This window comes from Pinus tabuliformis, chromosome 5_2 (genome assembly GCF_031772625.1).
Source record: "Pinus tabuliformis cultivar Carrire ecotype Pingquan chromosome 5_2, CPIR1, whole genome shotgun sequence".
NCBI lineage: Eukaryota > Viridiplantae > Streptophyta > Pinopsida > Pinales > Pinaceae > Pinus > Pinus tabuliformis.
Window position 1 is genome coordinate 784152156 of NC_142306.1, and position 72089 is coordinate 784224244.

General features: G+C 36.6%; 3 protein-coding genes across 7 annotated transcripts; all 3 read right to left on the bottom strand.

The window, feature by feature from the left end:
- Positions 1-18918: 18918 nt before the first annotated feature.
- On the bottom strand, positions 18919-19362 carry LOC149161623 (RING-H2 finger protein ATL17-like). Its single transcript, XM_089434942.1, has one exon. It carries the CDS (start codon positions 19360-19362, stop codon positions 18919-18921), a length of 444 nt encoding a protein of 147 aa, XP_089291068.1.
- Positions 19363-28281: 8919 nt separating this feature from the next.
- Positions 28282-33456, bottom strand: LOC149161624 (auxin-induced protein 5NG4-like). Of its 5 annotated transcripts, none has more exons than XM_089437012.1 (6): positions 32972-33456; positions 32750-32854; positions 30454-30605; positions 29992-30365; positions 29187-29338; positions 28282-29102 (listed from the first exon to the last, which is right to left on the bottom strand). In XM_089437012.1, exons 4-6 carry the CDS (start codon positions 30007-30009, stop codon positions 28835-28837), a joined length of 438 nt encoding a protein of 145 aa, XP_089293138.1. In that variant the 5' UTR covers positions 30010-30365; positions 30454-30605; positions 32750-32854; positions 32972-33456; the 3' UTR covers positions 28282-28834. The 5 variants fall into 5 exon arrangements, with proteins under 5 accessions (XP_089293138.1, XP_089293137.1, XP_089293136.1 ...); XM_089437010.1 differs by lacking the exons at positions 28282-29102; positions 29187-29338 and adding exons at positions 31259-31637; positions 31726-31877 and having other exon boundaries at positions 30057-30365; positions 32972-33162; XM_089437009.1 differs by lacking the exons at positions 28282-29102; positions 29187-29338 and adding exons at positions 31163-31637; positions 31726-31877 and having other exon boundaries at positions 30057-30365; positions 32972-33162.
- Positions 33457-64919: 31463 nt separating this feature from the next.
- On the bottom strand, positions 64920-65600 carry LOC149161625 (RING-H2 finger protein ATL2-like). Its single transcript, XM_089434943.1, has one exon. The coding sequence runs from the start codon at positions 65598-65600 to the stop codon at positions 64920-64922; it is 681 nt and encodes a 226-aa protein (XP_089291069.1).
- Positions 65601-72089: the final 6489 nt, after the last annotated feature.

Below are 72089 nucleotides of genomic sequence, written 5' to 3' on the forward strand. Positions count from 1 at the left end.
TGAAAACTTTTTCTGGTCATTATGCTTGAATCGAAAGAGGATTTTATTAGTGCTTGGTGATGAGCATGGGTTTTCTTAGCTTGTTCTCGTTGTTCTTCTAATTTAATTATTTCCATTTGTCTTAGTTGTATGGAGGAAGTAGATACTTCATCGATGTATTGTACTAAAGACAAAGAGGGGATGACTAAGTGAGTTGGAAGAACCACTTCTTTCCCATAACTAAATTAAAGGGAGAAGTGCCGATTGAAGCTTTCTTCGTTATTCTATCTGCCCATAAAGCATTTACGAAAGCTTTGTGCCAATTCTTTTGGTTCTGGTCAACTGTTCTTTTAATTATCCTGATTAGGTTTTTATTTGTTGACTCAGCTAACCCATTACCTTGCGGATAGTAGTTGGCCGAATATTTCAGTTTGAACCCTCTTTTAAGTGCAAACTCAGTGATTGCATTTCCATAAAAGTATGATGCATTATCAAACATTAAATCCGTTGGCAATCCAAACCTACTGATTATAAATTGATCTATGAATTCAATAATATTTTTGGAACTGCTTCTACCCATTTAGGAAAATAATCTGTTGCCGTGAGGATGTATCTATGCTGCTTAGAAGAGTGAGGAACGATCTCACCTATTATGTCCAAACCCCACTGACTGAATGGTTGCTCGATGTTTACCGGTTTTAGTGGCAGGGACGACTTCTTTTGTCTTCCAGCAGTTGTTTGGTAGACTTGACATTTCCTTACGTAACAGTGTGAGTCTTTGAACAGCGCAGACCAATAATACCCTGCACATAAGATCTTATGTGCAGTAGCATCCCCAACATAGTTTCCACCTGCTGGTCCGTCGTGGAGTTCCTGCAAAACGTTTTCAGCTTCAGTTTTCTCAAGACATCTAAGAAGAACAGAATCATAATTCTTTCTAAAAAGAACATCATTTATGAGTTGATATTGTTTAGCTTTCAATCTCAGAGCTCTTTTCTTAGTGTGATCTAGGTGTGATGGAGCATATCTATTCCTAAGGTAATAAATGATGTCAGCATATAATGATTCTGCATCGTTTAGGCTTACCTCATACAGTTGTACCTATTCAGATGAATTTTCAGAAATCTGCGATGCTCCGGCCAACATTTTGCAGAAGCCTTGACCTCTTACAATGTTTGTTGGCTTGATCTCAAGGTCGTATTCCTGTAAAGCAGTGATCCAATTTTCTCTTTTCTCACCCACATCATTCTGTACTAGAAGATTTCTTACCGCTGGAAATGGTACTATGACCTTAGTATGGGTTTTAAGTAAGAAAGGTCTGAAATATTTGACCGCTTTGAAAACAACATATGCCTGTTTCTCCACGTCTGAATAGTTGAGTTCAGCACCTTGTAAATTCGAGCTAAAAAATGCGATTGGAGCTTCCGTTTTTTCGTGATTTGCTTGAGTTAGAATCACAGCATATGATTTCTCTGAGGCAAATGTGTATAAGATAAAAGATTCTGAAAAATTCGAGGTTGCTAAAGATGGAGCATTAATGGTAGCTTGTTTGATCAGGTTGAATGCTTCATGTTCATCTTAACCCCATTTGGAATTTGAATTCTTTTTAATCATGGTTTGTAAAGGAGACACAATTCGTGAAAAATCTGGGACAAATCTCTTTACAAAATTGATTTGACCAAGGAAAAATTGCATGGCTTTTTTATTATGAGGTAGGGATATTTCATAAATTTCTTTGATTCTGTTAGGCCCGATGTGAATACCAGATTTTGACACTATGAATCCTAGAAGTTTCCCTTCACTTAGTGCGAAAAAAGATTTCTTTGGGTTAAGTGAAATCCCATACCTTAAACATCGTTGAAAGATCTGTTTTAAGTCTCTGAGATGGTCGCTTCGCTTCTTGGAGTACACTGTTATATCATCCAAATAAACTACTACGGATTTATTGACCAAACCCTTGAATGCGATGTCCATGGCTCTCTAAAATGTAGCACCGGCATTGATCAAACCAAATGGCATCTTCCGATATGCGTATGTGCCTCATTTAGTTCTGAATGTGGTTTTCAACTGATCATCGGGATGTACCAGCGCTTGATTATATCCTAAAAATCCATCCAAGAAAGACATCAGTTCTGAGCCTGCTACTGCCTGTAATATCTGCTCCATAGGTGGGAGAGGAAAATTGTCTTTTAGACAGGCTTTGTTGAGATTCCGAAAATCGATGCAGATTCTAATATCTTCGTTTTTCTTTCTAACAGGTACCATATTGGAGACCCATTTGGAATGTCCGACGGGGAAAATTATTCTAGCTTTTAACAACTTATTTAGCTCGGTTTTTATCTGATTTTTTAAATTGGGGTGGATCTTTCTCAGTTTCTATTGGACATGTTTTTCGTTGTCAATCATAGGAATAGTGTGCTGAATGATAGAAGTGTCGTACGTCTTCAGCTCATCGTAATTCCAGGCAAAGACATTTTTATATTGTCTCAAAAGACGAATATACGCTAGTTTTTCTTCAGGGGCTAAGCCGATGCCTAGATTAATGTTTTGTGGTTTATCGTCGGTTCCTAGGTTTACCAATTCATAGTTCAGAGTTGAACTGTAGAGCTTTAAATTGGTAGACCTTTTAAAACGATTTTTTAAATCATATAGGTCTTCTAACTTAACCACCGATTTAGGTATAGCATTATCAATGCCATTTTGTTGTATTAGTCGATCATGATGGTCTTCGTCAATTATCTGATTGGAGTAGGATCCTTCGAAAGTGAGGAAATTTACAATATCAGGATCGTCGTTGAATACTCTCCAATTTGTAATGTTGTCAGGGATGGATGGTCTAAAGATTAATTCTATTGAGAATCTATCTGGACTAAACTCTTCGGAGGGAATAAGCCTAGAGGCTACATTAGCCAAAATGTCTGCGCTTGCGTTTTGAAGTCTCGGGATTGAAGAAATATTGAATGCTATGAAATGCTCAGTCAGATCTTGCACCAAATATTGATAGTGTTTTAAATGACTTGATAGGTAATGAATAGTGTTACGTACCTGTTTGACAACAATCTCAGAGTCTCTGAAGACTTGAAGATACTTGACGTTCAACCTGATTGCTTTGTATAGGTCTTGCACCAAGGCCTCATATTCTGTTGTATTGTTTGTGCAATTGAATTCGAGTCTGCACGTAAGCATGGTCTTATTTCCTTCTGGACTAATCAGAACGCATCCTGCTCCTGCTCCTTCGTTAGATTTAGAGCCATCAAAATATAATTTCCAAAACAAAGATGTATTTATAGGTTTATCTACAAAATTAACACACTTTGAATTATCAGTTTGGGAAAAATTTTCGACTTGGGACAAAACTAAATTTTCTAAGTAAGGTGATGTATGAGCATTGAAATTGCCGAGAAAAGAATCTAGCGAGTAATTGCCTATGATACTGCTGCTATACGCTACTGCTTCATTTTCTCCCTCCAATTCCGTTACTATGTACTTCTGGTGCAACTCTCATTCAACCTTTATTTGATTCGGTTTACCATTATCGGGTAACCACATGTGTGACCAGTCGGTTGAAAAGTATCCATGGAGTTTTTCAGACCAATCCCTGATAAGAATCAAGCCATAGAATTCTGGGATATCAGCCACTAGAATGTCAATAACCTGACATACCTTTGGGTTGGATGACAATCTTATGGTTACTTGATTAAGTTCACCAATCAATTCAACTTGAGATCGATCAAGCTGAACTATGCGCACTGCGGATTTTTGTGGCTGAACATTTAACTTGGCACATATTGATCTGGGTAAAATATTCGTTGAAGCACCAGAATCTACCAAACAATTGTGCACATTTTTATTGAAAATTTCATAAGTGAGAAGGAAAGGGGGAGTGTGAGACCTTGATCTTCCTCCAATCAAGGCGATGTCATTAGGATCAATCTTATTAATCGTGTTGGTTGGAGGTTTTCCCATGTTGTGGGAAGCTACAGGTGTAGGCAAAGATGTAATAGACACGACATGTAATTCTTTCATCATTATCTTCTGTTGATGTTTCAATTTGCTCAATTCGTAAAGGGTAATATTAGTCCTAGTCTTTTTCATGTCGTCAATAATGTTGTATTCCATTTCATCCGACACTATTAGTGTTTTTGATGGAGTTGTTTGATCTGATTGGACTGGGCTAGGTTGAGTCGCTTTAGTGGTCATTTTTTTTGTTGCGAATTTATCTTTTGTTGTAGAGCTTGTGCTCTTCTGCTTAGGGGTAGTTTGGGGAGGATCAAGTTGATTTTTGCTTCGTGTGCTAACCGGAAATGCTTCTTGATCTTCTTCTTGTGGGAGGATGAAATCCCACATTCCTTGTAATTCCACAACTTCTTCGTCATCAGTCTGCCCTTCAGTGGTATTCTCTTCTTCTTCCTCTTCTTCGGATTCGACATTTGAAATAGCGTTGGGTGGTTTCACATCCATCGAAGGACCTCTTTTAAAAGCTCTATAGGGCTTTTCCGAAGAAGCTTCTGCTACTTGTTTTTTTATGTCAGTCATCTCATTAGACATGGTCTTTAATACTTTTTTCAATCCTTTCAAATCGAAAGGGTCTTTCGTTTGTTTCTTCTTGGAGTCTTCCTTGAAGGTGAATTTTTTAGACTTGCGTTCCTCTATCGCAGATCTCTTTTCCAGGGCTATTACGCATTTCTCTACTGCTATCGCCTCTGTCAAGTTTTCAACTAAGGTTGTTTTATTTGCCCTATCCACGAAGATTGCTAAGTTTGATGGTAAGGCCGTAATATACCATTCACATCGTACTTCTTCGCTGGGTTGGGAAGCAGTGGGAATTTTGTTGAGGATCTTATTGAACCGTAAATTGAAATCTTTGATGGGTTCTCTAGCCTCAGCTTTAAGATTGGATAGGTCATTGATTAACGCTGTCGTTGATCTGTCATCACCAAACTTGGTAAGGAATTGACTTTGGAAAATGTCCCAACTTGTGATAGACGCGGAGGGTAATGAAAAGTACCATGACTCGGATGTTCCTTGTATTGTATAGGGAAAAAGCCGATTAACAACATCTTCGTTAGTAACTCCGTTGAGATTGACAAAAAGCATGAAATTGTTTATGTGTTCTTCAGTTAGCATGCCTACTTCTGGATTGAATTTGGGTAGCCATTTCTCAGGATGGGTCGATATTTGACTCAAGGGTGGAGGCATTAAAACTGCCCCAGGATTATTCCATGCAGACTGGGCCATCGTTGAGTTGCTAGTGAATGAAAGTGCAGAAGATGATCCCTATGGCTGGGAGGACGAGTACACTATGATCGTAGGTGATTGAAGAGGGGTTGTGGGAGTTCCAGTAAGCAGATGGATGAAGGTTTGGGATGAATATGTGGGTGGCTGACTTCGCGGTGAGGGAGTTGAAATGGACGACGTAGATGAAAGAGTCTCACTGTCAGACCCTTGTGGTGTTTTCCTCACTCTTTTCCTGGTGGGGAGAGGCAATTCAGTTGGCTGGATGCCAAACTTTTCACTTTTTAATCTGGTCAGGGGATGAGCAGGATTGTACTCCGAAGTCGCGCTGCTTTGAGATTTATCAGACCTCTGAGTAGAAATGGAAAATCTTTGGAGTTTGTGAATCAGAGTTTGAACTTCAGGGGGTTCAATGGTAAATTTGTCTGAAATATTAGGGTGCATAGTAGCTGTTAATACTCGAGCGACTTCTGAATCTGGATTTAAACATACTAGGGAAGTCGGGGGAGTTGATGAGGGCGATTTACTCTCAGAATGGTATTTAGATTTTGATTTAGGTGCCATTCATAGTCCGGGCCCTCCTAGCGCCAGATATGTTGAAGCCCCGAAAATCGGGTCGACAACAAGGGGGATACCCACTCGGTCCGGACCTTGGTTGGCAGCTCCTTATCCATTTGGTATAGCGGGTCCGACTGGGGATAATGGGACTAGTTTCCCAATCTAAGGGTGTGTGTTTGAAGAATTGGATGTTGCTGATCTAAGAATACTTAAAGCTAATCTAATTCAAACTTTTAAACTAAATCTATGCTATTGTAATCTAATGAAAAACAGCACATCTAATCTATGCTAACCCGAGGTGTATTTCTTCTATTATGTGATCTAAAAAGATTTCAAACAATAACTGGTAATAAAGATCATTCAGCTATCATAAGAATATAAATCAATTAAGATGAACTACTTTGCATAAAAAGTTAGGCAAAACAGTTGTGAATAGCATATCGCATAATAAGTTATTCATATATCAGACATAAATAAATGTATTCACCGTACAAAAGTGCCAAATGGTAACTCACACATTCATGTAATAACATATAAACAACTAAAACTATATATCACTTTAAGAATATAAGCAGAAATGGCCAAGAGATAAAAGTACCATTTATGACTGATCCTACTCATAAGCTTCAAGCAACAATGATTTATCTCTCCTTGCTCTAACATCTACTAAGAGTACAGAAGTGCAACATCAGTAGCAGATATCAAATGCAAACATTAATAAACCTTGATCCATCCATTCATCAAAGACCCCCTCCGAGGGTGCAAAAGTGCATGTTTTGAGGACAAGTTTTTTGACAAATTTCTGGACCCTTCTCCAAATGCATGAGATGGGTTTAAATACTGCTAAAAAATTAACTTAATTACATAAATTTAGGATACGGTTTAAATGACCGCCCTTCTTCTAAAGCAAAACTATTTCTAAAAACTTAATCTAATTCCTAACTATTTCTGCATTTGCTCCTTAAATGTTGCGAGCATTCAACATTCGCCTGGGAAGAATCGGTTGGTTGCCTTCTGCTTTTGTTTGAGTTATGCAAACAGAAATGGCAAGCGTTGGCACCACTTTTTAGTACACTAGAAGATATTTTTGAGAATTATCTTCTGGTTGGGCGAATTTACTGCGTATATACTTGGCAATAACCCAAATTTCCCTCAAACTGCTTCTGCTTTTGCTATTTGAGTTTCCTAACTTGCAAATGACTAAGCAAGTTAGGGACTTTGCTTTCTGAACAATTTTCTTAGCGATGCGCGATTAGCGCTAGGCGCTAATCGCGCATCGAAAACTGCCTCTGTTCTTTGATCCGGGCTTTTCTGGTGCGTTTTCCTTCTTTAGCGCCTTTTTCCTTTACCGGGTAGAAGTTTCAGGATTTTTGTAAACATGCTGCTTTTGTGAGCTTTTTGACCCTGAATGTTGAATCACTTATCAACCTGAGCATCTGTTGAGTGATACTCTGGAATCTGTGGTTCTGTTGCATGCGACATCTGTTCATGAAGGCATCTCTTCTCTATTCTCCGAGCATTGACGCTTTCCCCTTTTCCTTAGATGTTTCCTGCTCATTGCTTCATATTGTTTCCTGTTTTTCATTCCTGCAGTTCACGCAAAGGAAAAGAGTAATGATAATAAATACTAATACGAAAGCTCTAACCTCTATGAATGTATAAAATCATGACACCCATCGTGAACTGACTCTTTGAAAAACACAAAATTGTCCTTCACTGACACTTTGGCACATGTTCATTAATTTCCTTTAAGGCGCGCGCCTAATTTTGGTTTATAGACAGCTTTTCTTGAATGTTGAGCCGAGGAAATTTGCGATGGGCGATAGCAGCATCGCGTCATCGCATTACCTAGATGTGTCATCGCAAATTTTTTCAGATCGGATTATCGCAGATCGCGTTTATCGCAGATCACAGATATCGCAAGATCGCAGCATCGCGGATCACATGAGTCATTAAATCATTGTGTGCTGCTTATGCGATATTGTGATATGCGACGTCGCACATCGACCGTCGGAGATTTCTTAAGATTTTCATTTAAGAGCGCTTCTTAATGTGTGCGATGCGATGAATTTCGCGTCGCTTCTTCGCAGCTTTTATTATGCTCATAAGGGGGTGTTTTATCTTCTCCACGCGATGCGACATAATTTCGAGTAGAATACAAAAAGTTTTATAAAATGTTTTTTGCATTTTTTATTAAGGGTCCCTATTCGCTTAGTGTTATTGCTAATACTAAACAAAGAGGGGGGTTGTTGGTGGCCACAACAGATAGCTACACATAAAACAATATCAATCTGGAATAAGGATGGAATGAAGGTCAGTGAATGAAAGACAACTAAGTAGCTCTCATTATGCTAACAAAGGGAAGGTGAATGAACATTTATATAGGAGCAGTCAAGGATTCCTAAACAACATTCATATATGAAGGAACTAGCGTAAATATGAGCAAATTTATATTCATATTCAGGACTAATTCAGAGGAAAACATAGATAAATCACAGAGATTGAGAACAAAATACAACTAAGTGAGGTTTGAACCATTCTTTCTTTCTGCTATTTAGATAGTGAAACAATGATGGCATAAACACATATAAACTGTAAACAGAGATAAGAAACACTTATTAGGCTATGTAGAAGCGTTAGGATTCCATAGTCACTCTTCAGTCATTATAACACAACAGCCAGTTCATCTCCCAAACATTCCAGCGATCTTTGATTATAGAGACTCTCAGAAAATACAGTGCAAGTCTAGAGAGGAAGTTATCGACCAACCAACCCTTTAAACAATGCTCAGGGTGGTTTATATAGGCAAAATATCTACAATAAATAGATCTCAGACAGATTTGATGAAATAATTGCTTCTAACCTAATCTGTACTGAAATAAATGCACAAAATATCTATCTAAGCTGCGCTAGAGGCAGCAACATTCAACATGAGTTAATATGGTGTCCTTTGAGCTCTACACTGGCCAATTTATCATAATTGTGCTTTAACACTTGTTCTGCTTCTTTATATTCGGCTTTGCTGCTCTTGGGTGGCCTTAACGCACATTAACTGTGATCTGGTGAGCTTTGAATGGCCTTTGCCACTTTCTTTGACTTTGATGGAGGCTTTTCAATGTTTATCTGCCTTGGAAATAAAAATTTCCACTAAAAAACATTAACTGATACACTTTTCCGCAACACTGATACTCTTTTACTGAACGTGGGCTCTTTCTCACCGTTGATACACTTTAAACTGTCCCATCGCCCCCTTTCTGCCTTTTAATGCACAATAACTGCTGCAAATGCTTCTGTGGCCTTTGGGTGCAATCGGCGCTTGGCTGATAAAAAATAGCATTAAAAATTGCAAAAATTGCTGCAAAAAGGAGGATTTGTATACTGCTGACTGTACCGAGGCCGAAACTGGCTATCTGAAGCAAAACTGGGCCTTGGAGCAATCTTAGAAAGCTTAGGGATGCATGAATTCCCTTATCAGGAGCCGGGCGTGGGCATATATGTGAAAATATGAACAAATGCCGCCTTTTCTTTTACACTGAAAAAGACCAATTTCTATGTAAAATTCGTGAAAAACGTAGGCGGGAGCGACACTGTAGCGGAGATTAAATCCTGGCCGTTGGATCGCGCGAAGGTAGATCCAACAGCTAGCGCTAAATCGCATCGGGGCGGACCATTGGTCCCAACACATAAAACCTCCGAAATTTTGCGGACCCGAAATGCTTATACGCCCTTTCTTTATGGAGATCGGGTCCGGTCCGTCGGCGATTTCATATCGGCGGATTTAAACAAAATCAATATGCGGACCCGAAATCCCTTAAAACTACCCTTTATAACTTTTCGGCTCCGCTGGTTGGAGCCATATAGGAGTGATGTGATTAAATATGGGCCATTGATCTCTGGGCCTGAATGGGTGGCTGAGATTAACTCAGCAATTCGCTATCGGCGGGGTCATGCGGTTGCCACATAGAAACGCCGAAACCCATCGGACCTGATAAGTTATACAGGCCCTCTTTATTTTATTTTGGGTCCGACCCATCGATGGGACCCAAATCGGCGGTTTTAACAGTGGAATGGGTCCGCGGACCCGAAAACCCTTAACACTGCATTTGATAACTCATCGGCTCCGCCAAATCGGAGCAGTATATGGGGCGATGCGAAGTGGGGGGCCGCACGACAAGATCTGGGCCGTCAGATCTGGGGCCCAATCCAACGGTCCTGGATCCGTCGGCGAATCGGCAGTCGGAGGGACCAGAGGGCGGCACATATGGAATCGCCGAACTGCGCGGACCCGATATACTATTACCGGTCCACTTTATGTGTTTTCGGGTCCGGCCCATCGGCACTATGCCCCATGCCTTGAGACTTAGCCATTTTCGCTTATATATGCCACTGCCCCCTCCCGATAGCGATATCACATCGGAGGGGGATCAAACAGATCTTTATCTCATCGGAGCACGCTTTTTATGAAAAGGCAAGGCAAATGAATTCGGAGGGGTAGCCTTTGGTGTTTCGGATGGATTCTAAGGCATCGGAAGGGGTCCGATAGCCATAAAGGGAGAATTTTATCATTTTTTGAAGGTTTTTCATGGTTTTTGCATGGTTTTTGGCAACTTTCATGCCTTGGAAGGAGTCCAAAAGCATTTAGGAGGAATGTGATGTGTTTTGAGAGGGTTTAGTGGCCAAAGAGGGGTTCGTGCCTTATAAAGGCAAACCAATGCCAAAGGGATGATTTTTATACATATGAAGGTAAACTATGCAAAGGAATGAGTCATTTTGCATTTGGAAGATGGTTAGAGGGGGGCAGTGTGGGTTCTTGCTGAGTTTCTGATAAACTTAGAAATTCCCAAGGATGTATATGGTTATTTTTCAACCAGGGGGAAGGGATAAGTATACAGGGGAGTTATATACATAGTTTTAGTAGGGGAAGGGGAAATAGATAGGGAGTTACATAATTTAGTAGTTAATATGATAATGATGAGACAAAGCGCTAAGAATCATGTCTTAGGCTATCAATGGGGAAAATGACTGATAGAAGAAGTGTGAACATTCCTTGAGTGAAGCAGATCTTCACCAAGGCAAATGATATGGAAAATGATGAAATTAAGAGGTATCAAGCAGATCTTGACCTCTTTAGGGGAATTTAGTGAGTGATTTCGGGAAAGAGGAGGAAGGAGAGGTTAGACATGCCTCGCTTGAAGTCCTCCAACTGAACAACTGCCTTCAACTTGTGATATGATAGATATAACACTTGACAATATGAAATGGATCACAAGCCATGATTCTGCAACCACAAAGCTACCTACCCGACCTACTCACCTAGCATTTTCTCTTCTTTTTGGTTTGGGTGCACTTGAACTAGCATACCCAGCTTTTTGTTCTTTTCTTCTTGCTGTCCTCCTATCTACAACTACACTTATTGCATCCAGGGGCTCAGATTAAGCTGTTGAGCACCCTTGTTTCTCTACCTATCTACAAATCTGCCAAGATTAAGCTGTTTGGACAGATAGTTATTCTCTATATTCTACAACAAGAAATTGAAACCTAGGGAGGCCAAGATTAAGCTGTTTGGCCTACCCTTAACTGAAAACTGATCAAAATGGATTACTTATCAAAACTGGAACAAAGAAGTAGCATTAAAACTGGAACACCTTCATGGATACTTCTCTAGTCATCTGTAGCAAATATGGAGCATTGCAGCATGCATAGTACGACATATTTGGCATGTAAAAATGTCGATCATGAAAGATGATTAACCTATTGTAGCAGGAGGCTAACAAGGAGATAACTAGAAAAATACCAAATTTGGTATCCAGAGAGGATAATTTTAATCTAAATAGACCAGTTCTGAAAAAGAGATAGACGATATCCTCAAAGAAATGCAGAATGGAAAAGCACCAGGCCGAGATGGGTTCAATATGGATTTTTTCAAAGCATGCTGGAATATTGTTAAACAAGATATCTTGAAGGTGGTGGAAGACTCTAGAGTGAATAGTACCATCTTGAAAGTGCGGAATACCTCCTTTCTCGCCCTTATCCCTAAGCAGGAGGATGCTCAAACTCTGGATAAGTTCAGACCCATTGCTCTGTGCAATGTGGTCTACAAAATCATATCCAAAGTAGTGGAAAATAGACTTAAGCCTCTGCTTCCTACCCTAGTGTCAGGGGAACAATCAGAATATGTGGAAGGCAGGCAAATATTAGACAACATCATACAAGCTCATGAAGTGGTTCACTCGCTAAAAAGAAAAAAGAAGGCCGGTATGATCATGTAATTAGATATAGCCAAAGCTTATGACAAAGTTAATTAGATATATATGAGAAGGGTGCTTGGTGCTTTTGGTTTTGATCATAAATGGGTCAGATGGGTAATGGCCCTAGTCACCTCCTCCAACTTCTCTATTTTGGTAAATGGCTCTCCCTCTGATATTTTCAGTCCTTCCAGAGGCCTTAGGTAGGGAGACCCACTCTCTCCTTTTATTTTCATTCTTATGATGGAAGGACTTGGTAGGGCCATCAAGTAAGCTAAAGTTGCAGGCAGGATTAAAGGCCTTCTACTTTATGAGAATGGTCAAGCTCTTACTCATCAACAATTTGTAGATGACACAATGCTTCAAGGAATCCCTACTGTCAAAGAAGCAACAGCTTATAAACAAATTTTGAATTCTTTTGCCATGGCCACAGGTATGGAAGTAAACCTTTCTAAATCAAAAATCTTTTTCTTTAACACCAATTTGGCAATCCAAAGGAATATTTCCAGAATTCTGGGTTTTCAAAGGGATTCCCTTCCCTCAAAATATTCGGGGATCCCTCTAACAGATAAACCATTGCTCAAAAGCATTTGGGAACCCTTGATGAATAAGTTGCAGGACAAAGTCAGCAAATGGACCTTCAGATCTCTAAATCTTGCACACAGGTTGGTTCTCACTAAAGCTGTTATGCAAGCCATCCCTATTTTTATGCTATCTGCCCTCCCAGCTCCGAAAGGTGTCCTTCAGCAGCTGAGAAATATACAAAGAAACTTCATTTGGGGAAAGGAGGAGAATAAGAAGAAATGGGCTTTAGTGTCTTGGGAGAAACTTTGTAGGCCCAAAGACCGTGGAGGGCTTGGTTTGGACGATCAGGAAATACTCAACAAGGCTTTAGGGGCCAAACTTTGCTGGCGTTGGGTTCATAATCCAGAGACTTTATGGGCTAACATCTGGAAAGAAAAATATGCAATATCCTGGCAAACTAATGATCTCATAAGAATATCAAGGAACATTAAGGGATCACACATCTTGAACAAAGCCTGGGGAAACAGAAAACTAGTTCAAGAAAACAGTTTCTAGGAAATCGGAGAGGGGAATCAAGCCCTCTTTTGGGAAGATAAATGGCAACAGGAACCAATACTGTTAAAAGAGAACTTCCTTGAGCTTAAACAAGAGACAGATTCACAAGGCTTAATTAAAGTCATGGACTTCTGGGATAATACTCAGCCAATAGGGAAATGGAGAATCTGGAAGAATATTGAATGCAGAAATAGTATCCTCTTGAAAAGTAAAGCAGAGGAACTAAAAAAAATGGTGGAACAAAGGAAGATCTTAGTTTCTGAAGGGCAAGACCAACTAAGATGGGGGAAGTATCAAGAGGTAACCTTTAATCTCAAAGAAGCCAAAGGCATTCTCCTGGCGCTGAATCCCCAGGTTCTGGATAAAACCTAGCAGAAACTTTGGAGGCACCAGGGATGGATGAAAATCAAAATCTTCATGTGGTTGGTTTACCATAGGAAAATTCTGACTTGGGACAACATTAGGAAGAGAGGTGTTTTAGGGCCTTCTATATGCCCTCTTTGTGGATAGCAAGAAGCGATGGAACATCTTCTTAACAACTGCCATTTCACCTCCTGGCTATGGGACATTTTTTCTAAATTTTTTTAACAAACTAACAAAGACAGAGGAAGCATCTTCAAGACCCTCATTAGTCGGAGTGGTAATTTCTCAAAGCATGAAATTCTTAACGCAGCATGGACCCTTACACCAAGATTTATTATATGGAACGTATGGAAGGAGTGGAATAAAAAAATATTCAAGGAGGAGAAAAATCTGCCACAACTACTGTTTGAGACGATTTTGAAACAACTTAAGGAGGCTGTAGGCTCCACAGGTTGCAACCACCATAGTAATCCTCCCTTGGATCTGGAAAGTAATATTCTCAAACTTTTAGGGATGCAGGATCTTTCTCCTCAAGGTCTCAACAAAAAGGTTACAGTAAGGGACAAGGAGCAAGAGTTCTAGCATCCTCCCCCGGTTGGATATTTAAAATTCAACATTAATGGGGTGGCTAAAGGAAATCCGGGAATGGCTGGGTATGGGGGAGTACTGAGGGATGCCAAAGGAAGTATTATCTTCATTTTCCATTGTCATCTCAGTACAGCTACCAATAACATGGTTGAACTCATGGCTTTGGAGCAATGCCTAGATTTTCTAAGTCAGGAGAATTGTTGCAATGTGATAGTGGAAGCAGATTCAGAGATAGTTATTAACTCAGTGAAAAGAATTAATAATGGATCAGCGCCGGAGAAAGTCTCCAAACACTAGAAGTTAATCAGGGTTTTCCATAGAACTCAAAATCATCTACAGAAATTGCACACAGTCAAATTCCAACATGTTCGAAGAAAGGCCAACAAGCTGGCTGACTTGTTAGCCAATCAGGGGGTCAACAATACAGAGGTCAATGTTTTGATAGGATGGCAGGAGTTGAGACAAAGCAGATTAAAAACTCTTTGCAGTGAACAAGAGGAGGAAGACATTAGAGTCTTCAGACAGAGAGCCATGGAATCAAGCCCTTAATTTTGAGGCCTTCGCATGTGTTTTCAGCATCAAGCTTATAGGTCCTTGAAGAAGTGTCGATCACTGAAGAGTGATAGATACCTAAGTAGGAGTAAGAGTGTTAGCACTGATCTATAGGGAATGCATGAGTAGGCCAAAAAGACAAACAACTTTGGTAGGAATGCCATTGATAGCCAGAATCAGTGTTTTTTAGGGTCTTGGAGAGAAAAACCGCTTCTTGAGCGATTTTTTGATGATTGCACAACTTAGAAAGGGAAAGTGGTTTTAGAGAAGGTGCAGCGATCCCATACAGCTTCCCATAAGTGGTAGAGGGAGGATAGGAAAACTAACCTTTTTGCGCATTACAGTATCGTTAACTTGAGCGAGGTGATTTTTTGGAAAACCGTTGGATTTCGCGGTGGGGGGAATTTCTTCCCTGTATAGCCTCAAAATCAGAAGTAGGGTTTTCACTTTCAGTAGAGAGGAAGGTTGGATTAATAGTCAGCGAGATTTTTTTCATAAGTTTCGGGCGCAGGTCACTAAACCGCCTCCAAAGCGATTTTGGAGCGATCGCATCGCTTTCCTTCGGAAGGTGGTTTTAATCTTCAGGCAGCGATTCCTATCAGCTCTTGACACGTGGATGAGGACAGGGTTGGAAAACCACCCTCATCGCACACTAAAAAGGGATCACTTTGGCTGTATGATATTACATTTCAACCTTCCGATGGATTCTTGTAAATCAACGGTCGGTATCATTCTTAAGGTCTCGCACACTTTAGTCCGATCTATTCGGTCGCACGATTTGCTACTTCGTCGTTCGATGGGAGATGGGAGATCAACGATCGGGATTATTCGTGTGATTTAAGGGGGTCTTCTCAGGGCGCGATGGATCTCAGACTTTGATTCACTTTTGAAGTTTATACAGTGGGGTCATAGAGGCTTTTGGGGCTTTGTGGGGTCATGGATTCCCGTGGGTTTACTTTGGTATATACTTTTGTGGTTTGGGAGGCAATTTTTGTGGGGGCATGCTTAGTTTTTGTCCACAATACATAGTGGTTTGGTGTAAATATTGTAACTTTGCTTGATTTATTGAATGAGAAGGCACATCTCTTGCTTAAGCAAAAAAAAACAACAAAATAAAATAGACCAAGTCAGACCACATGTAACTTCTACGAAGAAACTAAGCACCCATATTGAAGCTATAACTTAAGAAAAGAACTCATTGATAACGGAAAAAAGAGTCATAAAGCATTATTTTGCCAAATATGTCTTAATAAGAATTAAAAATAACATTAGACATTTTTCAAAATCTATGCACACTTTCAAGAAAGGATGACAATCACATGTGCATATAGACCCTATAATCATCTAGATATAATGTCTACTTAATGGTGAAGCAATCTCTAGGACAAATAGACTTCGCTTAGATGGAATCTTATTTCTATAAAACAAACTTTTAATAGACTTGGCTTGGATGGCATTTTATTTCTGTAAAACAAAATTTTCATATTGGGTTAGATGGAACCTTATTCCTATAAAGGAAAGGACATTTAATATTATATTTATTTGTACTTCCTTAGGGTACTTTCAAAGAACCCTACGAGCCCAAAAGAAAAGTGATCTCTTTAATGGGTAGTAAGGGGATTCCTTTGACAGAAGGAAAATATTTAAATACCATTGAATGATTTAGCAAAAGAAAACTTGTATGTAGCGTAGACAGAGTTCCAAGGCACATAAAAAAATAACTACAAATTTACATTAAACCATGTCAAACCAACTTTCCCAATATAAAGATGTAAATCTATGTAAGCCACAATCCTTATATGAATTACATTGGTAGATCCAAACCATCTTTCCCAATATAAAGATGTAAATCTATGTAACCCACCATCCTTATATGAATTACATTGGTAGATCCCTTTTAGACTTACCTTCATGATAACCTTGAACAAAATCTCAATTTCTTGTTTATCTTGACAAAATCTTAAATTATAACAATACAAAATTTCAAATATTTGGTTATCAAAAACAACTCTCAAGCTAATTTGTCAGTAAACTAACACTATATTTTCCAGAACCTTGCTAAGGAACCTATAAGAAACGATGTTTTTAGTGTGAGCTTCCATTTATTGATAGCACTTCACTTGTTAAGTTGGACATCAAAAATTAAATAAAACGTACAATTTTAATTGTCTAATTTTTTTATAAAAATGTGAAGATATTATTGATATTTCAAATTTGGTGAAAAAAATTAACTTTTGTGAATACAAAATTAATTCTAACCACATTGTAATGTAATAGTATTGTTAAACTAAAGGTCTGAGAAAAGGTTAGCCTTGATTACATTGTAACCCCTTTAAGTAAAGGAACAAAGAGAATGGAATCCAACACCGATGCTTCATATTAGCATAGTAAAGGTTCAAAGAAATTGGAATCCAACACGGGATGCTTCAGCTTAATATGATAGAATCTATGCTTAAAAGAATAAAATCTAACATTAAACCCTCTAAATTTGAAAGAAATCTTTGTGTTTAAATGTGTTTGAGTATACCAAGTTATTCCCTCATAATTTTGAGAAAGTTATAAATGTTTATATGTGCTTTGAGGCAAGTAAAAAACTAACCATCCAACACAATAAGTGCGCTTTATCCATTATGATCAACCATGATGACCTTACATCATTTCCAACTAACTGTGCATCTAAATAGTCCTCAACAACGAGAACTACTTATATACCTAATGTAAAACCCCATCCCTTAAACATCGAACTTCAAATCGCCATAAATATAATTTTCAAAAATTAAAACCCCTTTTATAAATTCTGGTTAGATATAACTATCAACAAAGTCTCTTTTATGCTCTATGAAGCCCTTAAACCTCACTAGCAGTAAACCACGACGCAATATTACATTTTCGTAAAATTACAAAACATAAAGAATTCGACAAATAGGGAAGGCCCAATAATACTTTTTCCTAAAATTATAAAAACTTTATAATAAAAAAAAAAAGTTAGTGGGCAACCCAAAATCCAGATTGCCATAAACCACGACAGTGCTTTTGTCCGAGTCGAAAAAACACAAAAATAAATAAAAATGGTCATAAAAGATTTATGAACGATCCACCCTAACTCAACCCAGCCGGCAAGTCCACGACTCCCAACCACGCCCCAAAAGTCATTTTCTCTTCTAAAAAGACAAACGAATAAATATCACAATTACCTAAAACCTTTTGTTTCTCCCAAAAATAATATTTTTCTTCCAAATAAACCAATCAAAACCCAATTTGCAAATTCATGACATGATCTCCGCCCGCAGCATATACCAGAAATACTGAAATAAGAAAATTCCTTTCCTGCCATATTAAAACAATCCAAAAAAACACAGATTTCCTCAAACAAACGAACTTTCAAGTTGCAAATTTACCACCATGATCACCACACAAAATATATACTAAAAGTATTGAAATAAGAAGATTCCTTTCTGCGATATTAAAACAACAAAAAAACAACAAAATTCCCATAACAAAGGAGAAACCCTCCTGGGTTCAATTCCAACCGCATAAACACAGAAGGCAGCAACAAAATTTACCAAAAAGACGGAACAAAGAAACGTTGTAAACACTAGAAATAAAAAATTACAATGGGTTTAGTAACTTGGAGCGTTATGCAGCCGCAGTCTCCGCCCTGTTGGAATATGTATGGAGAAGGCTGTTTATGATATTATTATTAGCGGTTGAGCAGCTCTCTTTAGCAGAATCAGAGCGGCGTCAATGCATTTCCAGTTCCCTTTCTGTGATGGAAAATACATTTGGCTGATCGTAATCCACAGACGACGAAGGTCGCTGGGCAGCCGTCCCCTTAAAAACGCCATGGGCGTAATAAGAGTGAGTACTGTACTTTAAAAATGTTCAAAAGCTCATCCAACCTTTGGACTCTAGAAAACAGAAAAGCATTGCATTTCTTTAAAGATCATTAAGAAAGTATTAATCGTATTTCAGATTTGTTCTATACAATTTAATCAAATGAGTTCGATTGCAATCGAATAAAATCTGTCAAGAGACGAACTGAAAACAAACGATGGATGATATGCAAAACAAATCCAGTTCTTTTCTGACACATTTTACAGTAAAAAAGGACGATAGAACAATATATCAAAATTTAGATCATACAGTGTACCATCATAAGACTACAGAGAATCATAGTTGTTACACCACAGGGGAATATGGTCTGTAGACGAACGCAAGTGAGCCGCAGGAGATTTCGAAGACGACTGCGAACCATCTGGCGAGTAAAGCTAATGGAAGACATGGGCTTCCTGGGTATATCAATGGCAAAATGACGAATTTATGCGCTTCCACTGCAGGTCCCCTCATCTATATCTGCATTCATTTGCTCCTCCACGCAACAGGGTAATATATTTGGTGGGTTCTCTATATCATATTGTTCTTCAGAGCTTGCAGTCTGCCCTTCCTCCAAATTCAGATTGGGAAGGATCCCTTCCCCAATTGGTTCTGGGATTGTAGACAAAGCCTGTGCAACTCCACAGGATTCCAAAATTGATTTTTTGGGTTGGGCGTCAGTTCTGCAAAAGGGACAAGTGGAATGCGAAAGAAACCACATGTCGATACAGTCCACATGAAAACTATGTTTGCAATTGGGTAGAATCCGGGCAGTTTCATTCTCCTGCAACTCGCAGAGACATATTGAACACTCCAACCGATCCGTGAAATTGTGTGATCGATACACAAACTTGGGCAGCGTCTCTAATACCGCAGAATCCAACCCCATGTTTTGCAGGCTTTCCGGTTCTTCTCCAGTAAAATAAATCCAACGTTGCCTAAAATCGGATCTGCGTCTGGTAAATCTAGTAGATTTTACGAAATCCCAAATCCATTTCCCATAGAAGTGCAGCACAATCACGAGTGCAAGCACAAGAAGGCATATTCGGGCAAACAACATGATTTTGTCGACTTGGTTCTGCCCATGATTGCCAGGCGGGTGACTAAAATAACTCCCCAGAACTCATTTTCTAAAATCACTGCAAGAACTCTTTGAAATGGAGGTGATATTGGCCCTCAACCCACTTAGATGGCCTGCCTTCCCAGAGGGCCAGACTACCCTTCCTTCTGCTATGCTTCTGTGAATCAATCGCTGCATAGACTTTAAAACGCGTATGGGTTTATTGCCTTACAGACCAAGTTTTTATGGTTTCGAGGAATAGCTGTACTAACGCGGTTAATTTTTCTCATATTCCAAAAAAATTTGTAAAACGTGTAAGCGAATATTTATTATTTTTTATAAATTGAATTTCCCAAAAAAAAAAATTATATTTTTGAAGTTTTGATTAATTTAAAAATGATGAGTGGAATTTTTTTAAGTATATTAAGTGCAACTTTATTTATTAAAAATGAAATCTATTAAATGATCACATTTTTAGACGATTTGTTTTGAACTAAAGAAGTTCATTTTTTTATAACTAGCATTTGCACCAAATGTTGCAAAGGAAACGCGGTAAGGCATAAATTGACGAGCAATGGCAACATAGGAATAGGAAAATCTAAATAAGATGCAGAAATGTGCATAAATTGAGGAGCAATAGTGACATAGGAATATGCAAATCTAAATAAGTTGCAGAAATGTGCATAAATTGAAGAGCAATGACGACATAGGGATAGGCAAATCTAAAAAAGATGCAGAAATGTAACAATCAACATCTGGGGACATTTGTCCCCACGTCGCACCTCCTTTAATAAAAGCTCTGTCACGATGGTGCACATGCAAGCCTATACAACTTGTACCAAATTTCAGTTCAGGATTGCAGTGACAACAAAGAGCCACCTAGAAAAATTCTTTGTTTCTGTTTGAGTTAAAACTGTTTTCATGGTGTACACCCAGTTTGGATACCAGCTGTCCAGAAGAGCACGTTTCATTGTATTTTCCTTCATTTCCGGTATAACCAGAATCACCACTGGAATTCACATGGAAAAACAATTCAATCTCTATCAACGCCATTAAATGCAATACACATATTAGATATAGGTGCAGAGTCTCTATCATCTCATGTTGGCAGAAGCAGTAAAAATGATTTCAATTATTGAGAAGTAAATCAGTCATCTAATCCAATCTAGCACGAAATTAACACTCATGGCATCCATCAACATCATGGATTGGTTAAATTTGCAGGTATGGATCCTCCCATATTTTGCTATTTCAGTCATCTAATCCAATCTAGCACAAAGTTAGCACTCATGGCATCCATCAACATCATGGATTGGTTAAATTTGCAGGTATGGATCCTCCCATATTTTGCTATTTCTTGCTATTTCATGACCCTTCACAGTTTAAAAAATTGATATTTTATGGACGTTGTAATATTAGCATCCAATCAAATTTGAAATGAATTAATACAATCAAACAGAATATGTAGCCCACATTTTGTCCAAATACGATTTGCAGGTTCTGGATTCATAAACCAAAGAAATTTGCAGGTCCAAAGGAGGCTCTTTGAAAATGCTTCGATTGACTTTGTAAGAATGTTGATATTCATTTGTTATTGTATTAAAAATGGCTGATTCGAGCATGTGAATCCTCACTTTGGGGGTCATCATGTCTCTTACATATGCAAATGGAAACTGATCCCGAGGATCGAAGATTTCTAATTCATTGAATAACAGGCAAGAAAATAGCTTTATTGGAAGGGTGTGCTTTCTCAATATCAGTGCAGTATCAGCCACATCTGTAATGCGAACAACAAGACACAAAATCAAAAAATTAGTTACAGAGAGAACCAACCTCAAAACAAATCTCAGATGCTATCACACTAAAACTTCACCATAATTGAGCAAAGTTGAGTTCTCATACCACTGTTGTAGGAAGCTTTTCAGAGCTCCAAGGTTGCAAGCCATTGACACAGTAATTGTCCATTTGATATCTCACAGCTACTTTGCTCCCCCACTTTCTCCATATGACTATAAAAATGGCTTCCTCCATGGTATGAGTATCACAGGGAAATGATAAAGAATACCAAATATAAACAATTACCTGGGAAAAGCAATAAAGGCCTTGTGTGTTGGGGGAACTGAAGGAGAATTGTCAATATGTCAGCTACAGAATATATCCATCCCATGTTATTAATTTATATTTGCACACAACTTAGAAACTAATTAGAAGCATATGTTAACAATAACATAGACAAACTTTAATGTACATTTCGCTGAATTTAACAATAGTATTGGCTTATTAGATTCTGTTTGGAACAACTTAGCAAATGAAACTGAAAATTTTGGGAGTTTTATATGCCATTTATGCTTTTTGTTTACCTTTGTTCTGCTTGTGCATTGCAAGTATTAGATCAAACTCTTTAAAGTATGTAGGTGATATAGAAGTTATCTCTATTCCACGTTTCTTGGCTGCATTCTTCATCTTGGGATCTGCAGGATCGCCCTTCAAATAATTTCAACATATTAATACGTGATACCTATTTATTGCAATATAATACAAAAAAAATTAAAATACCAATTCAATTAGCCTTGACCCATGATAAGCTGGAACCTACTTCATTGTAGTCAATAGTTGCAGCAGAGTCAATTTTGAATGCTGATGTCAATCCCCTTTTCTGCACAACATCACGAAATACAGCCTCTGCAGTGAGACTCCGACAAATGTTGCCTTCCAAGAACAAGAATAAAAAGAGATTATTTTCCTGGAGAGATTAGCAAATATTTTTTCAACTACTTAAGATATCTAAACTTGCAATGCTTTTATCATCCCCAATTGCAACAATAAGAGCCGATAACAAATCATTATCCTTGACAAATCAGATAATAATTTTTCCACAGCTAATAATCATTATCCTTCTTGACATTGATATGCATCACGGCCCTGAAAAAGAAATCATGAGCATTGAGATATCAACGGTAACTGGTTACTAGAATTTCTGCTTTGTAAAGGAATGAAGTAATGCATCTAGAATTTCTGCTTTTAAAGGACTGAAGTAATGCATAACTCTACATGAAATATTTAGTTACCATGAATTGGTAATTATTCTACAAAGTTTTTATGAAGAAGTTTATAGTGGATACTATCTCATGTGATTGTTCTTTTTGTTCCATTTTCTACTGGCAAGTTGAACTCATGATTAAATATTAAAAAATCTGTATGACTCCGACAAATGTTGCCTTCCAAGAACAAGAATAAAAAGAGATTATTTTCCTGGAGAGATTAGCAAATATTTTTTCAACTACTTAAGATATCTAAACTTGCAATGCTTTTATCATCCCCAATTGCAACAATAAGAGCCGATAACAAATCATTATCCTTGACAAATCAGATAATAATTTTTCCACAGCTAATAATCATTATCCTTCTTGACATTGATTTGCATCACGACCCTGAAAAAGAAATCATGAGCATTGAGATATCAACGATAACTGGTTACTAGAATTTCTGCTTTGTAAAGGAATGAAGTAATGCATCTAGAATTTCTGCTTTTAAAGGACTGAAGTAATGCATAACTCTACATGAAATATTTAGTTACCATGAATTGGTAATTATTCTACAAAATTTTTATGAAGAAGTTTATAGTGGATACTATCTCATGTGATTGTTCTTTTTGTTCCATTTTCTACTGGCAAGTTGAACTCATGATTAAATATTAAAAAATGTGTATCATTATAAACTCAACAACTTATGTAAACATGAAGCAGGCTCACGTATTTAAATAAAACTGAAATGCATCACTCAGCACTAAAAACAGAAAGATGGAAACCAAATCCTTAGCCCTGGATTCCACTAAAATGTTTCAGCTAGATTTAATGACTAAAGACACAATCATTGAGTGCAGAGAGCATAATGAGCCACACTCCTTGGTGACCAGCTCTATTTTGAGTCTTTGACATGAAATTGACAACCAGAAACACACAAAAATAATCTATAAAATACATACTATGGAGAGACCTTATGGAAGCAGTAAATTGACCATTGAACTCAGAAAGTTCAGGCAATTGGAAGTAGAAAACAAAGTGATCATGTCAAGAGTTGGACCCTTGTTTCAATGGCCCTCCGCACACGACAGCCTTTGATTTGATTTCTTCCTTAGAAGCAGAAGGCTTATTTGATAAAGGATAAGCCCTAGTCCATTAAGATTGATCATCAAAGCATCTACTTTCAGGGGTTGTATGATGGGGAAAATAGTTGAGACAAAGCCAAGGCCTTTCTGAGGTGAGATTTCCCTTCCCCTCTCTTCCACATCCAAGGCTGGGCCTTGATGTAATGCTCCAAGTTACGAGAAATAATTAGAAAAATACTAAACACATCAAATATAGAAAGGCAGTGTGGCTCAAAAGTATAATAATGATGAGACACATCTACATCTCTTTAGAAATAGGAAAATATCTCTTAATAACCAAAATATTGAAAAATCATACACAACTGTGTGAGAATGGCTATAATAATCTCTTGTATATAGTAATTAGGCCCTCCTTATTCATGAGGACCTAGTTCCCCGTTAATGTACCATTTCTTTATCTTGTGTCATCATGGCAAAGTTGTACCCTAACTAACAACGTCAGCTGCCCCGCAACTTCCACCCAATAAAGAGTTGGCATTTAGCCCCTAGACTCCATGCTAATTTCTCTAGCAATTTTACTCAGATCAGATCTGGTTTTATCGTAAAAAATGCCAGGATTTTGTCAACAATTGGTCCTTAAACAGCAATGAAAATATTTAATAGTATTTCTGTGCTCGATATAAATATCTAAGGCCGTTAAAAATATATTATCATAGAGTTATTGTCGGTATGACTATTACTTACCTTGATGGGACTTTGAGAATCTGAAAACGTGTAGAGAACCGCAAACTGAAAGCTCTTGGATAAACCAAAAATATGTCATAGATGGAATGGCAATGGGCATGATAAGCAGCGTGCCTATTGTGGCAATCAAAGCTATTCTACCTATGAGTTCCAAAATAAATCTAAGCATTGTTGTTTGATAAAGCTAACACTACTAATAGTCCCTGGGCAGCTCAATCGGCGGTGGATTTCCTATAAAGTCTTATGTAAAGTTTGTGGTCCAAAATCCTTAATTAACTTTGTGGACAGTGTGTGGGAGCGTGCATAAATTCACCTAAAAGTTATAGTGGTAGTAGTCACAATTGACTCCATGTCATGCGAATTCAAACCTGTACTCGGCTTAGTTGCTGATTCCTTTATATATATATATATATATATATATATATATATATATATATATAAAAGCAGCTACTAAAACACTCTGATGATGTATCAAGGATCTAACAATGATAGGACAAGGGATAGCCATGCGGGTCTCTGCGTTGCAGAAGAACTTCAATAGAATTTAGACAACGAGGCACATAAGAATAATGCACAGCCTTTAGTGTCTATGTCTTTTTGTATTTTTGACAATTGGTTGTCTGTTACTAGCTTAACGGGTTGTAAAGTTGTTCAGGGATATCCACTAATTCTGTAAGCTTCACAATAGCAAGGTAAGGATGACAAAATCCCCTTGCGGGCACCTTGAGCTAGTTTGAAACTCGTCAGAGAGATGGTTGTCCAATTATGGACAAACGATGATAAATATGTAGCCTATCGTAGTAATATCATTTTGTACAAAAGTAGCCAAATGAGCTATCTTAATTTTATTGCGGTTGCACAACGTTGGTTGTTACCCTACATTAGACCAGTTTAGCCTAATTGGTGGATTACATATATTTCTGTAGTAACCGTGTACTAAATCTCATTGGATGTTCAGGAAAACTGAACATCCTAAGTTTTAATAATCCTTAAATTAGAGGTATATATTGCAGTCATTTTTTTCATGTTTGAGCTGCACGGCTTTCAGCTCAAACTTAACTCTTTGATTATCAGGCACCCACCCTGCCTTGAGAGGTCACACCCATAGCATTAATAGCCTAAGGGGATATTGATTCACTAGTGAGGTTGGCGAAGTGTTAAGCTGCCCCCCAAGCTTTCTCATTGTTGGCTACTCGATCCATATGGCACCAAGGAATGAGGCTAGGTGCAGATCTCAAAGGATTTTAACAGAATAGTTATCCCTTAGACCCGGCACCTCAGTCGGAGGATGCAGCCCCTCACATCATGTTTCTTCTTGAAACGCTCAAAAGGGTAGAAGAAAATTTCTATGTCCTAACCAGACGTTCGCTGGTATTCAGGCATTACTAAAATTTGCTCTCTGCAATCATTGGGTGCATTGTATAACTGTAAAAATCTCCAGTCCCAGTTTATTATGATTTGTTCTAATAGAAACATAGATGAGAAATTGGGTCTGGGTTTTTAATAATATAGAACCTACAAAGAACCTAGCTCCTTTAGTTGAATTGAATAGAACTACAAAAATTTAGTTAGCTCAAGTCAGGCATGATACAGAGAATTATGCTTGGTTTCAGGCTTCGGATCTTTAGTGTACAATATACTATAAGCTTCTACAATTGGATGGCTGACAATAATGGTAGATGTTATGGAATCATCATTTCGAACAATGACCGATACCGAACTCACTCGTTGAATCATTGGATGGATGGTACTCACCAAGGCAAACAAAGAGAAATCCAAAAGGCTTGAAGGTTGCACATGAATCAGACGCCATGGACCTCAATGCTTCTCTTCGTCCTCCTCGTGCTCCTCTTCGTCCTCCTGGTCTCCTGCAAGTTCGGATTAAACCTCCAAACTTTTGGCCTGAAATGAGATGATAAGTTGTGCTAAAAATGGGTGAATGTCATACATTTGTTTTATAACTATAAATTCTACTTCATCATTACAGAACCCACCCTTCAAATATTGGCATTTGCTTGTTGGAATATAGAGACACTCATGGAGTCGCAAGAGCAGAGCCAAAAGCCTCATGTCGCAATCTTCCCTGGGTTTGGGTCGGGCCATCACATCCCACTGCTCGAGCTTGCAAAGTGGCTGACTATGTACCATGGCTTTTCTGTCACCTTCTTCACCGCCATATGGATGGACGGCTCTCCTCACCACATCCTACCATCTTCGTCAAGGGACATGATCCGCTTCATAGAGCTCCCTGATGTTCAGATCGAAGGGGATCATGCGCAGATGAACATTTTTGTATGCATGCCCTTACTATTGGAGAAAGCTAAAATATTAGTGCAAGATGCTCTCACATCCTTTTCGTTTACTGTGCGCTTTCATAATCGATTTTTTCGGTACACCCATGTTGGATTTCGCCTCAAATGAACATGGAGAAAACTAAGGTGAACAACATGCCGAATTGAGTGGTAACTGCCTAATTAACGCAAGGTGGAAGCGACTTGGCTGTAGATAATCTCTCTGTTGCAATTCGGAATGGCTATAATTGGCTACAAACTGCCATTGCATTACCTCCACGCTTTTTCTCTGCTTTTGTCAAACACTAATAATTGTAACCCTTGCACTATCAGAGTTTTATAGAGTTTAACAGTTGCAATTGCAAAAGAGGTGAAAAAGGACAACAACTCTGAAATTAGACATACAGAGAAAAAAATATCTGTTTCTGGAGATACAGGTAAAGAAATCCAGGAGGAAAAATTAACTGTTTCTGGAGATACAGGTAAAGAATTCCCGGAGGATTTGTTGAGTGAAATTTTTTCACGCTTACCTTTTCTGAGCATAAACAGGTTAAGGATTGTTTGTAAACGCTGGAATTATCTGCTCTCCAACCAAAACCAGGTATTCGGTGCCCCTGTTTTTTTAATAAAACGTGAATGCTACAATGGTGGGAGGGCTGCAGAGCTGTGGTGTGCGGAAAGAAATTCAGTTTTGTTCAAACTTCTGATGGAGTTTCAACCATTTCGTTTCAAGAACTTTAATCTTTTGCCTGAGATTCCTTCCAGTGATAATATCTTGGGTATGGCTGTTAAATCTGGGGTTTGCTGTGTTTGTGTCAGTGAAATCTTACGTTGTTACCATAATTGCACGGAGCATAATCTCTATATATGTAATCCTGCTATTGGGAATATGAAAAAACTTCCAAGGCCTTCACCTTGGATCTCTCGCCTCAGATTGCTGTCCTCTCTCATCCATCCACAGACGGTTTCCTTTTTCATTGCGGTTGGAATTCAACCATCGAAAGCATCTTAACCACCTCCAAAAACATAGAAAATGAATACTTAAAGAACCTTTAAAGACAAACTCTACACAAATAATTAATAATAACAATTAAGCGTAAATGATTAATAACTCCAACCCAGGATCTTGAGGAAACGACAAATATGAATGTGCTTTTAAACTAATCAATGTTAATAGGGTCTTAAAAAATGGTATTTTATTAGCTTTAATGAGGAAACCTGTAATTTAATTTATGTGGAATTTGAAGTCAAGGCTTTACTGTGCCAGTTTAACATAAACGAAGACAGTGTGAGTAAATATATATTGTGTGTGGGCAGCTTTAATGCTTCTTGAGGCTGGGGCTGCATGTCTGTTGGATCTATATACCTTCATTAATGGGTTACCAGATATGTTATCATTTGGATCTATATACCTGCATTAATGGGTTACCAGATGTGTTATCATTTATATTATATAAATTAGTGTATTTGTGCATTTCTGGTTACTCTGCAATGCTTAACTGAACAGATTGTCTTATCAGGAAAATCTCTGAAATATTTTAACTGTCATTACTTCTTTTATCCCAAAAAATGGATTTATTGATAAAATCATTTTAAGGAAACCTCTACCAAACTAAAAATTATTCTGCAATGCTTTACTGCAAAAACTTGTAATCCCTTTCACTGATCACACAATTGTCCAATTGGATGTGGTGAATAACAAACGCATTAGCGCTTGCTTTCTCACTGTGAAAGACAAATACAGAAAGACAGTGATATAGAAAACCAGTAGTCGGTGAACATAACACTCGTAGTATCGTAGTATATAAGTGTGCTGCTAGCAGCATGGTGGTCAATCAAAAACTTTTGTAACCCTATCATAAGATTAGGGTATATTACTGCCTCGTTTGAAAACAAAGGAAACAGAAATCTACACTTACTATATATTACAAGAAGGGAAACAAAATCTTACTTTCAGTGGATATGGTTATAACAGGCACGCAGGCAGAAACCAATTATTAATATAAGCTCTTAAGCACATGTTTGGTGGGTTAAGATGGATACATACATCTGTAGATGTTTGCATGGATATTTTGCTAGACCATGAAAATTCATTAGTACTGTTTGCAGTGATACAAGCTGTTGTATTGTTGTGATGGGTTAGAGGGTTTGATGGCTTTTATGGCTGTGGCGCGTCTGAAGGAGAAGGGATATTAACAGTTTTGTAACTGGTGTCAAGGAGAAGAGGCTGGGTTAGGGACGAGGACGTATTAGACTTGATGCCATTGCTGTTGTTGATGATCAAAGTTGCACTCTGATCCATATTGTCAGGTTGGTTCTCAGGCACCATGGACGATTTGGCCTGCAATAGTCCCAATCTCTTTTCTTCACTTTTGCCCCACAGTACAAGGTAGAGACCCATGATAATCAGAATTGCTCCAAATATCCTGCCATGGATGCAAAATTCACGTCATCCAATGAAACTAAAAATGATGAAACATGGCATATATTTAAAGAAATAAGGAATATACCCTCCCAGATAGAATTGTTCCCCAAGAATGATAGATGCCATAATTGCAACAGCAATAGTTTGTACAGGTTGGTAGACTGCAACAAACACAGGCCCTCCTCTGTCAATGCACCATATCTGAACTGAAAAGGCAATACCAGAAGCAACGAATCCCTGCATCATCATAACAAATCTATGGTTAGAAAATGCTCTTGTGGCCTGTACCTAATAAAGTAAAATAATTCATCAGAACGAAACAAGGTACTATATAGCTGGGTCTTGGGTATATTAGGAGGTTATTGATAAAAATATAAATCTGTAAATATTAAGCACAATATAGTAATTATTGGTTTACTGTTTTGTCATCTTGTCCATTGAATATTATTTTATTCTTATTTAATGGACAATATGTAAAAGACTGAACCAATCGTTAGCTTATTGTAGGGTGCTTAATATTTGCCACATGAACATCAATATTTATTATCAAATTTCTATTTGTTGTAACACTTATATTTCTATTTGGTTTATCAAATTTCTGATTGTTGTAACACTTATATTTCTATTTGGTTTTGTATTGGATTCAAAAAGTTAATTAATTGGAAAAATGGAAACTGTGAATCAATATCCAGTCTTACTCTCTTCAAGTATAAAATATTACTGCCTCGTTTGAAAACAAAGGAAACAGAAATCTACACTTACTATATATTACAAGAAGGGAAAAAAAATCTTACTTTCAGTGGATATGCTTATAACAGGCACACAGGAAGAAACCAATTATTAATATAAGCTCTTAAGCACATGTTTGGTGGCTTAAGATGGATACATACATCTGTAGATGTTTGCATGGATATTTTGCTAGACCATGAAAATTCATTAGTACTGTTTGCAGTGATACAAGCTGTTGTATTGTTGTGATGGGTTAGAGGGTTTGATGGCTTTTATGGCTGTGGCTCGTCTGAAGGAGAAGGGATATTAACAGTTTTGTAACTGGTGTCAAGGAGAAGAGGCTGAATTAGGGACGAGGACGTATTAGGCTTGATGCCATTGCTGTTGTTGATGATCAAAGTTGCACTCTGATCCATATTGTCAGGTTGGTTCTCAGGCACCATGGTTGGCCTGCAATAGTCCCAATCTCTTTTCTTCACTTTTGCCCCACAGTACAAGGTAGAGACCGATGATAATCAGAATTGCTCCAAATATCCTGCCATGGATGCAAAATTCACGTCATCCAATGAAACTAAAAATGATGAAACATGGCATATATTTAAAGAAATGTATAAGGAATATACCCTCCCAGATAGAATTGTTCCCCAAGAATGATAGATGCCATAATTGCAACAGCAATAGTTTGTACAGGTTGGTAGACTGCAACAAACACAGGCCCTCCTCTGTCAATGCACCATATCTGAACTGAAAAGGCAATACCAGAAGCAACGAATCCCTGCATCATCATAACAAATATATGGTTAGAAAATGCTCTTGTGGCCTGTACCTAATAAAGTAAAATAATTCATCAGAACGAAACAAGGTACTATATAGCTGGGTCTTGGGTATATCTGGAGGTTATTGATAAAAATATAAATCTGTAAATATTAAGCACAATATAGTAATTATTGGTTTACTGTTTTGTCATCTTGTCCATTGCATATTATTTTATTCTTATTTAATGGACCAGATGTAAAGGACTGAACCAATCGTTAGCTTATTGTAGGGTGCTTAATATTTGCCACATAAACATCAATATTTATTATCAAATTTCTGATTGTTGTAACACTTATATTTCTATTTGGTTTATCAAATTTCTGATTGTTGTAACACTTATATTTCTATTTGGTTTTGTATTGGATTCAAAAAGTTAATTAATTGGAAAAATGGAAACTGTGAATCAATATCCAGTCTTACTCTCTTCAAGTATAAAATATTACTGCCTCGTTTGAAAACAAAGGAAACAGAAATCTACACTTACTATATATTACAAGAAGGGAAACAAAATCTTACTTTCAGTGGATATGCTTATAACAGGCACACAGGCAGAAACCAAATATTAATATAAGCTCTTAAGCACATGTTTGGTGGCTTAAGATGGATACATACATCTGTAGATGTTTGCATGGATATTTTGCTAGACCATGAAAATTCATTAGTAATGTTTGCAGTGATACAAGCTGTTGTATTGTTGTGATGGGTTAGAGGGTTTGATGGCTTTTATGGCTGTGGCTCGTCTGAAGGAGAAGGGATATTAACAGTTTTGTAACTGGTGTCAAGGAGAAGAGGCTGAATTAGGGACGAGGACGTATTAGGCTTGATGCCATTGCTGTTGTTGATGATCAAAGTTGCACTCTGATCCATATTGTCAGGTTGGTTCTCAGGCACCATGGACGATTTGGCCTGCAATAGTCCCAATCTCTTTTCTTCACTTTTGCCCCACAGTACAAGGTAGAGACCGATGATAATCAGAATTGCTCCAAATATCCTGCCATGGATGCAAAATTCACGTCATCCAATGAAACTAAAAATGATGAAACATGGCATTTATTTAAAGAAATGTATAAGGAATATACCCTCCCAGATAGAATTGTTCCCCAAGAATGATAGATGCCATAATTGCAACAGCAATAGTTTGTACAGGTTGGTAGACTGCAACAAACACAGGCCCTCCTCTGTCAATGCACCATATCTGAACTGAAAAGGCAATACCAGAAGCAACGAATTCCTGCATCATCATAACAAATCTATGGTTAGAAAATGCTCTTGTGGCCTGTAACTAATAAAGTAAAATAATTCATCAGAACGAAACAAGGTACTATATAGCTGGGTCTTGGGTATATCAGGAGGTTATTGATAAAAATATAAATCTGTAAATATTAAGCACAATATAGTAATTATTGGTTTACTGTTTTGTCATCTTGTCCATTGCATATTATTTTATTCTTATTTAATGGACCAGATGTAAAGGACTGAACCAATCGTTAGCTTATTGTAGGGTGCTTAATATTTGCCACATAAACATCAATATTTATTATCAAATTTCTGATTGTTGTAACACTTACATTTCTATTTGGTTTATCAAATTTCTGATTGTTGTAACACTTATATTTCTATTTGGTTTTGTATTGGATTCAAAAAGTTAATTAATTGGAAAAATGGAAACTGTGAATCAATATCCAGTCTTACTCTCTTCAAGTATAAAATCTCGCCAACAACACCATCCTAAATAATTTAGAATGAATATCGTGCACGAGGGTTTTATGCCAGTAATCTGTGTTTCCCAGCATTTAAGGGAGAAGGCTGACATTTCATACAAATGCAAACATACCAAGGTGCAAACATATTGAGTTTTCTGAGAAGCATGGCCGCGTGGTACTGGTAAGTGCCATGGCATTGTCGGCCTTGGATTATGAGGGTGTGTTGAGGGTTTCCAAATCTTTAAAATGACATCCGTTAGACCAGCGGAATTAAAAATTTACATCCAATAAAATCTAATATACAAAATTTATATAGATTCAGATTCATTTATTCCCTTCTTTATCATTATTATCCGATCAAAGTGGAAAAATATGTCTGCGAAAGAAAATGTATACATACCTGTAACATGAGACGATCCATTTTTATTCTCTACAAGTTCTTCACCGCTCCTTTTTCTTCTGCAGGCTGGCAGATAAGCCTTGACCAACCAACACAATAACGGCCCTACGTTCCATAATTTAACAGTAGAATTCAAAAAGAATTCAATGACATTTGCAAATTATATCAAATTGTGAGATCAGGGATAAAAACACTAAAAAAAAATTGTGAATATAATACTACCATCTTGCCCTGCCTCCACCGTTATTGTTTCTCTCCGGGTTCACAGACACAGGGTTCATGTACATAGAAATGAGACAAATGACATATTGAATACATCAATGACTGAACAATACCCACAAAAACAAACAAACATGCATACATACAAACACAGACTCGCAACACCAATATAAAACACAAAACAAAACCACCAACCACCAATGGGCGTTCTGCTCCACAACACAAAAATTCCTAACAAAAAAAATCAGAGAACACAGAATAAATAACAGAAGAGCATAAACCAATGTCTCAAACAAACCTGATGGAATTAACTTTACCGTGTTCTATATACAAGCCAACCGGTTCCTCTTCCGTTGGATGAAATCTGAAGCCGGAAGATCCATTAAAAACTCTGCCCGCAAAACCCTCACTGGAGATAAACGCTCATCAAGCTCCAAGCGCCCGGAGTGGGATGCCCAGAGACGCTGCCTGCTCAGCGAAATTCAGCGAGATTTGAAGCGACAAAAAAAACTGTCCAGAAAAAATATAACAAACTAACCTAAATTACATCCAACGATCTGGAATGTTTCCATCGTCTAACATCGGATCTAATGGCTCAAACAATGACACGTGACAATTGGGAGAGTTGATTTCAGAGGGAAACGCCTTACGGCGTAATAATTATATTCAAATATATTTGAATTTAAAAACTAATAATTTCATTATAATAATTAACTTGGTTTATTACATTATTTAATTTAGTTATTTTTAAATAAAGTAAGTTAATATGTGGTCAATATTTTTAGATAATATTTTAATTTATTTTTCATCTTATGTTTACATATTTTATTAAAATGTAATAAAATATTATTAAAATTATATATATATATATATATATATATATATATTTTCCTCATATATTTTTAGGAATTTAAATTCATTTATATATAAAAAATACTACAAAGTTATATCACCTTGTTTACATATTTTATTAAAATGTAATAAAATATTATTAAAATTATAATTATATATATAAATTTTTAGGAATTTAAATTCATCTATATATTAAAAAATATACTACAAAGTTATATTACCTTATTAAAAACAAGATATTATAAAAAAATTGAACTTCACATTTTAAAATAATTCAAATTACTAATAAATTAAAATACATCTAAAAAACAAACAAAAACATCATATTTATTCGCTTACATACCCATTTACAAATTGAATCCACTCATTTATAAAATGCTTAAACATTTTTTATTGAAAAAATTTGAATAAAAAAAATTGACAATATTGAAAAGATCAAAATATCTCATAGCACACAAGTTATACTGCGACGGCTAGTGTTTATGACGAGCAGGTAGTGAGTTGCTTTCAATTCTTAGTTTTACGAAGAGAATAATAACAGGTCCACCGTCCAGCGACTTGAACTAACACATTTATGTCCCCTGGGAAAGTTGAATAATAACGGGTCCCAGTTACTCGATTGGACCCCGCATCCTATTTCTAATGTGATTCTGACCTTATATTCCTCGAAATAGCTAGTGTCTATAACAAGCACGTAGTGAGTTGCTTTCAATTCTTAGTTCTACGAGGAGAATAACAGGTCCCAGTTACTCGATTGGACCGCACATCCTATTTCTACAGTGATTCTGACCTTATATTCCTCGAAACAATCACTTGTGTGCCATAAAAAGTTATTGTAGGAGTCTTTAACTTTACTATTTACATTATCATTAAAATGTGGTGAAACTTTTATAGTTGTTTATAACGTGATTTTTTGAAAGTCTTTCTAGCGGGTTTTTCTGGTCGAATTGGAATCGCAAGTTTGATAGCTAGTTTCTGCACAATGAAAGCATTTTTTCAGGTGCTGAATCCAAATATGCAGTTAAAAAACCATTTTAACTGCAACAAATCAAGATTTAACCTCAATTTCTTCAGCTGGATTCCGTCACCGGAATCTCCAAAAAGTCGCATTATAGACAACTCCGAAACTTTTCACCTCACATCTTATTTTTTTGGGAAATTCATATTTCCATCTTTATAACAAAGTTAATGGGCCTTGACATGCACCTTCGATAACGTGATGCTGTTTTTTTTCCCTCTAGTCTAGCTATCCAGAGCGCATGTCAGGTGCATTAACTTTGCTATAGAGGTGGAAATAGGAGTTTCATTTCTGTTGTGATTCCAACCTTATATTCCTCCAAACAATCACTTACTTGTGGTGGACAAAGTTTTTAATTCTTAATTATATTTAATATATATTTTGGAGGTTTTTTGGGTATATTTTTTTAGCTAAATTTGTCCAAAGTTTTAAAAAAAATGGTGCAACCACAAATTTGATTCATAAATTTTAAAAAATTTGAAAGTCCAAAAAAATTTCACTCATTAATATGTTTATACATTCAAAAACAACTTTTAAATAATAATAAAAAATTAACCAAATATTATTTCACAAATTTTAAATAACTAAAATATAGAATTTGAACCAAAACTCCAAAACATAAAATAATTAACCCCCATTATATATTAACAATTTAAAAAATTATATACCTATAATTGATTGACCAAGTTTTTATTACTATACAACTTCTATTCAATTTAAAAAAACACATTAGTCATCTATGGAAGATATGCCTATTGACCAACTTTCTTTCTTTCTTTTTTTCCCGTAGAAAAAGTCGTAATTTCCATTAGCAAAAGAAAATTACATTCTGTAGATGTTTAAACATATGCATAGTGAGGCTGACTACCTCTCTTAACAGTAGCAAAATTGACACAGTTTTTCCAACCATGTACATTCAGCACTACAAAGAAAACCATTTACCTCCACGCAGGGAGTTTTCTGGACTCATATAGTTTGTTGTATCATTAAAATACCAGTGATATACTTTGTTATAGTGCTCCACGCAGGGAGACTTCAGAGTATGAACCGAAAATAAAAAACTAGCATTATACCGGCCTGTAGCGACCATATACAAAGTCTGTAATGTAAATTAACATCCAAGTTCGCATCAAAAACTCAAAACCAAAAGCAAATAACTGTGTGTATAGGATGGAGCCATCTTTAATTCTGATTTTCTCTTTGAGCTCGTGGATCTACAAAAGGCCTATGATAATGACGATGGAAGGTTCCATCCACTTCTTCCTCTATTAACCAGTCTTCCTCTTGCCTTTGCGCTGCTTGCTTGGACAGAAGGTCTGCCCTTGAGTTGCGCTCCCTGTAAATGTGATAACAATCAAATTTTTCAAAAGCTGCTGTTAGCCTATGTGTCTCATCCAGTATATGTCTCAAAGAATAAACATTGCAGTTAGATTTTCTGTTGAGCCAGTTGCAAACAAGTTGTGAGTCTCCAAATAATTGTAATTTTGTGCAATGATTCTCAAGTGCAAAGTGGATCAGGAATTTGGCTGTGGATAGCTCGGCATAATTGTTTGTGCCCCTTCCCAGGTATATTTGTAATTTGAAGCAGTGTGCTTCCCGAAGGAAGAGTAGCCCCCCCCCGCAACCATCTGCTTGTGCTGAGCCATCAAAATAGGCCCAGGGGTAAGATTTGTCAATGTGTTCAGGGGTAATAGTTCGAGGAGGGGCAGGAGGGGGATCATCAGGGAGGAGAGCATAATCTGCCAGGATGTGTGCTCTGATGGATGGCCAGGATGGAGTTTTATGGTCAAAAATTGCACGATTTCTCACCATCCAGATAGCCCAGCTCATGAGGAGGGGGATGTTTCTTTCTTTGCCCGAGTGGTGCTCCAGCCAATGCAGCCAGGCTTCTATGATTGTCTGTCCTTGCCATCTGAAGGGGGACGGGTGATGGGATGTGAGATGGGTCCATTGTTCAATGACTACAGGACAGTTCAGAAATAGGTGTTCAGTGTCTTCCTCATTGCACCTACATAAATGGCACCAAAATGGTCCATGGAAAGACCTTTTTTTTCAGATTTGAGCCTGTGGGGATTTTGTTGAAGAGGATGGCCCACATTAGCATGCGCGCTCTGGGGGCAACTTTGAGGTGCCAAATAGCCTTCCACCACTGTTGTGCATTTTCAGGCTGGAATTGTTGCATAAGCTGTAGATACCCTTCCTTAGGAGTGTATGAACGATTTTTTGCAAGTGCCCATACTAACTCATCTTCCTCATCCGATATCCTAATATGAGCTTGAGTAAGGGCATCAGTGTAGTTCTCCCATTCTAGCCGCCACTGTTCCGGGATGTGAAGATCTAGAGCTGTCTTCCAGGCTTGTTGGAAAAAACTGGAGTTTTGATTGTCTGTGATATGTGCAATATGAGAGATACCCTGGTCCATAAGGTATTCCGTTAACTGTGCTGGAAGTTGGTGGGCATTGCCACATCCAATCCAAGGGTCTACACCTATGCGGACTGTGTTCCCCTGATGTATTCTCCAAGTTAAACCTTCCCGGATGAGGGGGAGGGATGAGAGAACCGCTTTCCATATGTTTGAGTGTCTTCCGTTGTCCCTGTGTTCCCTGCGAATCCAGCTGAAAATACTTTCCGGGGCGATATATTTCTCCACTACTACCCTTTTCCAGAGGCTGTTGGATGTGAGCAGTTGCCATCCTAGCTTTGCTGCCAGGGCTTTTGCGAATAAATCCAGTCTTTTTATGCCCCATCCTCCCCACTTCTTAGGCCTTGCTATGGTATCCCATTTGACCCAGGCAAAGAGGTTTCCCTGTTTGTTCCCCTTCCAAAGGAAACTGCAGCATATCTTTTGGAGTCTGTTTAAGATTCCTCTTGGTATCCAAGCCAGTGACATCCAGTATACCGGTGTTGCTTCCAGAACAGCTTTTATAAGGGTGAGTCTCCCAGCCCTGGTGAGGTATCTGTTATACCACACATGTAATCTTTTCTCCACCTTTGCAATAAGCCAGGTCCAGTCCGCAATTTTATATCCCCCGTGTTTCACTCGGAAGCCAAGATATTTCAGTCCTTCCTCCATCGGGTGTATATGGAAAGGGAACCGATTTTTCGTATAGATGATCTCATGGGCCGAGCAGCCAGCTGCTGTGAGAGTGGATTTATGGACATTTATAATCATACCTGTAGCCTTCTGAAATAGATCAAAGACAAAATGTAAGGCAGAGGTATCGGCCAGGCTTCCGTTTAAGAAGATGAGCACATCATCCACAAACAGAAGGTGAGTGAGAGAGCAGTTTTCAGTGATTTTTATCCCTTTTATCCTTCCCCGCCTGTGTTCTGATGCGATCAACCTGCTAAGCCCTTCCATGATGAGAAGGAAAAGTAAAGGAGATAGTGGACACCCTTGTCGTAGACCTCTTTCAGCTGTGAAGAAAGGAGTAGGGGCACCATTTAGAAGGACACTGTACGACACATCAGATATACAGCTCATAATCCATTTGATAAACATGTAGGGAAACCCCAGATGGGTGAGAAGCATACGAATGTAGAGCAAGTTTACCCTATCGAAAGCTTTGGAGAGGTCTACCTTAAGGATCATTCCTTTCAAGTGCTTGCTATGCATCGAGTGGAGAAGTTCCTGAGCAGTGCCTATAGCTTCATGGATTTGGCGGCGATGGAGAAAAGGAAATTGTTCAGGGGATATATGGGCAGATAGGATGGGTTTGAGTCTGTTCCCAAGGATTTTGGCCATGATATTGTAGAGGCAGTTGCAGAGTGAGATTGGCCGAAAATCATCATAAGAAGAAGGCTTGTCGGATTTAGGAATGAGGGCAATGAAAGTGGCTTTGATGGCAGAGGGGATGCCAGAGAGGCTGCAATGATTGATCACTTTGAGGAGGTCCTGGCCTAATAGCTCGAAGAAATCTAAGTAGAACTCTATGGACCAGCCATCAGGTCCCGGGCTTTTGTCCCTTTGGAACCCCCGCATGGTGGCTTCCAGCTCCCCCATTGTAATTTCTTTAGTGAGCTCAGCTGCTTCCTCTTCATCCACAAACCTGGGGAAGAGCTCGGCTACTCTCATGATCTCTAGCAGACTTGCTTCTCTCGGGGCCCTATATATGTTTCTGAAGTGTGAGGAGGCTAGGAATGCAAGTTCTCTGGATGTGTGGACCTGTTGGCCATGTTCATTTTGCAGCTCCCAGATGGTGTTGATCGCTTTCCGTCCATTCGCGAACCGGTGAAAAAACTTTGTATTCTCATCCCCTTCCTTGAGCCAGATTGCTCTACTTCTTAATCTCCAGCTTGCCTCACGATCTCTTAGGACTTGTGTTCTCTGATTGATAAGGCCTTCATACCTGGCTTTTTGCTCCGGGGAGATATAGGTTCCCTCCGAGTGGGATTCTAGGTCTGCAATCGCTTGCTCTGCAAGGGAGATCGTTTGGTCATCTTGTTGCCTCTTCTGGTGCGCCCATTTCCTGGATAGCACCTTGATTTCAGAGAGGTTCCTTACGAAGCAGGGAACCGGGTCTGCTCCTTCGGGGAAAGGATGTGATTTCCAATAGTCTGATATTAGGTTAATATAGGAGGGGTCCCGGAGCCATGTGGAATTAAACTTGAAAGGGGCCTTGTGTTTCTGTTGCCTTGCTCCAACTTCAAGGTATATCGGTCTGTGGTCCGATATCCCTCCGCTTCCAACCCATTGCCTGGATCTGGCATGATTACAGTGGAAAACCTCCTTGATAATAAAACAGTCCAGCCTTATGGCAAGGCTGTGATCACCAATTCGATTATTCTTCCATGTGTGCTGGATCTTTGCCGAGGGAATGTTTATCCAGTGATGATCCTCCAGCAACTGCTCGAAAAAATCCGAGAGCGGGTCGATTTCCGCCATGTGTCCCCAAGATTCTGCGTGGCCCTTTGAGAAGTTCAGATCTCCCCCTATGATTGTATTCTCGGCTAGGAGGAGAGGGGAATTGAAGAGCTTTCTCCAGAAATGTTCCCTGTTGAGGCAAGGTCCATAGACATTTATAATTCTTAGATCCTCCTCCAGATCCATGGAGTATATGTCTGCCCCCAAGAAACCAACTCCGCCCCAGATATTCTTCAGATTGATGGAGCTGGTCTTGAAACCAATAGCTATGCCCCCAGATCGCCCAGAGACATCTAAGGCGTAGAAAGACCATCCTGGCATCCAAGAGCCGAGGATGGATGTGGCCAAGTCTGCTTTGCATAAGGTTTCTTGTAGAAAGATGATATCAACCGGTTCTGAGAAAAAGAGTCGCTTCAGGGCCAGTTTTTTCTCTGGGCTGGCCAGCCCTCTACAGTTGAAAGATAAAATCTTCATGGAGGGGGGTGGGGGAGGGTGTCCTTTGCTCTAAGAACCCTATCGATGGTATGTTGTTTGCCCTGGATGACATCGTCCCCGGCTTGAATCTTAGCCTTGTTGATGGAGGAAGGTCTGCCTCTTCCTTGCTTGGGCGATAGGATGAGAGGCTCCGCAGACAGCCCAATGGCGTCCGCTTCAAACTGCTTGGTGATCGAGCGGGTGGAGTACCTCGGTGTAGAGTTTACCGAGGGGGAGGGCGAGGGGAAGGAGAGGGGGGGTAAGGAAGGGAGGGAACAGGGGGAAGGTAAGCCCGAGGGTTGAGGGATGGGGCAGGTCGGATAGTGCGAGCGAGAAGGGGGATGTGGCGGGCGGGACGGGAGCCTCCTGAGGGTCAGTGGGCAGGGGGGGGATGACAGGGAGACCCGGCTGAAGAGAAGGACCGGCGACAGTAGGGGAGGAATGTAAGCAGTCTGCAAGGAATCCAAGGGTAGCCGGGGATGGAGCAGAAAATGTGGTCCAGGAGGAGGGTTCGCCAGGGAGCAGAGAGGTGGGGATAGACGGATCGGTCGATAGAGATGGGTCCTCAAAGCTGGCAGAGAAATTTTCACTGTACATACCTCCAGAAGTCGAGAACGTGGAGCGCCAGATGGAGCTTTCAGCCAGCGGGGAGTCCGAATAGTCCACCTCGTCAATGTCCATGTCGCCAGCTGCTTGGAACGACCTCGAATCCAGGAAACCGCCCAGGATCGGCACCGACCGTAAGGGAAATCCGTTAGGTTGAAACAAGCTGGAGGAGTTAGGTGCTCAGCCAGGTCGCGCAGGCAGGATCCCTGTCGTTAGCGGTCGGCAAGGCTGAAGTAACCCTAGCGCCGGTCGAGAGAGTAAACCCGTGACGAGGTAAAAACCGAAGAGGGTAAAAAACCAGGGCGCGGGGTAATGGAAAGGAGAACCGTGCGAGGAGGCAGTATGGAAATACCTCGGCACCGAGCAAAGTAAAGCGTAAAGAGACGGGGTCGGCGGGGGGGGGGGGGCTACAGGGCCGTTTCCGGCCTGTAAACCCCGTTCATACAGGTCCTCGAAGGGCCATGTTGCAGAGTCGTACCCACATCCGCCCCATCCTCCTCTTCGATCTCTCTCTCCAAGTGTATTTCGTTATGCTCTTGTTATACTTTCAATCGGATCTATTGACCAACTTTCTATTACTGTACAACTTATATTAAATTAAAAAAAATAAAAAAATAAACACATATATTAATCATCTATGAAGAATATGCCAGGAATTTGACAAGTTAACTTTTTCTTGCTTTATATCTTATTTCAGACCCGTTTTGTTTATGTTCTAAAACTAAGAAAGTTCACAAAAGAAAACAAGAGCATAAATTAGTTTATATTATGTCACACGCTCACATGCCAAAATATCCATGAAGAAAATTTTAAATAAATTAATATATATGAAACAAAAAATTTTACTTTTAAGATTCAATGAATTGCCCCGGAACTGTGAGGTATTTACCAATGTATCTTTGTGTTACAATTGTCTATTTGTAATATCTGACTACTATAATATAATTCTTTACAACAAGTCTTATCTAACTACTATAATATAATTCTTTACAACAAGTTATACTAGAGCATAAATTTTCCGCAACTAATGCTTAATGGTTATATAATGGTGGGATTTCTACCAAGCCCAAAGGCCCACTTGTCACTTTTGAGACACAATTAACTATACCATAAACTCAATTTCATTTAAGCCGGGACTTTATTACTGTTCAGTTTCTGAGCTATCATTAAATCCTTACCACTCGGCCTCCTACACTACATTAATTCACTGGTTGTTGTATCGTCCTAGGTGGAGGTGTCACCTTTTTGGAGTCTTTATTGCTGTACAGCTCCATCGTCAACTTTGGGATTGGCTTCATATCAACAGTGTCCGGTTGTCACTTAGATCAGACGGTGGAGGAGAACCTCAGGGTTCTATGCCTCTAGAGTAGTGTCGTTGCCCCTTCATTCTTCCCTCTCCTGGAAATGGATACATCATGCTATGCGGAGGGGTTTTCTCCATGCTCAGGTATTCACAGTTCGCTCACTTGTTGCTAGAGCTTGTTTATGCTCCAAATTTGTTACTCGTTGCCACATTATGCCTCTTAAACGTCCCTGGTTTTCCCTGTCAGGCGTATTGGGATTTTGGCTCAGCATTCTGCAGCGAGGTGGGCATCTACATCTATTTAAATCAAGTACTGTCTAAGTGATTTTGTCTGCTAATTTCATTTTCAAGTCTTTTATCCAACTATTGTTATCATGTGCTAGATTTTAATCATCTGTACTCCTCCCAGTTGGGATGGAGGGTTTTGCAGGTGATAAATTTTTGGGCGACTTGCTCGAGGAAGCCCTCGCTCGGCCCACTGAGCATGGTAATGATAGTCCCAACCCACCACTGGTTGCTTGTGCTCGCCTAAATCTTTTCTGTTAAGGTTTTTTCTTGGTTAAGGGTTTTGGCACCAGAAGGAGATTTGATTTCTGAAATGTTATGTTGTTAATGTACTTATCTGTATTTATCTTAATAATTTTTTGCCATTAAAGGGCAATATGCATTTCGGTATATTTTCAAAGAGGTTACACAGGCCACTATTAATTTATCAGTTTTGAATAACTTTATTTATTTTCAATGCCGACCTTAAAAAGGGGCAATATGTATTGTGTATATTTGCAAAGGGTTGCGTGGATCAAAACCATGACCCGACTCTGTTAGATTCCTTTCTTGACAATAGGTTGGACAACCTCGTAATTGTTACGAGTAATTTACAGTTCTTTAGTTGTCGTATACTTATTTGTCTTTTAATAATATTATGGGAATGCAATGTTTTTTGTAGTTTCTTCGTTATTTTCGTCAGAGATAAAAGTCTATTATGCTTGTCTATGTTCCAAGTTGAAACTGTAAGCTTCTACTTAATCTGTGGTACTCAAGTAGAAATGGTAAATTCTTTGACCTCCCGCACGAGGGTAGGGATCTAAAAATAAAGGATGAATTCTCGTGGTTTAAATGTCACAATCGATAAATTCTTGCTTAATCCATTCTTCTACTTTAATCCTTCTCAGTTAAGTCAGTGTCCCTAAAATGCTTTCCTCTTTCTGGTACATAATATGAATGCTTATTTCATCATATATTCATATATGTTCGTTCGTTTTGTCCCTGGTGTTCAGGGTTTTTCCTTCCTAATAAAAGATTATGGCATTCTGGTTCTTGCATGAATATTAAATTTGTGTAGCAGCCCTGATCATTTTTGTCTTCTCAATGTTCTGTTCTATTGCCGTGATGTATTTTTAACTAAACTCTCTCAGTTTCTTTTGTCATTTTCCACCGAAATTGACAGTGCATTTTATTGGGTACTAAAAAGTAATCTACCTCTCATCTAGATACATGAAAAATTACTTATGGACCGTTTATACAAATTCCTCGGGTTATCTAGTCCATCTCTACTATCTACTAGAAAGTATCATGCATAGATTTATATAAAAATACATATTAGTTTTCTAACTATTTAATAAGAGGGATTTTTCACTTATCTGGACCACGTTGTAGTCCAGATTTGGTCTGCAACTAGACCTTACTACTTTCTTCTTTGGCTCCCAACCTTGAGACTACTATGTCAGTTAGTCTCACCTAGAGTTGTTCCTGGATACATGAACCTTCTTCTTTTTAGTATGAGAACCCACGGTCTCAAATCTATATGCTCTAAACCAGACGTAGCCACAGAAAACGTCCTGACATTTCAACACAGATTTTCTTCTTTTCCTTTCTAGCTCACATTTTTTCGTGATATTAGATACCCCTATCCTCTTGATTTTTCTTGAATAAATCATTAATAAATTAGTTAGGGATAGGTAACTGTCAATCCTAACTACTTTAGCAAGTAAAACAATATTTATAGGTAACTGTTATTTCACTTTTTCAAAATTAAATTCAAGAAATAATTTTTATAACTTAAAATAATAAACAGTTTGTCTGGTCTATAGTAATTTAAATATCTACATTGTCTGGGGATATCACATCTTCCCCCCCTAATATGTAACATCGTCCCAATGTTTTCCTTCTAAAATAAATTCGGAAAGGTCTCATTCATAACTTGCTCATCCTTCTAGATAGCCTCCTCTAGCCCATAGTGCCGCCATTACACTTTAACCTAGGTGATAACTCGTTTTCGCAGCGTTACTTCTCTCCAATCGAGTATAACTAGTGGTTCGAACAAGAACCGTTCTGACTTATACATAGCAACACAAAAAATTAAATCATCAACCATCTTGTTTAATAAGTCCTAATTCTTAAAAAAATTTACTTATTATATATTTTACATGAATGTATTGCCAATTGATAATGTGGTTAGCATCATAAATGTATTTATTAAGTAGAGAAACGTGAAAGACATTGTGCACATGAATATGGCTGGGTAAGACAAGATGGTAAGCCACTGGTTTGATTCAAGCAAAAATTTGGAAAAGACCGCAGAATCGGGGTGCTAGTTTAGCACATCTAGTCCATTGCAATGTGCTTTTCTTGGCTCGTACCCGAATGTAAACATGATAACCCACTTGGAATTCCCAGAAACTTCTCTTCCGATCAACAAAGTTCTTTTTCTATTCCTTAGCATCTTTCAAGTTGGCCCGTACCCTTTTAACAATCTCCTCCATTTCATCTAACATATATGGTATTAACATCCATTTGTCCTCTGGACCACCCCAACACAAGGGTGTCCTGCAGTTATGCCCATATAACAGTTCAAAGGGACTCATCTATAAGGATGTATGGTATCCATTGTTATAAGAAAAATCTACCAAGTGCAGGTCGTCCTCCCATTTAGATGGGTGTTGCATTACATAAGTTGGCAACATGTCTTCTACTACTTGATTTACTCGCTCCGTCTACCCATCCATTTGAGGATGATAACCAGTGCTGAAGTGTAGTTGTGTGCCCAATCCTTCAAAGAGATATTTCTAGAACGCTGATGTAAATTTCACATCACGGTCGTAAATGATCATTTTGGGTACTCCATGCAATTCAAGAAAGGTTTTCATAAAAATGTTAGCAATTTTACCACTCTATAAGTTGACTGTAATAGTATGAAATGAGAAAATTTGCTCAATTTGTCCACTACCACCATTATTGAGTCATTTTGCCTTTTAGACTTGGGCAGGCCAGTGATGAAATCAATGGATATGGTCTCCCATTTCCATTCAGGAATAGGCAATGGGTGGAGTAATCCCGCTGGGTGGTGGTGCTTTGCCTTTACTTGTTGGCATTCCAAACAACGGGCTAAATATTCTCCTATCTCCTTCTTCATACCAAACCAGAAAAATTCCTTTCTAAGGGCAGTAATGAGTTTCTAGTATCTGGGGTGGCCTACATAAGGAGTTATGGTATTCGTTTAAAATTAAATTTTTAAGATTTTTCTGATTAGGAACATATATCATTTTCCTATAAATTAGCAAGTCTTCTAAATTTACCTCATATCCCAATTGATGTTCATGGATGTTCAAAATTTTAGCTTGTTTTCATAAATGCTTATATTCTAAATCCTGCATGGATGTTTCTCCAATCTACTTATAAAACGTAGTTTGTGATTCACTAAAATAAATCTAATACAAACAATTTACCTTTCGACTTAAGGCATCCGCAACTCGGTTCTCTTTCTCCTTCAAGTGTTCGATTTCAAAATCAAATTCGTTCCGGAAGCCAACCCAACGATTCTCCCTAGCATTCAAAGTGGGTTGTCTGAAATAGTTTGTTAAACTATGATGATCAGTCATTAACATAAATTTCTTACCCATCAAGTAATGTTACCATATCTTTAAGGCATGGATGACTGTTGTTAGCTCTAGTCATAGGCCAAATAATTTTTCTCGTATTCTTTAAGCTTCCTCGATTCATCGGCAACAACTTTTCCTTCTTGCATTAATACGCGACCTACACCTTCTTTGCTAGCATCCGTACAAACCACATATTCTTTATTGGGATCAACAATGCTCAAAATGGGTGCGGTGGTAAGTAGATGTTTGAGTTGCTCAAAACTCCTTTGATAATCAGGGGTCCACCTAAAGCTTTTTCCTTTCTTTTGCAGAGAGGTTGAGATATGCCACCCTAGAAAAACCTTCCACAAATCGTCTGTCATATCCGACTAGACCCATAAAAGATCTTATGTTAGTTACATCCTTCGGTACGACCACTCCATGATAGTCCTTATTTTCTCTGGGTCCACTGTGATTCCATTCTTGGTGATGACATGTCCTAAGTATTAGATTTGTTCTTTAAATAAATCACATTTACTGTACTTAGCGAACAACTTGTGTTCACTTAGGACTTGCAGAACAATACGGAGATGCTCCTTATGTTATTTTATGTTTTGAGAGTAGATCAGTATATCATCAATACATATTAACACAAACTTGTCCAAAAACAGATGAAATATACTATTCATGAGACACATGAAGGTCATTCGGGCATTAGTCAGTCCCAAAAGGCAACACTACGAACTCATAATTTCCATAACAAGTCCTAAACACAATCTTTGCTATATTTTCCTCTTTCATCCTAATTTGATGGTAACTCGAGTGGAGGTTGATCTTTGAAAATACACTTGCACCCTTCACCTGATCAAATAATTCATCTATATGGGGGGGGTATTTATTCTTAATGGTCAGCTTATTTAACTGACGGTAATCCATGCACATTCGCAAGGTTCCGTCCGTCTTCTTAACAAAAAGCATCGAAGCTCCCCAAGGGGACACACTGGGGTAGATATACTTTTTATCAACCAGCTCTTGTAGCTGCATTTCTAATTTTGTTAGCTTCGGTATATTCATATGGTAAGGGGCTTGGGAGACCGGGCTAACTCTCGGAATCAGCTCAATGGTGAAATATACGTCCCTTTTCGGGGGTAGCCTCGAGATTTCCTCAAGAAATACATCTGGAAAATTTTGTACCACTGGCATATTCTCTAATAAAATAGCTATATCCTTAGAATTGACATATCCTACTTGTATTGCATAAACTTGGCATCCCTTTCTGATGCATTTCGCTAACTATGAGGCTGTTACAGGCCTTAATTGCAGAGGTTTTTGAATATTTTAAATTTCCCGTCTCTCTCCTTTCTCATCCAAGTAATTAATGGTTTTGGTTTTACAATTAATGAGGGACCAATGTTTTCCCAACCAGTCCATACTTATAAGGATGTCATATGATCCTAGAGGTAGCACATTCAGATCTTCCATGATACACTGACCAGCTAATATTAGGGAACAATTACTAACTTTGGCCAACACCCTTCTTTTTGCTCTTGTGGCTAGTTGTACTAACCAAGGATTTTTAAAATTAACATCTTGCAAACAACATTGTTCCACTATATTGGGGCTAATATAACTCAATGTAGCTTCGAGATCAATTAAAATGGATATGGTTCAGTTAGAAACTTTACCTTCAAATTCAACCATGGTTGGCAGAAATTCTACCTGATGGTCTTCAAGGGAAGCATTAATTTTAGGAATGCTTCTTGCCACTTCTCCCACAGTAGATGCTTCTTGAATCTGTGAAATCTTATCAGCTCCTTTGCAGTGTGGGCATTTTTTGACAATGCGGGCCTCCACATCCCCAACACTGTACGGGTGTTCTCTTGGTTAATTCTACTTCAGTTCTACCCAATTCCTCATTCATCTTGGTTTCACCTGGTAATTTAAATCTGGGCTGATTTCTATTCATATTTTGCTTAGTTTGACCTTTAAACAATCCTTTGTTGATTGTGCCCTTATTTCCCTTGTGGCTGGAAGCAAATTTAATTCCCTTTTTGTCAACCCATCTCTTTCTCACATCTCGCTTTTGTTTGTTTTTCTCGTAGCATATTCACATTTTTTGTATAACTTCATCCATGTTTTTCAGGTTATCAAACTCCAGTGGTTCTTTCATGAACAACAGAAGACTGTTGATAAACCACTGCACGTTTGCCTTTTCTTCGCATGTGTTAGGGATATACGAAGTAATGATGTGAATTTTCTTATGAACTCATCCATGGACAATTGGCCCATTTGGAGATCATGAAACTCCTTTGCCATTTTGTCATAAAATCTTTCAGTTAGACATTTTTTCTTTAAAATACCTTTGAAAATTTTCCCAGGTTATGCTTTGTTCATTTACTCTGCAAACTATTTTTACTTCCTCCCACCACAGGGTGGCTTTCCCTTGTAACTGGAAGATGGCCAAACAAGCCTTTAAATTATGGTCGTACTCGTACAACTGGAAATACTTATTCATTTTGATGAGCCAAGCTTTCATTGCCTCTTCTTGTTCACCATCAAAGAGGGGCGGCTTTATTTTTCGAAACTCCCTTTGAAGTTCAATTTTCTGTCTTTTTGTGTCTTGTGTCTCGAAATATTATCTGATTCTTCTTTATGATTCTCTTCATCACCTTTTGTTTCCACATTATCAATTCAAAATCCTTGTTCCCGTGTCATATTTTCATGCTCAGGGCTAGGGACTAGTGGCCAATGATTCTGTCTATCAGATAGACTCTTCATAATCTTTTCTTGTTCCTGCATCAGCCTTTCATTATCTGCCCGTAACCGGGCCATCTCATCCTTCAATTCTTGTACAGTTTCCATGATAGTCATATTGGTATTTTGCGGCCCATCACACAACTACACCCATACCTTAGGACTGCCATCTTGAAAATGATCTTGGCCCCATTTCCATTACGCACCTATGTGGTGGATTTCCAGTCCTCCTCATGCTAACTGCTTCCCTGCTTCCTCTGTGCACGTCACCGATGTTGTTATTTACTTATATTCCATAGGTCTCAGTTTTGCAACCTGAGTGCACTGATACCATATGTCACACACCCACATGTCAAAATATGAGTGAAGAAAATTTTAAATAAATTACTATATATTAATTAGAGAATTTTACTTTTAATATTCTATGAAGTGTGCTAGAACTGTGAGGTATTTACCAATGTATATTTGCGTTACATCTGTCTATTTGTAATATCTAACTACTATAATATAATTCTTTACAACAAGTCATACCATAACATAAATTTTCAGCGACTAATGTTTAATGGTTATACAATGGTGGGGTTTCTACCAAGCCCACAGGTCCACTTGTCACTTTCAAGACACGATTAACTATACCATAAACTCAACCACATTTAAGCCAGGATTTTATTACTGTCCAGTTTCTGAGCTATCATTAAATGCTTACCACTCGGCCTCCTACACTATATTAATTCACTTACTGTTTTATTGACCTAGGTGGAGGTGCTGCCTTTCTCGAGTCTTTATTGTTGTACGACTCCATCGTCGACTTCGAGATTGGCTCCATATCGACGGTATCCAGTTGTCACTTAGATCAGACGGTGGAGGAGAACCACGGGCTTCTATGCCTCTGGAGTAGTGTCGTCGCCCATTCATTCTTCCCTCTCCTAGAAATGGATACAACATTCTCTGCGGAGGGGTTTTCTCCATGCTCAGGTATTCACAGTTCACTTGCTTGTTGTTGGAGGTTGTTTGTGCTCCAAATTTGTTCACCATTGCCACATTATGCCTCCTAAACGTACCTAGTTTTCCCTATCAGGCATATTGGGCTTCTGGCTCAGCATTCTGCAGTGAGGAGGGTTTCTACATGTGTTTAAATCAGGTATTGTCTGAGTGATTTTGTCTGCTAATTTCATTTTCAAGTCTTTTATCCAGCTATTGTTTTCGTGTGCTATCTTTTAATTCTCAGTACTCCTCCCAGATGGGATGGAGGATTTTACAAGTGATAAAGTTTTGGGTGATTTGCTGGAGGAAGCCCTCGCTCGGCCCACTGAGCGTGGTAATGATAGTCCCAACCCACTACCGGGTACTTGTGCTCGCCTAAATTTTTTTATGTTATGGTTTTTTCTTGGTTGAGGGTTTCGTCTCCAGAAGGAGACTTCATTTGTGAATTGTTATGTTGTTAATGTACTTATATGTATTTATCTTAAGCATTGTTGGCCCTTAAAGGGTGATATGCATTTGGGTATATTAGCAAAGGGGTTATGTAGACCACTACTAATTTATCATTTTTTAATAACTGTATTTATTTTCAATGTCGGCTTTAAAAAGGGGCGATATGTATTTCGTATATTTGCAAAGGGTTACGTGGATCAAAACCCAACTCTCTTAGCTTCCTTTCTTGACAATAGGTTGGATAGCTTTGTAATGCTGTTATGAGTAATTTACAGTTCTTTAGTCGCTGTATACTTATTTATCTTCTAATCATACTTTAGGAATGCAATGGTTTTAGTAGTTTCTTCGTTATTTTCATTAGAGATAAAAGTCTATTCTACCTGCCTATGTTCCAAACTGAAACAGTAAACTTCTACTCAATATGTGGTTATCACGTAGAAACTGTAAATTGTCTAACCTGACCCGTGAGGGTAGGGATTTAAAAATAAAGGATGAGTTTTTGTGGTTTAACTATCGCAATCTATAAATTCTTGCTTAATTCATTATTCTACTTTAAGCTTTCTCAGATAATCTTGGTAAGTCGGTGTCCCTAAAATGCTTTCCTTTTCTTGGTACATAATATGAATGCTTATTTCATCATATATTCATATATGTTCGTTCATTTTGTCCCCGTGTTCAGGGTTTAGTCTTTACCTATGTATTTAGGGCTTTTCCTTCCTAATAAAAGATTATGGCATTCTTGTTCTTGCATGAATATTAAATATGTATAGCAAGTGTGACCTTTTACATCTTCTTAATGTTTTTTCTATCTCTGTGATGTATTCTTAACCAAACTGACATCACTAAACTCTATCAGTTTCTTTTGTCATTGCCCACCGAAATTAACTGTGCATTTTACTGGGTACTAAAAAGTAATCTAGAAAGGAGTCGTTTTTAGTGCGACTTTTTGGAGATTCCGGTGATGGAATCCAGCACAGAAAATTGATCTGCAGGATTTTAGAAAAATTTGACTAGAAAAACCCACCAAAAAAACTTCCAAAAAATCTAACTAAAGACAACTCCATCTAGAAATATTGAAATAAGAAAATTCCTTTCATGCGATACTAAAACAATAAAAAAAAACACAGATTTCCCTAAACAAACGAACAACCAAATTGCAAATTGACCACCAAGATCTCCACATATAATATATACTAAAAGTAGATAAGAAGATTCCTTTCTGCGATACTAAAACAACAAAAAACCACAAATTTCCCTAAAACAAAGGAGAAACCCTCTCGGGTTCAATTCCAGCAGCATAACACACAAGGCAGCAACCAAATTTACCAAAAAGACGGAACAAAGAAACGTTGTAAACACTAGAAATAAAAAATTGCCAGGCGTTTAGTATCGATGGCCTCCTGTAACTTGGAGCGTTATGCAGCCGCCGTCTCGGCCCTGTTGGAAGATGTATCCAGAAGGCCGTTGATGATATTATTATTAGCCGTTGAGGAGCTCTCTTTAGCAGAATAAGAGCGGCGTCAATGCATTTTGATATCTGCTATTCCAGTTCCCTTTCTGTGATGGAATTCTTAAAGGAAAATACATTTGGCGGATTGTAATCGGCCTTCCACAGATGACGAAGGTCGCTGGGCAGCCGTCCCCTTAAAAACGCCTTCGGCATAATAAGAGGGAGTACTGTGCTTTGAAAATGTTCGAAAACTCGTCCAACCTTTGGACTCTGGATAACAGAAAAGTGCTGCATTTCCTTAAAAGACCATTAAGAAATTATTAATCGTATTTCAGATTCGTTGTATACAATTTAATAAAATGATCAGTTCGATTGCAATCCAATAAAAACTGTCAAAAGTCGAACTGAAAACAAAGCATGGATGAAATGCAAAACTCAACCAGAACCCATTTCCATTTCTTTTGTGACACATTTTACCATAAAATAGGATCATTTCCATTTCCATTTCAAAATTTGGATGGTACAGTGTACATCATTAACATACATGTATGATCTTTACACTACAAAGAACAGAGAATCATAGTTGTTACACTCTAGGGCAATATGGTCTGTAGACGAAAGCAAGTGACCCGCAGGAGATTTCGAAGACGACTGCGAACCGGCGAGTAAAGCGAATGGAAGACATGGGTTTCTTGGGTATATTAATGGAAATATGACGAATTTATACTCTTCCCCTGCAGGTCCCGTCATCCAAATCTGCGTTCATTTGCTCCTCCACACAACATGGTAATATATTTGGTGGGTTCTCGATATCATATTGTTCCTCAGAGCTTGCACTCTGCCCTTCCTCCAAATTCAGATTGGGAAGCATACCTTCCCCCGTCGGTTCTGGGATTGTAGACAAAACTTGCGCAACTCTAGGGTATTCCAAAATTGGCTTTTCGGGTTGGGCGTCAGTTCTGCAAAAGGGACAAGTGGAATGTGAAAGAAACAACATGTCGATACAATCTACATGAAAACTATGTTTGCAATTGGGTAGAATCCGGGCATTCTCATTCTCCTGCAACTCGCACAGACATATTGAACACTCCAACCGATCCGTGAAATTGTGTGATCGATAGACAAAATTGGGCAGCGTCTCTAATACCACAGAATCCAACCCCATGTTTTGCAGCCTTTCCGGATCTTCTCCAGTAAAATCAATCCGACGTCGCCTAAAATCGGATCTGCGTCTGGTAAATCTAGTAGATTTTACCAAATCCCAAATCCATTTCCCATTGAAGTGCAGCACAGTCACGAGTGCAAGCACAAGGAGGCATATTCGGGCAAACAACATGATTTTGTCGACTTGGTCCTGACCATGATTGCCCATGGTCGAAATTGAGGTGCTCTCAGCCCTCAACCCACTTAGATGGGCAGACTGCCCTTCCTTCAGCTATGCTTCTGTGAATCAATTGCTGCATAGACTTTAAAACGTGTATGGGTTTAGGGTTTTGATGAATAGCAGTATTTACTTAAAAACCAAGTTCTCATGGTTTCGAGGAATAGCTGTACTAACGCGGTTAATTTTTCTCATATTCCCAACAACAAAAAAATATCCCAAAAAAAATTCTAAAGCGTGTAAGCTATTTATTATTGTTTTTTATAAATGGAATTTTCCCCAAAAATATATATATATTAAGTTTTGTTTAATTTAAAAATGATGAGCGGAATTTTTTTTTAAGTACATTAAGTGCAACTTTATTTATTAAAAATGAAATCTATTAAACGATCACATTTTTAGATGATTTGTTTTAAACTATAAAATCATTTTCTTTTTAATTATTATATTTAAATATATTTCATTTTGAAAATAGTAATTAATTTTATTTATTTATTTATTTTTAAATAAAGTAGGCTACTATGTAGCATCTAGTGTTCTAATTTATTTTGTATTTTATTTTTTTACATATTTTATTAAAATATAATAAAATATTATATATATATATTAGGTTGTGGTTCACCGACACCTTGGTCAACTACGTCCAGGGAAATATCTAGGCTGATCGACTTTGAAAGGAATCTAGCCCCGATTGGACCCTGTGACTTCCCAATGGCGAAGCATTTATTTTTGACCCACTGAACTAACCTTTGAGACTATATATATATTTAAAAATTTAAATTCATTTATACATTAAAAATATATTTTACTACAAAATTATATCACATTATTAAAAAAACACAATATTATAAAAAAATTAAACTTCAATTTCAAAATAATACAAATTACTAATAAATTAAAATACATAATTAAAAAAAGCAAAACAAAAACACAACATGTCTATCAGCTTACATACTCACCCATTTACAAATTGAATTCATTCATTTAAAAAATACTTCAACATTTTTTAGTGAAAAAATTTAAATAAAAAAAAATTGACAATATTGAAAAAATCAAAATATCTCATAGCACACAAGTTATAGTGCGACGACTAGTGTGTATAACAAGCACGTAGTGAGCTGTTTCAATTCTTAGTTTTACGAGGAGAATAACAGCTGCCAGTTACTCGATTGGACCCCGCATCCTATTTATACTGTGATTCTGACCTTCTGTTCCTCGAAACAACTAGTATCTATAACGAGCAGGTAGTGAGCTGCTTTCAGTTCTTGGTTTTACAAGGAGAATAAGAGGTCCCAGTTACTCGGTTGGACAGCACATCCTGTTTATACGGTGATTCTGACCTTATATTTCTCGAAACAATCACTTGCCAGTGATAGAAAGTTATTATAGGAGTCTTTAACTCTATTATTTATGCTTTCATTAAAATGTGGTGAAACTTCTAACTGCACATCCTATTTCTGCCGTGATTCTCATTTCATATTCCTCGAAACAGTCACGTAAGTGTTGTATGCATTTATAGAAGTTGTCTTTAGTGTGATTTTTTGGAGATTCTGGTGACGAAATCCGGTGAAAAAATTGAGGTTAAATCTTGATTTGTATTATTTAAAATGGTTTTTTAACTGCATATTTAGATTCTGCACCCTGAAAAACCCCTAGGATGTTTTGATTGTGCAGAAATTAGCTATCAAACTTGCAATTCCAATAAATTGCTGCCTAATTTTAGAAAAATTTGACTCAAAAAACCCACTAGAAAAACTTTCAAAATGTCTCAAAACTCCCTTATATAAGAGTTTTTATCTCTTATTATAAGAGTTTTTAATGCCTTCATTAAAATGTGGTGAATCTTTTCAATACAATAGAAAATGATGATATTAACTTTTTAAAATAAAAAGAATAAAGTTAATTCAGAAAGTTTTTGGTAGAAATCACATAGTAAAATTTTTGTTGATTCGTTTCAAACCAATTAATCTGGTTCATCATCAAAACGCTATGTGATTTTTAAGTAAATTTTTTTCTTTTAAAAACCTCAATTACAAAAATTATTTTTAAAAATAAAATTAGTTTTAAAATTGTAATTTAAATATTAATTATTATTTTAAAAAAAATCGTCCAATACATTTTATTCTTTAATAATCTATATTTATTTTATTTGAAATAATAATCATTTGAATTATGAATTCAAATTTAAATAATTCAAAATTATATACAATAAATTAATATTTTAAATTTTTAAATTTATTAAAAATTAAAATTAAAATATTAAAAATTATTATTTTTATCAATATATATATATATATATATATATATATTACTTAATAGTTTTTAATTTATTAATATATATTTTGGAGGGTTTTTGGGTATATTTTTAGTTAAATTTGTCCAAAGTTTAAGATAAAAATATTGCAATTACAAATTTGATTCATAAATTTTGAACAATTTAAATGTCCAAAAAATTTTCACTGCACTAATGTGTTTATACATTAAAAAATAATAATAATAATAATAATAACCCAAAATTATTTCAAAAATTTTAAATAACAAAAATACAGAGTTTGAACCAAAGCTCCAAAACATAAAATAATTAAACGCTTTAATATGTTAACAGTTTAAAAAAATATATACCTATAATTGATTGACCAACTTTTTATTACTTTACAACTTATATTAATTAAGAAAAACACATATTAATCATCTATGGAAAATATAGATATTGACCAGCCCTTTATTACTTTACAACTTATATTCAATTAAAAAAAACACATATTAATTATCTATAAAGAATATGCCGAGGAATTTGACAAGTTAACGTTGTCTTACTATCTTATTTCAATCCAAATTTTTTTATTGCAAAACTAAGAAAGTTCACACAAGGGCATAAATTAGTTTATATTATGTCAAAAATATAAGAGAAAAATAGCAAAACGACAGAAAAATGTTGTTATTTATATTTTAATTTAAGGAGATGTAATAGTTTATATTTTAATTTGAAAAATCAAAATAAAATAATTTTATAATTATATATATTTAATTATGAAACAAGAGCTACATAGTAATTTTTTTTTTTTTTTTGGAAAAATCTTAATTTTCATTAAAATAAGAAAATTACATGCTATAGATGCAATAAGCATATATAAATATAGTGGTTGTATGGTGGTCAAAATTTACTAGTCAAAAATAGTACTGAATAAAACACTTCAAAATTTTACTCTAAGCAGAGAGTATTCATGTGGTCATGTACTAAAAATATATATGACCATAGTAAATATAAACAAAAATAAAACAGTCGAAAATCAAATGATTTCAGGCTCTTGTTGAGCCTGCTCTACCTGGTCCATATATGGGCAGTGGTAGTACTGGTACTGTTCACCCTCTCGCTGCTCCTTGATCATCTAGATGTTACATGGCCTGATCACTGCATCTTTGGAAAGTTTTTCAGCGGTGGAGTTTTGTTCTTTTCCTTTCTGGACAAACCTTTCCGGTTGCTCTAGATAAACCTCTTCGTTTAGTTCCCCATTCAAAAATGCAGACTTTACATCTAGTCGGTGTATCATCCAATGTTTCTTAGTAGCTAAAGCAATTAACATTGTGATAGTATTCAATTTAACTACAGGGGCGAAGGTTTCTTAATAGTCTATCCCTTCTTTTTTTGAGTAGCCCTTTGCTACCAACTTAGCTATTAGTTTTTCTATGGTTCCATCTGCATTAATCTTCGATTTATATAACCATTTACAACCTATGGTTTGTCTTCCTCTAGGAAGTTCAACCAATTCCCAAGTTTTATTTTTGATTATTGAATCGTATTCCTGTTCCATGGCTGTTTTCCATTCACTACATTCATTTGCTTCTTTATAACTAGACGGTTCAACCACATTCATCATACTAGTTATAAAAGCATTTTCCCTATATCTTGCAGGCATTTGAGCTTCTACCTGATCTCCTGAGTAGTGGGGTGGCTTCAAACCTTATTTGATCATCATTTTATTTTTCTTCTTGTTGTTACTGTTGTTGTTGTTCTTGTTGTTGTTGCTGTTGATGTTGTTGTTGCTGTTAATCCTTTGCCTTTGTTTGTTGCTGACCCTGATTGTTCTCTACTTCTTCTTCCACCAAGTACGGAATGTCCCATTCCTCATTGTGCTCATCATATTCTTCGTGATCCTCTCATGGAATTTGACATCTCTACTAACAAAAATCTTGTGAGTAGAGGGATTAAATAATATGTAAGCTTTATACTGTGAACAATACCCTATATAGGTACATCTAATGGCTTTTGAATCTAATTTTCTTCTATCTTCCTTTGGAATGTGGACAAATTCTTTAGATCCAAATATTCTTAAGTGTTTTACTATAGGCTTAAAGTCATATAATGCTTCATTAGGAGTTTTAGATTCAAGACTCTTTGCAGGAATCCTATTCTTCAAATAAATTGCAGTATTCACTGCTTTAGCCCAAAAACCATTTGAAAGATTCTTACCTTTCAACATACTTCTAGCACATTCCACTAGTTTTTTGTTCTTTCTTTCTGTTACTCCATTCTACTATGGAGTTTGGGGTACTGTGAACTGCTGCAAAATTCCATACCTGATACCTGATAAGCTCATCTTTCCTGTATTGTCCCCCTTGATCGGAATGGAGAATTTTTATCTATTTCCCTGTTTGTCTTTCAATCATATTTTTGATCTACTTAAAGTATTCGATTGTATGAATCTCCTTACTTAAGAAATATACCCAAGAAAACTTCGTACACTGATCAATAAACAGTAGAAAATACAGTGCACCTCCTAATGATTTTGTCTGCATGGGTCCACAAAGGTCTGTGTGCACTAATTCAAGTATATCCCTCTATTTCTTTTCTACTCAAACACAGAATTCTTCTCTATGCATTTTTCCTAATGTATACGCATCACAATCATTATGTACTTGCTTTAGCATAGGAGATCTTGTACCATTGCCTTCTTTCGTAGTAACATCAAATCATTGTAGTTGATGTGGCCAAATCTCTGATGCCATAGCTCTTCTGTAGTCAGGCTCGTTGTTGTCAATGCTCGAACTGGTGCAGGCCTTACATCCAACTTGTAGAGTCATCCTGTTCGGATTCCTGTAGCAATTGTCTTCATGCCATCCAGATCTTTAATATAACAGTTAGATTTAAAGAATTCAACTTTCAGATCTTGATCTGTAATCATGGATATAGAAATCAAGTTCTTTATTACACCAAGCACATACATAACATTATGAATTTGTTTGATATTACCATTAGGTAGAATGATAGAAACTTTCTCACACCCTTTAATTTGATGACTTCTATCATCACCTAGGTAAATCTGTGCTCCTTCATTGATTTATTTAAAATGTTCAAACCAAAGCTTGTTTCGTGTCATATGTGTTGATGCTCCTGAATCTACATACCAGATGTTTGCATCAACATTCTCATCATGATCTTCCATGAACAATCTAAAATTCTACACATGATTGTCATTCGTGAGATGACCTACATGTCTTTTCTTCTTCTACTATTCTTCATGATATTCCCTCTTCCTGCACTCCCTGGCAATATGACCTAGTTTTCCACAATAAAAACATTTAGATTCAGAGTAGTTTCTATTCGGATGCATACCTTGCGTCTGATTCGATCTTTTGTGTTAGTTTTCTCTGTTTTGCTGTTGTGGACTTCCTTTCCCTTTGAAGAAGTTTTTCTTTGCCATTAATGCAAGATCGACACTCTGGGGCTTCAGAGTCGATATTCTTTCTTCTTCTTGCATTAGTATTCCTGTCAGTTCTTCAAATTTTAGGATCTTCTCTCTGGCATTTATGCCAGTGATGAACATTTGGTAATCATCAGTGACACCATTCATGGTAATTGTTACAAGATCTGTATCGTCAACTGTATGACCAATGTCTGCCAGTTTGTTCTTCAGATCTTTGATCCTTGCTATGAATGAATCAATTGTTTCATTCTCCTCCATCTTCAGGGATAGGATCCTACTCTTGAGGAAGAGAAGATGATTTATATTCTTGATCTCATACATATCCTTCAGAATTCCCCAGATCTCGTTACCTGTCTTACACTCTCTAATGTGTGGTATGATGTAGTCTTTCATTGACATCTTCAACAATGTCTTTGCTCTACCTTCTTGTTTCTCCCAATCTGGGATTGATGCTGATCCAGCTGCTAGCTTTGGCTCATCCCCATTTACAATCGTCCAAGCACTCTGCACTTCTAACAGAGTATACATCTTGAATTTCCAATTTGCATAATTGAAACCATCAAGCTTGTTATGCTCATTCAGGCATGCTTCAAACATATTATTATTCATCTTGGCAATTTAGACAAAAAATTTTGACGGGTAAAATAAGATGTTAGATTTACCCCAGATCTGTGACAAAGACAGATCACTGATATTCAATGTTCTTTGATCTCACAGCACACCCGCAGATCACCGTGGCTTCCTTCACAGCTTCCAGACAACCTTCTATTGTTAGCTTCTGCATCCTTCTCCAAGATGCAGCCTTTTCTCGGAGCCTTTTTGGTGTTTACACGATCGTCAAAGGTGTACATCAATTTTGTGAGACTATCGCAGATGTACACCTAATATCTGAGACGTCGTCACAGATGTATGCCTAATATCCGAGACGGTCGCAGATATACACCTAATATACGAGAGTGTCGCAGATCTACACTTAAAACCTACGATGGTTGAAAAATAAAAATCGCAAAGTGTAATAGTGCTATTGTCGCACCTATCCACTCAAAACCTACGACGATTTCGGTTTATTCGCACCCACCAGATAGCGTACAGGTTCCTTAGCCCTGAAGCTCTGATACCATGATAAAAATGACAATGTTTGTATTAAAGAATTATAACTCACTCGTCAGCTCTACAAAAGAGAGTCTGAACCAGGAGAGCCTGGATCTGCAAATTGCTCTACATTGTTCATGCACATTACACATTAAATAGAAAACGTGGTATTAGGGAAGTTAGAACAACATCCTAAGAAATATAAACTAATTCCTATCCTGAGGTTACATGAACCAACTCTACCTATTCTAGGATCTTCTCCATTATCTTCAACAGGAACATCTTATTTCTACTGTGATTCTGACCTTATATTTCCCGAAACAATCATTTGTGTGTGATAAAAAGTTATTGTACGGGTCTTTAACTCTACTATTTACACTATCATTAAAATGCGTTGAAACTTTTCACTCCACATCCTATTTTTGTTGTGATTCTGATCTTATATTCCTCCAAACAATCACTTACATGTGGTAGACAATAGTTTTTAATTCTTATTATAAGTGTTTTTAACTCTATTATTTATGCCTTCATTAAAATGGGTTGAATCTTTTCAATACAATGGAAAATTAATCTTCTCAATACAAATGAAATCGCTCGTGACCATCCGATGAGGTGAAGCCATGGAGAACCATCGATGGACCACCCTTACCATAAAGTAAAGCATCACAAAATATCAAGGCGTTCGCTCTCACCATCCCTTGGGATTGGGGATCCAAAGTCATAAAAGTTAGGATTATGAATATCATAACTCAAATTATATGTGATTATATACCATAATGACATTACTAAAAAAGTAATGATAACATGTAAAAGTTATGAAGTGGGTATTTAAACCAACATGTAGTATTGGTAATTTATTGCTTAATAATTAAGAAGAAATTATAATACTTATTTTTGTTGTGGTAATTTTTGTTTCAATGAAGAGATATGACATTTCCATAGTTGTGAAACACATTCAAAACTAATGCACATGAAACTACATAACCATTTTGTTAACTTACTTTTTATACCTTCAAACACAATTACTAATTTAATTTTATAAATAACTTTGTAACACTTCAATCCTCATTCTTTTTATACCTTCAAACACAATTACTAATTTAAATTTTATAAATAACTTTGCAACATGTCAATCCTAAGGGGAGTCATCATTTTATGGAAAACGAAATTACACATAGCATTTATTTTAAAGTACATTTAAATACTAATATGTACAGAAATCATGAACCTGTGGAAAGTGCATTTAAATATCTTAAATAGTAAAAAGTAAAGAGTCATCATTTTATGGAAAAACAAAATTACATATATCATTTATTTTAAAGTACATTTAAATAGAAATAAATACTATAATCATTAATGTGTGCAAAGTGCATTTAAATATATTAAATATGTAAAAAGCAAAAAGTGATATTGAAATAGGTAAAGTTCCATGTGATTTAAAACCTTGCTCTTAGGTGTTATGGTTACTTTAAATCTATGAAAATATTGAAAAATTTAAAATTCCAAGATAACCAAAGACTAAATTTTCATATGATTTAGAACTTTTCTCTTAAGAGTTATTGTTTTCTTTAAATCTATGAGAATGTTAAAACCAATTGGAGAAATAACACGAACAATACATTTCATTATTAAAAGTAGATATCGAGAGTTAAATTTGAATATGGATATATATATATATATATATATATATATATATATATATATAGTACTCTATTGTTCCATCATTATAGTACCAATAAATCTACCATTATTTGATCATAGTGGAAATATATATATATATATATATATATATATATATATATATATATATATATATCTTCTACTCTATTGTTCCATCGTTATAGTACCAATAACTCTACCATTATTTGATCATAGTGGAAATATAAGTATTATTTCCAATAAGTTCTCTCACACATACATTAGTACCTGGACCTACAAAGAAAATGATAAGAATGGTTCTAAAAAGTCTAAATAGATATTCTACTTATGTCTAAAGTAATCAACAACAAAATAAAATAGACCAAGTCAAACCACATGTAACTTCTACAAAGATACTAGGCACCTAGATTGAAGTTATAACTTAAGAAAAGAACTGATTAATAATGAAAAAAGACTAAGTCATAAAGCATTATTTTGCCAAATATCTCTTAATAAGAATTAAAAAAATACACTATACATTTTTCAAAATCTATGCATACTTTCAAGAAAGGATGAAAATCACATGTGTATAAACCCTATATAAACCCTATAATCATCGAGATTTAATGTCTACTTTGGTGAAGCAATCTCTAGGACAAATAGACTTGGCTTAGATGGAATCTTACTTCTTTAAAACAAACTTTTAATAGACTTGGCTTCGATGGCATCTTATTTTTATAAAACAAAATTTTAATATTGGGTTAGATGGAAGCTTATTTCTATAAAAGAGCAACATTTGATATTATCTTTATTTATACTTCCTTAGGGTACTTTGAGAAAAACTTACAAGTCGAAAAGAAAAGTGATCTATTTAATGGGTAATTAGGGAATTGCTTTGACAAGGGGAGATATTTAAATACGGTTGATAGATTTAGCAAAAGAAAACTTGTATGTAGCCTAGACAAAGTTCCAAGGCACATAAAAAATAGCCACAAATTTACATTAAACCATGTCAATCAATGTCAACTTTCCCAATATAAAGATGTAAATCTATGTAACCCACCATCCTTATATGAATCACATTGGTAGATCCCTTTTAGACTTACCTTCATGATAACCTTGAACAAAGTCTCAATTTCTTGTTTATCTTGACAAAATCTTAAATTATAACCATACAAAATTTCAAATATTTGGTTATCAAAAAACAACTCTCAAGCTAATTTGCTAGTAAACTAACACTATATCTGGAAAACCTGCTAAGGAACCTATAAGAAACCATGTTTTTAGTGTGAGCTTCCATTTATTGATAAGCACTTCACTTGTTAAGTTGGGCATCAAAAAATAAATGAAACTTACATTACTCATGTTTGTGACGTTAGAAGTTGAGTCTAATTTTGATTGTTTAAATTTTTTTATAAAATTGTGAAAATATTATTGATATTTCAAATTTGGTGAAAAAAATTAACAAGTTTGTGGATACAAAATTAAGGTTAACCACATTGTAATATAATAGTATTGTCAAACTAAAGGTCTCAGAAAATGTTATCCTTGATTACATTGTAACCCCTTGTGAGTAAAGGAATAAAGAGAATGGAATCCAACATAGGATGCTTCATCTTAACATAGTAAAGGTTCAAAGAAAATGGAATCCAACACCGAATGCTTGAGCTTAATATGATAGAATCTATACTTAAAAGAATGAAATGAAATCTAACATTATATCCTGTAAATTTGAGTTTAAGTGTGATTGACTATGCCAAGTTATTCCCTCATAATTTTGAGGAAAATATGAGTGTTTATATGTATTTTGAGGAAAAAAAAAAAAACTAACCATCCAACAGAATATATGGTTTATCCATCATGATTAACCACAATGACCCTACATCATATCATTTCCAACTAACTGTACATCTAAATAATCCTCAACAACCAGAACTACTTGTATACCTAATGTAAAACGCCATCCCTTAAACATCCAACTTCAAAAATATATTTTTCAAAAATTAAAACCCCTTTTATAAATTCTTGTTAGATATAACTATCAACAAAGTCTCTTTTATGCTCTATGAAGCCGTTAAACCTCACTAGCAATAAACCACGATCCAATATTACTTTTTCGTAAAATTACAAAACATAAAGAATTCAACAAATAAGCCAAGACCCAATGATATTTTTTCATAAAATTATAAAAAAGTTAATAAAAAAAAAAAATTCCGTGCAACCCAAAATCCAGATTGCCTAAAATGCTCATAAAAGATTTACAAACGATCCACCCTAACTCAACACAGCCGGCAAGTCCACGACTCCCAACCACGCCCCAAAAGTCATTTTCTCTTCTAAAAAGAAAAACAAATAAATATCACAATTACCTAAAACCTTTTCTTTCTCCCAAAAATAATATTTTTCTTCCAAATAAACCAATCAAAACCCAATTTGCAAATTCATGACATGATTTCCACCCACAGTATATACCAGAAATACTGAAATCAGAAATTTCCTTTCCTGCCATATTAAAACAACCCAAAAAAACACAGATTTCCTCAAACAAACGAACTTTCAAATTGCAAATTTACCACCATGTTCTCCACACATAATATATACTAAAAGTATTGAAATAAGAAGATTCCTTTCTGGGGTATTAAAACAAGAAGAAAACGACAATTCCTGTAACAAAGGAGAAACCCTCCTGGGTTCAATTCCAACCGCATAAACACAGAAGGCAGCAACAAAATTTACCAAAAAGACGGAACAAAGAAACGTTGTAAACACTAGAAATAAAAAATTACCAGGCGTTTAGTACGGATGGCGTCCTGTAACTTGGAACGTTATGCAGCCGCAGTCTCCGCCCTGTTGGAATATGTATGCAGAAGGCCGTTTATGATATTATTATTAGCGGTTGAGGAGCTCCCTTTAGCAGAATCAGAGCGGCGTCAATGCATTTTGATATCTGCATGGAGTTCCCTTTCTGTGATGGAATTCTTAAAGGAAAATACATTTGGCTGATCGTCGCTGGGCAGCCGTCCCCTTAGAAACGCCTTGGCGTAATAAGAGTGAGTTCTGTACTTCAAAAATGTTAAAAAACTCATCCAACCTTTGGACTGAGGAGAACAGAAAAGCGTTGAATTTCTTTAAAGATCATTAAGAAAGTATTAATCGTATTTCAGATTTGTTCTATTCAATTTAATCAAATGAGTTCGATTGCAATCCAATAAAAACTGTCAAGAGACGAACTGAAAACAAAGGATGGATGATATGCAAAACTAAACCAGAACCCATTTCCACTTCTTTTCTGACACATTTTACCGTAAAAAGGGACGATAGAACAGTATATCAAAATTTAGATCATACAGTGTATCATCATTAGACTACAGAGAATCATAGTTGTTACACCACACGGGAATATGGTCTGTAGACGAACGCAAGTGAGCCGCAGGAGATTTCGAAGACGACTGCGAACCATCTGGCGAGTAAAGCTAATGGAAGACAAGGGCTTCCTGGGTATATCAATGGCAAAATGACGAATTTATGCTCTTCCACTGCAGGTCCCCTCATCTATATCTGCATTCATTTGCTCCTCCACGCAACATGGTAATATATTTGGTGGGTTCTCGATATCATATTGTTCCTCAAAGCTTGCAGTCTGCCCTTCCTCCAAATTCAGATTGGGAAGGATCCCTTCCCCAATTGGTTCTGGGATTGTAAACAAAGCCTGCGCAACTCCAGAGGATTCCAAAATTGATTTTTGGGGTTGGGCGTAAGTTCTGCAAAAGGGACAAGTGGAATGCGAAAGAAACCACATGTCGATACAGTCCACATGAAAACTATGTTTGCAATTGGGTAGAATCCGGGCAGTTTCATTCTCCTGCAACTCGCAGAGACATATTGAACACTCCAACCGATCCGTGAAATTGTGTGATCGATACACAAACTTGGGCAGCGTCTCTAATACCGCAGAATCCAACCCCATGTTTTGCAGGCTTTCCGGTTCTTCTCCAGTAAAATAAATCCAACGTCGCCTGAAATGGGATCTGGGTCTGGTAAATCTAGTAGATTTTACCAAATCCCAAATACATTTGCCATAGAAGTGCAGCACAATCACGAGTGCAAGCACAACAAGGCATATTCGGGCAAACAACATGATTTTGTCGACTTGGTTCTGCCCATGATTGCCAGGCGGGTGACTAAAATAACTCCCAGAACTCATTTTTTAAAATCACTGCAAGAACTCCTTGAAATGGAGGTGCTCTTGGCCCTCAACCCACTTAGATGGCCTGAATCAATTGCTGCATAGACTTTAAAACGCGTATGGGTTTAGGGTTTTGATGAATAGCAGTATTGACTTAAAAACCAAGTTTTTATGGTTTCGAGGAATAGCTGTACGAACGCGGTTAATTTTTGTCATATTCCAAAAAAAAATTGTAAAGCGTGTAAGCGAATTATTATTATTTTATATAAATTGAGTTTCCCCAAAAAATATATATATATATATATATATATATATATATTTTAGTTTTGATTAATTTAAAAATGATGAGTGGAAATATTTTTATTAAGTGCAACTTTATTTATTAAAAATGAAATCTAATCACATTTTTAGACGATTTGTTTTGAACTAACGAAGTTCATTTTTTTATAATTATTATATTCATATTCAAATATATTTGATTTTAAAAACTAATAATTTCATTAGAATAATTAACTTTGTTTATTTCTTTATTTAATTTATTTATTTTTAAATAAAGTAAGTTAATATGTTGTCAATTTTTTAAGATAATATTTTAATTTTTTTTCATTTTATGTTTATATATTTTATTAAAATGTAATAAAATATTATTAAAGTTTATATATATATATATATATATATATATAGGAATTTAAATTCATCTGTAAAAAAAAATACTACAAAGTTATATCACCTTGTTTACATATTTTATTAAAATGTAATAAAATATTAGTAAAATTATAATTATATATATATATATATATTTAGGAATTTAAATTCATCTATATATTAAAAAAGAGCTGTATCACTTTATTAAAAAGACAAGATATTATACAAATATTAAACTTCACTTTTTAAAATAATTCAAATTACTAATAAATTAAAATACATTTAAAAAAAACAAACAAAAACATCATATTTATAAAATGCTTAAACATTTTTTATTGAAAAAATTTAAATAAAAAAAATAGACAATATTGAAAAGATTATAGTGCCACGGCTAGTGTTTATAACGATCAGGTAGTGAGTTGCTTTCAATTCTTAGTTTTACGAAGAGAATAACAGGTCCCAGTTACTCGATTGGACCCCGCATCCTATTTCTAATTTGATTCTGACCTTATATTCATCGAAATAACTAGTGTCTATAACAAGCACGTACCGACTTGCTTTCAATTCTTAGTTCTACGAGGAGAATAACAGGTCCCAGTTACTCGATTGGACCGCACATCCTATTTCTACTGTGATTCTGACCTTATATTCCTCGAAACAATCACTTGTGGGTGATAAAAAGTTATTGCAGGGGTCTTTAACTCTACTATTTACACTATCATTAAAATGCGGTGAAACTTTTCACCCCACATCCTATTTCTGTTGTGATTTTGATCTTATATTCCTCGAAACAAATACTTGCGTGTGGTGGACAGAGTTTCTAATTCTTAATTATATTTAATTAATATTTTGGAGGTTTTTTGGTATATTTTTTTTAGTTAAATTTGTCTAAAGTTTAAAAAAAATGGTGCAATCACAAATTTGATTCATAAATTTTAAATCATTTTTTTATATTTTTTAAGTTAAATTTTTCCAAAGTTTAAAAAAACCTGTGCAATCACAAATTTGATTCATAAATTTTAAACAATTTGAAAGTCAAAAAAAATTACCTACATTAATGTGTTTATACATTCAAGAACAAATTTTAAATAATAATAAAAAATTAACCAAAAACTATTTCACAGATTTTAAATAACTAAAATATGGAGTTTGAACCAAAACTCCAAAATATAAAATAATTAACACCCATTATATATTAAACATTTAAAAAATTATATACCTATAATTGATTGACCAAAGTTTTTATTACTTTACAACTTATATTCAATTAAAAAAACACACATTAATCATCTCTGGAAGATATGCCTATTGACCAACTTTCTATTACTTTACAACTTATATTAAATTCAAAAAAAAACACACACACATATTAATCATCTATGAAGAATATGCCCAATATGCCCAAGAATTTGACAAGTTAACTTTTTCTTACTTCATATCTTATTTCAGACCCATTTTTTTTAATTGTAAAACTAAGAAAGTTCACAAAAGCAAACAAGAGCATAAATTACTTTATATTATGTCACACACCCACATGCCAAAACATGCATGAAGAAAATTTTAAATAAATTACTATATATAAAACAAAGAACTTTATTTTTAAGATTCAATGAATTGTGCCAGAACTGTGAGGTATTTACCAATGTATCTTTGCATTACAATTGTCTATTTGTAATATCTAACTACTATAATATAACTCTTTACAACAATTCATACCAGAGCATAAATTTTTCGCGACTAATGTTTAATGGTTATACAATGGTGGGATTTCTACCGAGCCCAAAGGCCCTCTTGTCACTTTCAAGACACGATTAACTATACCATAAACTCAATTGCATTTAAGCCAGGACTTTATTACTGTCCGGTTTCTAAGCTATCATTAAATCCTTACCACTCGGCCTCCCACATTACATTAATTCACTGGTTGTTGTATTGGCCTAAGTGGAGGTGTCACCTTTCTGGAGTCTTTATTGCTGTACAGCTCCATCGTTGACTTCATGATTGGCTTCATATCGACAGTATCTAGTTGTCACTTGGATCAGACAGTGGAGGAGAACCTTAGGGTTCTATGCCTCTAGAGTAGTGTCGTCGCCCCTTCATTCTTCCCTCTCCTGGAATTGGATACATCATGCTCTATGGAGGGGTTTTCTCCATGCTCAGGTATTCACAGTTCGCTCATTTGTTGCTGGAGGTTGTTTGTGCTCCAAATTTGTTAACCGTTGTCACATTATGCCTCTTAAACGTCCCTGGTTTTCCCTGTCGGGGGTATTGGGCTTTTGGCTCAGCATTCTGCAACGAGGAGGGCTTCATCTATTTAAAGCAGGTATTGTCTGAGTGATTTTGTCTGCTAATTTCATTTTCAAGTCTTTTATCCAACTATTTTTATCGTGTGCTAGATTTTAATAATCGGTACTCCTCCCAGCTGGGATGGAGGGTTTGGCAAGTGATAAATTTTTGGGCGATTTGCTCATGGAAGCCCTCGCTCGGCCCACTGAGCGTGGTAATGATAGTCCCAACCCACTACTAGTTACTTGTGCTCGCCTAAATCTTTTTTGTTAAGGTTTTTTCTTGGTTGAGGGTTTCGGCACCAGAAGGGGATTTCATTTATGAAATGTTATGTTGTTAATGTACTTATCCGTATTTATCTTAAGAATTTTTAGCCATTAAAGGGAAATATGCATTTGGGTATATTTGCAAAGGGGTTACGCAGGCCACTGTTAATTTATCAGTTTTGAATAACTATATTTATTTTCAATGCCAACCTTAAAAAGGGGCGATATGTATTTTGTATATTTGCAAAGGGTTGCGTGGATCAAAACCATGACCCAACTCTGTTAGATTCCTTTCTTGACAATAGGTTGGACAGCCTCGTAATGTTGTTACGAGTAATTTATAGTTCTTTAGTTGTCGTATACTTATTTATCTTTTAATCATATTATGGGAATGCAATGTTTTTGGTAGTTTCTTCGTTATTTTCATCAGAGATAAAAGTCTACTATGCTTGTCTATGTTCTAAGTTGAAACTGTAATCTTCTACTCAATCTGTGGTTATCAAGTAGAAATGGTAAATTGTTTGACCTCGCCCACGAGGGTAGGGATCTAAAAATAAAGGATGAATTCTCGTGGTTCAACTGTCGCAATCTATAAATTCTTGCTTAACCCATTCTTCTACTTTAATCCTTCTCAATTAATCTTGGTAAGTCAGTGTCCCTAAAATGCTTTCCTCTTTCTGGTACATAATATGAATGCTTATTTCATCATATATTCATATATGTTCATTCGTCTTGTCCCTGATGTTCAGGGTTTTTCCTTCCTAATAAAAGATTATGGCATTCTCGTTCTTGCATGAATATTAAATCTGTGTAGCAGCCCTGATCATTTTTGTCTTCTCAATGTTTTGTTCCAATGCTGTGATGTATTCTTAACTAAGCTCTCTCAGTTTATTTTGTCATTGTCCACCGAAATTGACTGTGCATTTTATTGGGTACTAAAAAGTAATCTACCTCTCATCTAGATACATGAAAAATTACTTATGGACTATTTATACAAATTCCTCAGGTTATCTACTCCATCTCTACTATCTACTAGAAAGTATCATGCATAGATTTATATAAAAATACATATCATATTTCTAGCTATTTAATAAGAGGAGTTTTCACTTATATGGACCATGCTATAGTCCAGATTTGGTCTGCAACTAGACCTTGCTACTTTCTTCTTCGCCTCCCAACCTTGAGACTACTATGTCAGCTAGTCTCCCCCAGAGTTGTTCCTGGATACAGGAACCTTCTTCTTTTTGGTATGAGAACCCATGGTCTTAAGGCTATCTGCTCTAAACCAGACGTAGCCACAGAAAACTTCCTGACATTTCAACACAGATTTTCTTCTTTTCCTTTCTTGCTCACTTTTCTTCGTGATCTCAGATACCCCTATCCTCTTGATTTTTCCTGAATAAATCCTTAAGAAATTAGTTAGGGACAGGTAACTGTCAATCTTAACTACTTTAGCAATCAAAAAAATATTTACAGGTAACTGTTATTTCACTTTTTCATAATTAAATTCAAGAAATAATTTTTATAACTTAAAATAATAAACAGTTTGTCTGGTCTATAGTAATTTAAATATTTACATTATCTGGGGATATCACATCTTCCCCCCCAATATGTAACATCATCCCTATGTTTTCCTTCTAAAATAAATTCGGAAAGGTCTCCTTCATAACCTGCTCATCCTTCTAGAATAGCCTTCTCTAGCCCATAGTGCTGCCATTACACTTTAACCTAGGTGATAACTCGTTTTCGCAGCGTTACTTCTCTCCAATCGAGTATAACTAGGGGTTCGACCAAGAACTCGCCTTTCGGTTTGACCTATACATAGCAAAAAAAATAATTAAATCATCAACCAGCTTGTTTAATAAGTCATAATTCTTAAAAAAATTACTTATTATATATTTTACCTGAATGTCTTGCCAATTGATAATGTGGTTAGCATTATAAATGTATTTATTAAGTAGAGAAACGTGAAAGACATTGTGCACACGAATATGGCTAGGTAAGGCAAGATGGTAAGCCACTGGTCTAATTCAAGCCAAAATTTTGAAAGGACCGCAGAATCGGGGTGCTAGTTTAGCACATCCAGTCCATTGCAATGTGCTTTTCTTGGCTCGTACCCGAATGTAAACATGATAACCCACTTGGAATTCCCAAACTTCTCTTTTGATCAATAAAGTTCTTTTTATGGTCCTTAGCATCTTTCAAGTTGGCCGTACCTTTTTAACCATCTCCTCCATTTCATCTAACATATATGGTATTAGCATCCATTTGTCCTCTGGACCACCCCAACACAAGGGTGTCTTGCAGTTATGCCTGTATAACAGTTCAAAGGGACTCATCTATAAGGATGTATGGTATCCATTGTTATAAAAAAATTGTACCAAGTGTAGGTAGTCCTCCCATTTAGATGGTTGTTGCATTACATAAGTTCACAGCATGTCTTCTACTACTTGATTTACTCACTTCGTCTGCCCCTCTGTTTGAGGATGATAACCAGTGCTGAAGTGTAGTTGTGTGCCCAATCCTTCAAAGAGTTATTTCTAGAACACTGATGTAAATTTCACATCACGGTCGTAAATGATCATTTTGGGTACTCCATGCAATTTAAAAATGTTTTTCATAAAATTTTTAGCAATTTGTACCACTCTATAAGTTGACTGTAATAGTATGAAATGAGCAGATTTGCTCAATTTGTCCACTACCACCATTATTGAGTCATTTTGTCTTTTAGACTTGGGCAAGCCAATAATGAAATTGATGGGTATGGTCTCCCATTTCCATTTAGGAATAGGCAATGGGTGGAGTAATCCCACTGGGTGGTGGTGCTTTGCCTTTACTTGTTGGCATTCCAAACAACGGGCTAAATATTCTACTACCTCCTTCTTCACACCAAGCCAAAAAAATTCCTTTCTAAGAGCAGTAATGAGTTTCTAGTATCCGAGGTGGCCTACATAAGGAGTTATGGTCTTCGTCTAAAATTAAATTTTTAAGATTTTTTTGATTAGGCACAAATATCATTTTCCTATAAATTACCAAGTCTTCTGAATTTACCTCATATCCCAATCGATGTTCATGGATGTTTAAAATTTTAGATTGCTATCATAAATGTTTATATTCTAAATCCAACATGGATGTTTCTCTAATCTGCACATAAAAAGTAGTTTGTGATTCACTGAAATAAATCTGATACAAACAATTTACCTTTCGACTTAAGGCATTCGCAACTCAGTTCTCTTTCTCCTTCAAGTGTTCGATTTCAAAATTGAATTCGCTTAGGAAGCCCACCCAACGATTCTCCCTAGCATTCAAA

Excerpts from the sequence above, each read along its gene's own strand:
- LOC149161623 (XM_089434942.1), bottom strand. The coding sequence starts at position 19,362 with ATGGGGTTGGATTCTGCGGTATTAGAGACGCTGCCCAAGTTTGTGTAT.
- LOC149161625 (XM_089434943.1), bottom strand. The coding sequence starts at position 65,600 with ATGAGTTCTGGGAGTTATTTTAGTCACCCGCCTGGCAATCATGGGCAG.
- LOC149161624 (XM_089437010.1), bottom strand. The coding sequence starts at position 32,770 with ATGGATCGTCTCATGTTACAG. Across the intron at positions 31,878-32,749 it reads TGGATCGTCTCATGTTACAG|GAATTCGTTGCTTCTGGTAT; the intron begins GTATGTATACAT and ends ATGATGATGCAG. Across the intron at positions 31,638-31,725 it reads GAACAATTCTATCTGGGAGG|GATATTTGGAGCAATTCTGA; the intron begins GTATATTCCTTA and ends CATCCATGGCAG.